The following is a 61,098-nucleotide window of genomic DNA, read 5'->3' on the forward strand; positions in this document are numbered from 1 at the left end:
GACCTACATATTCTAATTAATTATTTTACTTTAAGTATTAATTATGAATAATTCTTACTAATTTATTTTCATTTTACCAATGAAAATATATTCTATAAGAACAGAAATATTAAAAGCTATCTTTATACTACTACGAAATGAAATATGGTATAGCTATGCGACTTGGTTTTGTCGTCATCACGCAGTTACCTTGTTGTGTCACAATCCAGCCAACCGAGCAACTTCCAGGCCCCACTCGTTCGTATGTGCTCAGAAAAAAAGGCAGGTGGAAAATAGTATTGAATGAGAAAATATGCGGATTCAAATAGGCTGAAGTCTTTGAGGAACCGTTTTGTCTGAAGTACGAGACGATAGTAAAATCTACCCGAGTGTTCGTGAATCCCGCTCATCGCAGCAGCTATAAAGGACTAAGAGAGGCTCTACACTACAATTCTACTAATATTTATTCACGTCGATATTTGTGTAAGGAGATCCTGAGAAGAAAGGCCTTGGATCGATGTCTGTTTTTAGCAATAAAAATAATTCACTTGTGTCGAAGGTGAGTCTTGGATGACGACTTGTATAGAGAATACGACAGTTATTTTATTTTTATTGTTGTGCTTTTATAATGCTCGCTTTAAGTTATCCAGTTCTATAAATTCAAGCATATATTCCTCACGGTAAGTAACAATTTAACGACAGAAATACGTAGTAGTCTAATTACTGTATCAATGCCAATTAGCTTGCTCGATTTATACATTTGTTTCTAGAGTTGCTTTGAGAATTCGTGGTCTAATCAAACAATTTGAGCATCCTTTGACACATCCTTTGATATCCTTTGTTCTCCCTTTTTAGCCAATAAAGTTATTGCCTGCGTTGAGATGGTGACAAATATCATCCTGTCATGGATGATATATAGACAAGAAAGGTCTAAAAAGATGGCCGACGCTTACCGCCACGGCCAGACAAAATTGCGGCCAGTCAAGGTATGTGTAGATAAAAAAACACCTATAAAGCTAGTTTTATTGCGTGTAATGATCGGAAATTACTGCAATGTACTCTTCATATAATCTAAAAAGATTTATACAAGCTTCAAGATCTTAACAACCCGATAAGGGAACAAATTTTGTGCATAAAGAGATAGTATACTCACGTTACATAAAGCATGCAAAGCGTCTCTATCACTTTATCTCTCTTACTCTTTCCGAAGGTAATCCAAGTTGAAATACTGCTCTTTCGATAATATTTTATTCATTTTTACACAAATAACAGAGGACCAAGAGACACAAGACATTTCTCGTCTCCCAAGTTTTCCATTTGAAGATGTGATAACATACTCAAAAGACAAGTCCGGCTGTAGCAAAACATCCAAGGCGATGAAGTTCATTGCCGAACCGGGCTATCTACATGATCTTAAAGGTAAATTAATATTCTTCTCATTTTGCTACAAGAAATTGGAATTGAATTATAATAGAAGCCCTTATAATATGCATAAAGGGCGACAATTCTTTGCCTTCAATTTTCAATTAGATTGGATACATTCCAATACACAATTTTCCTATACACCTTCCTATACTTAGACTCTTCTAATGTCCATAATTTGTATGTATATGTAACTGTAATTTTGGTTTCACAAGGACATTGCTCTAAATTCATAGTTGTTTTTTTCTCTCATTTCCAGTTACTTATATTGGAGATTTCAATTATTACAAGCAAGTGCTACCGCTCAATGAGAAAAAGTGAGCCACCTCATAACTTGGAAGTTACAATCAAACTGAGAATCATTCAATTGCTGGACGATGCTCCTGTGTTGCTGGTATTGGTGGATTTCGCCACCATGTCATAGGTTTGTTATATTACATATCCCTTTTAAAGCAGCTTGGGCACAAATCAATCCCAGATGAACTCACATGCACAATGATGGAGCAAAGATGGTGTTCCACGTGCAGGCCTTTCAATAGAAGGCGGCTACCGGCGGTGAACCGTAAAAAAAGGTTGGGCAATCTGCCCTAAAACTTGCTCTAGAAACGTTGTCAAATGAAAATGAAATACTCACTAGTATGTTGTTGTATCATTTTCTTATTTAGCAGGGTCTTTTTAGCAATACTTTTCTTCGTTCAATTGCATTCTCGTCCAAATAACTCAAGTCGCGTGTTGTTTTGTTTACGACCGCCATCTTGGATTCGCATCGATATGGATTATGGGTAGTGTGAGCCTAATTGTGTACAGCGGTATTTCTCTTCAAACATGGCGACGTCCAACAAGAGATCAAAGAGAGATGCGACCGCGAGTTCGGGCATGAATATTCATGCTTTCAGAAGCTATTTTGTAAATGAAAATAGATCGGGTAATATATCATTTCTTTATTGAGGTTTTGAAATTATTACAAATGCGTTGTGTTGTTTGAACCAGTTAGTTTGAACTTTTGAACTACTAAATTGTGAACATCTATCATCGATCACTTATCCTGTGAACGAGCTTTCTCCTGTGAGGTCTGTTTCATTTTGTAGCAAGTCGGCGTGTCTGAGAGACGACTGCTTACGAAAAGATCAAAGACTCACAGGAGAAAGCTCGGCTCGCAGGGTATCGATCACGAACAAAAACTACAAGTTTTTTTGTGTCTTGTGCCTATTATTTTCGGTTTCTTGTGTGCTCGCAAGAGAGACCTCTGCCGAGGTTGACTGTCTTGGACAGTCTGGTGACGGCCTGATGGGTTTCTAGATTCGTCAGATTCACGTTTTTTTTTTTTCATCATCTACAATACAAACTCTCCTGGGAAACGAAAGCAGTATCTTAGTAGAATTCGCCTTGTTCGAGGTTTTCTTGAAACATTCCATAAGAACTGTCTAGATATTCATTTGAGTGAAAGCTATTTAGTGCCCGTTTGATCGGAAACTCGGCGGGGAGGGGGGCTCGCATATATGATATCCATATTGCCCATGTTGATATCCAGTTAGTCGATGTCCTAAATCATGGGCGTCAAAATGAAACTACGCGCGCTATTAGGTTAGAACAAAAAGTCACCACTGTCCGCGGGACAGTCCCGCGTTCATCGCGCGCGTTGCACAAGCATATCAGCCGACTGTTCTTGTGACGGCCAAGCAAAAAAGAAAATATGGTGTACGTTGATAAGGGTATGTTCTTTTTTCTCGAATCTGTTATATATTTTTTCGATTTTGTTTCCCCTTGGTTTAACAATTCTGGTAGGAGTACAGTCCCTCGTTTCCCCCGGGTTTTGGCACTTACGCACATAGGTGCGGAAATCAATTTTCACGCTATTTCTCGCATCTGCCAGAAAAATGATTATTTGTCAACAGAGCTATTTTGGGGGGTCAAAAAACACAACAGACAGAAGAGTAATTACCATGAGACACAAAAAATAAAAGTAGAAGCAGAAAAAAATTGTTTTGCAAGAAGGGAAAGTTATAATTGGCAGATTTAACAAATTTCCAGGGGTTGAGCGTGGTATGTACTCTTATTTCCCACGCTACACGTCATCTTCGAGGTCAAAATGTTGTGGACTCACGAGACGAAGTCGAGTGAGTCCACAACAAATTTTGGCCTCGAAGATGACGTGTAGAGTGGGAAATAAGAGTACATACCACGCTCAACCCCTGGAAATTTGTTTTTTACCACAACAACAACTTCACTCATTTCACAATTTCACTCATTTTCGAGGAAGCACGTGCGACTTTCCGTTGCAAGTACCGCACGCGTGCGCGCGCGTGGTATGGACTCTTATTTACCACGGCGAATTGACCAATCAGAGCGCGAGATTACTAACAGTTGTGGTAAAAAAGGCGATTTTTGTTTGGGAACCAAATTATAAGAACGGTCCCATATCAATCAGATTTTTAACTGAATTACATAAAGACAGTATGTGGCAGAAAAACAGTATGTCAGAAAACGTTTTTCAAACATAGCTTTTTATTTCAAATAACATAACTTACGTGGTATTTTCCAGCCAAACCAAACGAAGAGACTACATTACCATCGCCGAACTCTGTTTCAAGCATTACTCAAGAGGTTCAAGATGGCACGGCATCAGGTGCCAATCTCATAGTGTATGGCGGCGAGACAAATGAGGCAAATGAAACACCTAGCAACCCGACCCCGCAAAACAGAGCAAAGGGCGAAGTTAAAAAGGCATGGACGGCAGAGGATGAGTCGAATTTCTTAATCTCTTCATTTGTTGATGACCCTCAGGTTATTCATAGCTTCCACACGTGTAGAAGCCGGAGGTGCATCTCTCTGCGCCCCACTGAAACGCGCCGCCTGGCTACGGGGGCTGCTGATCGCTTTCAGCATCAGTGGATAATGGATGAGAAGTTGTCATTGTCCACCGCCACTGATGTCAACTGGCTTATATATGTTGAAGGCCAGGGAATGTTCTGCTTGCTTTGTCGAAAGCATGGGACATCAAACCCCCAAAACAAAAGCAAAAAATACAGCCTCGATCCTGCTGTGCGATTTAAGCGAGCGGCTCTAGAGGATCATGCACAATCACAACAGCACAAAGCAGCAGTCGAGGCGGAGCTACTCAGCAGAGTATCAAGCTTTGAAGTAGCAATCAAAGAAATCCAAAGCAGTAAGGACGAGGTGTACTATAAGACATTTCTGGCCATGTACTGGCTAGCAAAAGAAGAGATGCCTAATAAGAAGTTCACTAGTCTGCTGTCAGTGCTTGAGCAACTAGGTCTCGACAACATCAAGTACTTTCAACACCGCTCTGCAGGATCAGTCCGAGAAATGTTCCTCCTTATTGGCAGCGTATTGAAAGAGCAGCTCACGACTAACTTGTCTCTCGCAAACTGCTTTGGAATTCTCTCTGACGAGGTATGCGATGTTTCCAACATAGAGCAGCTGGTAACATTTGTAAAATATGTTGACCCCAATAGTGGCAAAGCTCACACGACATTTCTGGCCGCCAGCGACCTGTTAGAGAGTTCTACAACAGGATCACCAGACGCCAAGTCCATCACAGAGGCCATTATTTCCCAAGTCACAGATGCTGGTCTGAAAATGGAAAATGTGTCAAGTTTCTCAAGCGATGGGGCATCCGTGATGACAGGCCGAAGATCCGGAATAGCAACAAGGTTGAAAGCGGATAACAAGGCCATGCTTAACATCCATTGCATCTGTCACCGTTTGGCCCTTGCGTGCGGAGACGCCAACGACACAGTAGATTACATCAAACAAGTGGAGCGTATCCTTATTCAACTGTGGTCTTTCTTCGATAACTCAGCGAAGAAAACGGCGGCGTACGCGAAATCCGTACTTGAAGTCAAGAAGATAAATGTCAGCGCGAAAGGCAAGAAACAAATTGGAAAGCGGTTCAAAAAAGCCTGCAGGACAAGATGGCTTTCAACGGAGAAGGCTATCGAAGGGGTCTTTGAAGATTACGAAGCATTACTTCAGACCCTTAGATTCTTCAAAGAGAGCAACGATGCAACAGCAACTGGCCTTTTGAAGCAAACTTCGAAGTTGAAATTTATAGGAACTGTGTATTTATTGCATGAGGTCCTTCCTATCCTCGGGCATCTGAGTAAGGCCTTCCAAGAGGGTGAAGTGTGTTTTGCTTCAATCGCACCAGCCATCGACTACACCATGGATCAGCTAGATGATGTCGCTAAGAACCAAACACACTTAGCCAGAATGACGGAAGATCTGATCGAGGGAGGGAGACTTTCAAGGTGCGACCTGCCAGATTTCACACCGGAGAAGAAGAGCATGCTGCAAAGCCTAACAAGGCAATATGTCCAGGCACTGAAAGACAACATCGTGAACAGGTTTTCTGGCAACCTAGAAGTCCTGACAGCCTTCAAAATCTTTGACCCATGCGCCGTCCCAGAGAAGACAGATCCTGGCTTTAAGGAGTACGGGAAGAAAGAAGCAATAGTATTGGCCGACTTCTTTTACAATGGAAGCAACGACCAGGCTGAAAAGAAGGACGAGTTACTGGCGGAGTGGACCAAGATCAAATACAACATCTTGAGTTTAAAGAGCGAAGTCCCCCCAGACGTCAGACGTCCTTCAAAGAAGCTGACCAACCGGAAGACCCCGACAGAATGGCTGCTTGAGCACATGATGGCCATGAAAGCCACCTACCAACACATGTGTCCATGCCTCCTACAAATAGTAGAGATATGCCTTTCTCTGCCCGTTAGCAATGCTTGGCCAGAGCGAGGTGCCTCTGCTATCAAGCGTCTCAAGACTCGCCTCCGATCGTCAATGAAAAACGACATGCTCCAGGCCCTCATGCACGTAACCATCAATGGCCCTAGTACAAGTGAGTGCAAGCCTATCATAGAAGAGGTGACAAGGCAGTGGTTGGCCAAGCCCAGGCGCAAATTGGCAAATCCTCCATCAAAGGATCATCAACTGCACAAACCCACAACAACAGATGCAGGCACTCAAGTCGACCCAATCCCCATGGACATCACAGACATCGAGCATGTGTGGGAGACTGCCAGGGCGCTAGAGGCGGATGTGGTTGCACTGGAGGAAGAAATGGAGGCAACCGCAGCGCTTTTGAAGCTCCCTCCTGATGATCTGTTTGGCGATTACTCAGACAGTGACTTTGAATACAGCGACTCTGAATGTGTCTGATGCTTTTGACAACAGCTCAGTGATCATTATTAATTTACAGTCAGGTGTTGTGCCATGAGTTGTTGTTCAAAACACAGCTGGATCTTGACGTTGTTATTTCAGATAGTACAATAGTGACAAAATTTCACTCAGTGAGCTTTTGTGCCGAGGTTGTAAAAAGCACAGCTGTATCTTGCGTATTCCGGTAAAATTTGGATACATTATTATTTCATTAGTCAGGTGTTGTGCCGTGAGTTGTTGTATAAAACACAGCTGGATCTTGGCGTTGTTATTTCAGATACAATTTCATTTCAGATAGTACAATAGTGACAAATTTTTGACATCAATCTTGATATTAGCAATAATGATACCTTGTGTCCCGGGGTTGTAAAAGACATCAGTTGAGTCAGAAAATACTAAAGCTATGGAACACGTCTCAGTTGTACTTTTTGCCCTCAAAAATGCTGAAAAAAGGGCTGTGTGGATCACATATAACAGCCAAATTTTCAGCCCTCAGAATGCTGGAAAACGCATCCCTTATATACTAAATTGCAAAATTTCCCGGGGGGGCATGCCCCTGGACCCCCCTAGGTTACTCGGGCCTTACGGCCCTCGCTACTCACTAACAGCCGCCTACTCTAAACACACAGCCTCCTACTCAAATAATTATTGAAAGGCCTGCACGTGGTAAGAAGATTTAACCTTCACACATACAAGATGTATTGGTTAAGAAACCTAAAATGGGTGCAGCTTATGGCAAGTTCATAAAAAGTACACTCTACTCACCCGCAACTATGTATGGTTTTTGACAAAGGAAACTTTCAATGGTCTTGACCCACAGCTCCTATTTGCAAACATTGTTCCACATGAAAATCAACTAGGCAATGTTCCATTTGTTCCATGCAAGTTTGGTAATGTGCCGAAAGGATCTGTACTTTCTTAGCAGCAAAAAATGTCAATGGAGTACATTATAAATTACTTTACTTGTACTGCTTTTCCAAATCTATCACTTGATAGTGCTGCGCAAGAATTCGACAATAACTATTTGGGACTTTCACTTTCACTGCTAGTAAGCAAGCTGCACTAGAGTTTCTTTTTAAAATCGAACGAATATTAAATATTTTATGGATTTTTTCTTATTTTTCTCGGCTTGACCCCGAAAAACACTACAAAATTTAAACCCAGTATCGTACGGTGGCCCGTATGTCATGCGAAAATTAGAACACAACGTATTCACAAAAACTAAAAACACAATCGCAAATAGCAAAACACAATCGCAAATAGCAAAACACAATCGCAAATAGCAAAACACAATCGCAAAACACAATCGCAAATCACAATCGCAAAACCTCAAGGCACATTGCAAAACCTCAAAGGCACATTTGCAAAACCTCAAAACACATTCGAAAAACCTCAAAACACATTCGAAAAAACTCAAAACACATTCGACCGAGGCCTCACGTGTTTTGGTGTGTAGGCGCGGCAACCTATCTTCGTCTTGAATCCGCCATATTTTGCCACTCGTGCGGGCTAAAGCTCCAAGATACTTTTCTGTTTTGTCCTCAATGTGGCAACAAATCAAGCAAAGAGAAAGAGGTTAAGTCTGTGAAGTCTTATAGTGCCTTTTCACAAGAAAAGAACAAAGAGAGGGCAAAGTTCTTTCACTCAAAGCCTCAATTTCCTTCAATTCCGAAAAATCTAATATTATCCGATCATGCATTCACTAAAATCAAAGAAAATCCAATATTGTCTAAGAATATCGTTCTTTATCGCAAAAGGAACCAACGCATCTATGCATTCCCTGTCACATTAATGAATATTCCAAAAAATCGCATTATATCCAATTGGATATTCCAGGATATCGTAGAAAATCCTGTTTAAAGTAAGTCTATGCCTTTTGAGATATCCTAGAATATCCTGGAATATCGGTCCAAATTTACCGTGAAAATTCACACCTTCAACGTAGAATATCTAAGGAAATTCCAGGATGCTTTAAGATGAATATCGTGAGATTTTCAAGGATATTACAGAAAGTCTTGGAATATCCCAGTTTCATTTCGCACGGGTGGTTATCGTGCTGTATGTTTCTTTCAGAAACGATAGACAAACTTAGCTCTTAGCTTAACTCTTTTTGATAAGGTGATCAGAGAGATGATGAAAGCCCAGAATTTTGTACCTGACCCCACAGTAGATCAGTTGTCAGATCAGCTTGTTGAAATGGAGAATATCAAGATTTCCTATAACAAGCGTACAAAGGTAGTGACCCAAGTCATGCAGCTCTAAGATCACACTATCATAGTTATAGAAGAATGTTCAGTGACATTCTTGGGCCTGGAGAGCAAGAAAATATCTACAGCGATGCTGTTAAGTGACAAAATATAAAGAGTTCTATTGTTATCATAAAGTTGACATTTTTATATAAAAACGAAACCTCTGTAAGAAAGGAAACGTCATTAGTAATACTGCTATTCATTGACAAAATAATAAATGATGCATAATTTCAATATATTATTGTCCACATTGTTAAAACTATTGTTTTATTGTTATAGTATTATAACAATTACCGCATACTTGTAAAAGTTAACAGTTTATATTAAAGTTCATTAAAAGTTGTGTTTGCAATAATTCCTTGTATTAAATATATTATCCCCCCATCACTGAAACGTACAAATGCCTTTGTTTTGACTCCTCTATATGACGAAAATTAACACGGTCTGGTCGTAATCGTTGTCTCTTGCAGAGGGCACTTCACTTTCTGTTAGAAACTTCTATTTTACAAGTAGGTAGATGTTTACTCCTGTCAAAAAATTTCTGTTGTGTATATTTTTGTTATAAAGCATTAAGCGAATGATTTTCAAGAAGAACCCTTACGTACGTAGGAGTTTTTAACGGCCAAGGTTTATCCCTTGGATATAGTGAAAAAGGACGGGAACAAGCAGCGATGAAGTATCGTAATGATCATACTATTGTTTTATCAAAAAAATTCACAGAAAATGGACTAAGAGTTATGATTGAAACCCAAAAAGAAAGTAGTCAATTTCCTCGACGTGACCATTGATTCAAATAGCGGAAAATACAACCCGTATTTAAAACTAGCGAACCAGCCATAATACGTGCATTGCAAATCTAATCTTCTATCAACAGGAGATTGTCCGATATACCATGCGACCAAGGGACTTTCAATGAAGCAGCACCAGAATACCAAGAAGCACTGCGAAAGTGTCTACGATTACACACTCAAACTCAACCCGCCAGCACCAGGAGCAGCAAAAAACGAGAGTGCACGTAAACGGAATATCATCTGGTTCAACCCGAACGTTGAGACTACACACTTAGACTTAGCTATAGCTGTATGCCGAATGTTAAGCAGATAGATGGACAATAGATGGACAACACAGCAAGGCCACTCTAAAAAGGCCGAGCAACATAGTAATGCAAAATATGATAGAACGTGCAATTAGAGAAAGAAAGAAGAGTGTCCATTGAATGGAAAATATCTAACAAAGGAAATAGTTTACCACACCAGTGTTAAAACGCAAGAAACTACAGAATAACAGCAAATGAATTTAAAACAAGATGGCGTTACCATAAAATGTCCTTTATCACGCATACTCTAATAGCACTAAGAGATGTAACCTATGTATTATTGAAAAATTCTACATCATTGGCAAACTTAATAAGAAAAACGACCTTATCTCCACGTGTAGACATAGACGTAAGTATACCCTTATATACACAGTAGTGCGCAAACATGCATGTATAAGTAGTCAAAGAGTGGGTGGCAACACCTACGAAACAGTTCTGTATCATTCTTATGGTCACTTAAAACTGAGTGACTTGATTATCACGCTCTTACAAAGTAGAGTGCTTTTTGTATCACTGGTGAACCTTCAGATTATTTTACTATAATATACTATTATAATATTATAATATATATATTATATACGGTATATCTTAACTTTCAGGTATATGTCGAGACCAACTGCAAAAGAAACTTAATGACCAATAGAAAGGGATTGAAAACGAAAAGCAAAGATTACTCAATCAAATGTTGGACATGGCAGACGACGACCAAAACAACCTTAAGGGTAGATTCATGATCCTTTTCGTAACATTTTTTGTTCCTTTTTGTAACCTTGTTCCTTTTGGTAACCTAAATTTGGTTACGAAAAGTAACACTTGGTTACCAAAAGAGCTAATGGGTGACATGGATTTGGATTTGCGTGCAGCAAACGTAACTAAAATCCCATTCGATGGTTGGGTAGGGTTACGTGTCAAGCTCAAGGATGCGGCGAATAATCACGAAGTTTTGGTTCCGTTTCCGTTTCTAACCAGACTACGGATCTCCCCATCATTGGATTTAATGTTATAGAAGACATTGTAAAAGGTTACGTTAAGGACGAGGACAACGAATTGAATTCGGCGTTAGCTTCAAGTTTGTATGATGTGGAACCGGATAATGTTACTCAAGTTGTAAATTTTATTCAAACTCCAAGGAAACCCGAGCTCTGTATGCTTAAAACAGCAAAACCGGGTGTGCTGATAAGAAAAGCTCTGTGCGTGTCGGTTGTCGAGCTAATACGGGACAAATTGATAAGAAAACCCCTGCATCTACATCTACATTGTTAATCCACAAAGGGGTTACCATCACTGTGGATATAAATTAATTGTATAAGTAAATAAATAAATAAATACATTAATTAATTAATTAATTAATTAACTAAAAAAATAATAATAATAATAGAAATAATAATAATAATAAAAATAATAATAAGGCAGAATAAAAATAATAATAAGGCAGAATAAAAAAAAGATGAAATAAAGTAAAAAGATAAAAATCGTTTAAACAGCATTATTGGTATTAATATAATTTTATTAATTTAATTTTGTCCTACAGAAAAACGAGTTCTTATAAGCTTCTGTTCTTGGACATAACTCGATAATCTTATCTGGATGAGAGCTGCGTAATTGGCGGGTGCGTCTATCAATATTGTCTGGTATCTCAAGTGCTGATTTTTTGTTAACAGCCTTGTAAAATAATGTAAGCCTGGCATCCTGGCGCCTTTAAGAGAGAGGGGGCCACTCCAAATCGTTTAGGATGTTTGTGCCAGGAGTCCTATCCCAGCAATTTTTAACAAAACGACCCGCCCTCCTTTGAACCTTCTCAATCTGTTTGACGTGTTTCTTTAACCATGGATCCCAGGCAGAGCTGGCATACTCTAAGTGTGGAAGAACGAGCGATTTATAAGCAGCTTCCTTAATGTTCTCTGGGCAATTGCTTAGGTTGCGCCTAAGAAAACCTAAGGTCTGGTTGGCTTTGGACACTTTGTTGTTTATATGCCAGCTCCAGTCAAGTGTGTTCGAGAGTTCGACGCCTAGGTATGGATGGTGTTCAACTGGTTTAAGGATGTGGTTCATCAATGTGTAGTTAAATACTATAGGTTCCCTATTTCTCGTGACTCTCATGACAAAACATTTTGTTGGGTTAAAGGACATGAGCCATTTCTCTGCCCATTTCTCGATGGAGGTAAGATCAGACTGGAGCTGATGTGCATCAGAAGTTGCCTCGATGACACTGTATAAAAGAGTATCATCAGCAAACAATGTTATGGTAGAAGATTTAAAATCATTGCCGATGTCATTTATGTAGAGTAAAAACATCAGTGGGCCGAGAACGGTCCCCTGGGGCACACCAGATGACACACTTATAGGGGCAGATGAGACTCCATCAACAAGAACGGATTGTTCCCTATGTGTTAACCAGGTTGTAAGCCAGGTCTTTAGGAGACCCCGAATTCCATAAAAATCCAGCTTGGAAATAAGCCGCTGGTGGGGAACAATATCAAAGGCTTTACTAAAATCCATGATGATCAGATCAGTTTGTCTGCCGAGATCTAGAGCTTTCCCCACATCCTCTAGGGTGGTTATTAATTGCGTTTCACAGGAAAAGAACCTGCGAAAACCATGTTGGAACTTGACGAGGATATTATGGGTATCAAGATGATTCATTATGTCATGGAAAATAATGTGCTCAAGTATTTTACAAGGCACAGCAGTCAGTGAAATAGGACGGTAGTTGGAAGGGATATTCTTATTTCCCTTTTTGAACACTGGGGTCACATTTGCACTGAGCCAGTCATTCGGGAGAGTACCAGTCTCTAAAGATTGTGTGAACAAGAACGTCAGAGCTGGGGCGATTTCATGGCCAGCTTCCTGTAAAATTTTACAGGGGATTAAATCAGGGCCACTAGCTTTCTTCGGGTTAACATTTTGAAGTAGTTTGATAACACCGTCTATAGATATTAAAGTAGACGGTATAGTCGGATAAGGACTTGGTCCAAGTGTAGGTATAGAACCATTATCTTCATGAGTAAAAACGGACTGGAACTGTGAACTCAGAGCACGTGCCTAACCAAGACTGTCACTGACTAATTCACCCTTATCATTGCGTAGGGGAGCAACACCAACATCATGGGTCTTTTTGGACTTGATGTACGTCCAGAACCGTTTGGTTATGGTATGGTTCGCTGTTTCATTACCCTCTGGGACTGTTAAGAGCTGGGACACATACTCGCTGTGTGCCTTAGCGAGATTTTTCTTTACGAGTTTACGCAAGTCTTTAAATTTTTTCCAGGCAGCAAGGTTGTTACAGTGTTTGGCATGGTTATATAGACGTTGCTTTTTTCAGATTAACCTTTTAATGGAACTAGTGATCCATGGCAAGTTCCATCTACCACTGATGTTTTTTTGTGGGATATGTTTTTTCATATCTCAGTGATTGTGGTTTTAAACAAATCATAGTTTTCATTGATCAATTTATGATAGGCCTCATTGTTTAAGTAATTATCAAGATGTTTTTTAAGGTCAGTTCACTTTCCCCATGTTACCTTTCTTAAATACAAATACTTTACGAGGCTTTTTCTTGTTGAAAGAGGGCTTCAAGTTTAGATCAAATAGCACCAGATCATGATCACTCATGCCGGGCTCAACACCACTAGGTCTAATACCATCTCTGGGCAAGTGGTGAGAACAAGATCAAGGGTGTTCTCCCCTCTAGTTGGCTCCATAACATGTTGAGTCAGTGAGTAGTCGTTCACAATGTCCAAAAACTTGTGGTTTACTTCAAGCCCATAAGTAGGATTAGGTCTTACAGCGTAGTTATCATCTTCCCATGATATACTAGGCAGGTTCAGGTCACCGGTAATGAGGATGTTTGGAATTGGATTTTTTAACCAGCTTGCATAATGCACCATCGAGAGCTACAAGGGGGTCAACATTTGAGTCTGGGGTCCTATAGACTGAGCCAACAAAAATGGATTTGCTTCCTGCAATATTTATCTTTGACCAGATGCCTTCATAATTACCATCCATTTGCTCCTCGTGAGTCACCATAAGATGGTTGGAGAAAGCAGACAACACCCTTCCACCAAATTCGTTTCTACCCTTACGAAAAATGGTGTAACCTTTCTCCAGAATTTCAGCCGAATAGACAGTGCCATTAATGTGGGTCTCATTTACATTAACAATATCAGGTTTGTAGTTGTCAATCAGGCTTTGAAATTCAAGGCGTTTATCTTTACCCTTTAAACTACAAGCATTCAGTTTTAACACTCTCAATTTGTGGGGGTCTTTCATTTTATTTGATGCAGGAGATCTTTGCCTGGGGGAGGATGTTAGTGGCTGGGGCGATTCTGAGCCGGATGATTGTACTGATGTTGATAAAGATAAATAATAATTGTCATCAGGAATGTCAGGACCACTTGATGACTTTGAGAAATTGGCCACATCACAGGCACAGCAGATCCAAGAACAAGAACTGTTAGCAAGTGTATTGTAACTTTCATTGCTTATTGAGCAGCATTTTGTGTGATACCATGCATCGCAGTAGTCGCACTAAATACCCTTCTGGTTGCATTTAACTGGTTTTGAGCATGCTCCACAGGGATACCGGTAGGTGGGACCGGGATTGAGAGGGATGTCCCCACTAAGAATGAGTAGGCGAAAGGCGAGTGAGCTTGGGTTACTCCTTGGAGCGATCAATTTTCTACGATTGGGATGAATATTGTTCATGAAAATTTTAACTTTGTCCAGGCTCATTTCAAAAAGTGCTGGTGAAACGAAGGGTCCGGCCTTAGAGTCAATTAGTGGGCTCTGCCACCGTAATAAGAAATTCTGGAGATGTAGAGCAAATAGGAGTACTATCAAGGGGGCCATGAGGTGGCCTGCCATTATGCCAGATATAATTATTTTATATATATATTTTTTTTGAAAAAGAATTACAGAAATAGTATTGTAGGTTATTTTCCAGTTATTCCGGTTAAATAATTGTTTGATTGTATATAATTATTTGATTAGTTTCCCTTTCTTTTATTTAACTAGATTAATTATTAATAATCAATAATCAAGGTTAAATTAAGTAGAATAAAATAGTTAAAAGACTACAATGAAAATACAGGGTGGCAAAAACAATTTGGACTCGAGTCGCCCGTAAACTGAACCAACGCGCTCAATCAACAATGCACTTAGAACCCACTGGTAGAAAAATTGCATAGAAGTCGAGAAGAAGGATTGTGTGGTTAGAGTTCAGATAAGAGTGGGCACTTCTCTAAGAAAACTAAAGAAAGAAAATAAAAGTCTGGGAGGGAAAGGGAAGTTGACAAATGCAATGATAGACAAACTTATAGATTGTTATGGAGTCGCCATTAGAAGCAATGTTGGGAATCTCCAAGGCATCAAGTCTGCTATTTTGGCCAGTCCCTTTCATTGTGCATCAAACAAGGACCACATTTAAAATGACCATTGTCCACCCAGTGAATCAAGCTGGTGCAAGTACCAAGTCAAGAAGGCCACTCAGGAGCTTGGCAGCTATAAACATGGCCCTGGACTGCCAGTTGCTGTGAACATGCTATAAAACCGACATACCAGAGGTTGTCTGACCCAGAGCTTCTGGAAAAGTGTTTACATGGGAAAACTTAAAATCAGAAAAAGTCGTTTAAATGGAATAGCCCTTTTCTGAGATACACCAGAAGTGTGTGGATGCAAGGCATTGTGGTCTAGGTTCGGTACAAATAAATTCCAATGGGAAAACCCGCAAAACTTACCCGCTCTATTTGCACAGTTCGAAGGTGTTTAATCATCGTTATCGCAATGAATTAAAATGATGAAGTCTTTTCTCCAATGAAAAGTGATTATCCTATTTACGTTGAAAAACGTAAGTAGTGTCTTGTATTCTAAATTACAAAACTCGAGAAATGAGATTTAAAAACATGATCAGATTAATCATAAGCTTAAATTCTTCTCTATCATTTAATTTTAAAGTCTCCAGCAATTTAATGTTGATCGTGATGTTGAAGGAACAAAAGCCTTAAAAGATGGAGAAAGTCTACTGTTGTTAAGTCATGTAGAGAATGTAGAGATGCATCAAATCAGTCCCAACCTAAAGTACTGCTTCATCAGCGTAGTAGTGAATACTGCGATGTCAAGAAAGAAAGAACCGTACAGGGTGTGGGTAACCCTTTATAAAGAGACTGCAAACAATGGAGCTGCATATTGTGCTTGTCCAGCAGGGTAAGGCTCTTACATTGAGGGTCCTCATCCCTTTCTCCTATTTCAAAATTTACCCAAATATGTCAGTTCACATTCCATTATCCGAGATTGCTCAACTTTGTTGTTGCATTCAATTGTCTCTTTTCTGTTTGTTTGTTTTTACATTATGAGAATTAAACCTCGAATTTCTTTTGATTGTTATATGTAGAATCATCATTAAATAATTTCAACATCATTATAATCACCATCATATCATCAGATACTAATGACTGTTCTTACTAATAATAAATATTTAAAATTACAGTATACTTGCATTATTACACAATTATCTTTGATTATCACAAATTTTAATATTACTGTACCACAATCGAAATTAATTACACCTTGTGTAGCTTCATTCGTTTAGATTTGTAAGATTTCACCTTTTTGTATATTATTCTATTTTGTTTTGCAGTTTGAAGGGATTTTGCAAGCATATCATGGCATCGCTTCATCGCATTGTAAGAGAAGTTGATCAGGGTTGCAATATTGCCTGTACTTCAAAACGCCAACTATGACATAAGCCTAAATCAAAAGGCAAAATCCATGAACCTGACTTTCTCAAAAATCTTGTTCTTCATCAAGCCAAAGGCCAATTTCATACTACTCCTGATGGTTTTGACAAAAGCTATAAAAAAACATGATCCAAAAACTTTTGAGTACCACGAAGAGAAAACCCTAACAGATTTTGATCTGGGCAGATTGAAAGCAAATCGCGAGACGACAGAAAAAAAAAACAGTTGCATTTTATGACTGGGCTACCACAGGTATCCCAGTAATTACAACGGACTGCGCAGACCGCGGTGGCAGTCAGATACACTATGACTTCCACATTCATGAATATTAAATTAGTTTCACTCAGGACTGCGGTTGAAGTCAGATACACTCTAATATAGACTTGTATTTAGTAGTCTGTAGCCTCAATTTCTGAGGGACTTACCCCCAATACAGAGGAAAAAGTACCAAAACCACAGAAATAAAATTATTTAAACGATAAGAAACGTTATTCAGAGGGAGAAATAGATGTATCAATTCGTTACAACTCTTTCCGGAAAAGCTGCAATAAACTTGACCCAACAGTAAAACTTAGAATGAATGAATGAATGCACAACGCACGAAATCTTTAACTCACCCTCCATGCTGAATCAAAAGTGTCCCACTGCTCACGTCCTACTTCGAGTTCCGGCGAAATGAGCATCCAAACGACTATAAATATAAAGCATGTGAATTAAGAGAAGAAGACAGGCATCTGTCTAGGCATCACAAGTAACGCAAACATGAAAAAAAGCAAAGCAAATAGAGAAAGTGAGGCGATAAAAACAGTGACATTCAAACGTCATGTAAGGGACGGCGCCATGAATCCACTGGGCATTTTTTAGCCAAAAATCCCCAGCAAATAGCACCTGGTGACCATCAATTTTTACAAATGATGTTAAGAAGCCTATATGTTAGGGTTTCTGTTTACCTGGGTGGTATTCTATTGGGTTTGTACGGATTTGTACGCGGGAAACGGACTCTCACATTCCTGAGACGATGTCAACCACTTCGCCACACGCGTAGACTCTAGACTCGGTGAAGTTGTGAACTGATGTCAGCTAAAACATGTTCACGTGACTACAAGTTACCAATGGGAACGACTCTAAACCACTCAAAGTGGGACTCCTGTGGCCACAGGCAGCCTTTGCTTTTCTAGGGCATTGAATCTCAAAACCTAGGCCGGTTGGTAGGTATCACGAACAAAAAGTGATAAAATAGACAAAGCTGATTTGAGAGAGCATCTAATCTTCTCCGTTTTATCCGTTTTTGCGTCTTTCTGATCTGCCATCGGCAACGGTGAAAATTAGTCTAGTCAATCTGTGGTTTCGGGTGGAACTAATTGCAATAGAATTTCTCCCAACGGATTTTGAACAAGTGATACAACCAAGTTAACATACTAAAAGTCCCCAAAAATCCCTTTGGTTGAACATCCTGAAATTTGTGATTTTTCCATTTCGGAGCAAGATCACAGGGTACCCGCGTCGGTAAAACGGAAAATAATAAAATACACGTCTAAATCAATACATTTGAAATACCATTGGTCAAAGTTGATTAAATACCCAGTTTGGATATCGAAACAAAGCAAATTGCCCCTGTTTTACATCATTTTCTAATATTTCTGTAATCAAAAAACCACAGGGTAACCGCGTCGAAAACACTAAACAAATTTAAAAATTCAAGCCTGAATCAGAAAATTTCAAAGGTCATTGGACAAACATTACTTAAGACACAAATTCTAGTATCTAAGAAATAAAGCAAATTGTCCATGTTTCATTTCTATTATTTTCTCCACAAATGTATTTCTGCATCCTCGCGTCAGTTACTGAAATTTGTATAGAAAACAAACTTACATGTGACAGCAACTCAGTAGCTAGGGTTGTTATAGAAGGCATGGCCTCTCGTCACTTCCCAGTGACTTCCGGGGTCCCTCAAGGAAGCCTTATAGGCCCTCTTCTATTTAGGACCTACATCAACGATCTAGCAGACGCCACAGACAAAGGCACACCGCTATATACTCAGACGACACGAAGCTATACCGAAGAATCTCTTCGATAAAGGACTGTGAAGCTCTTCAGGATGACCTGACAAGTCTAACAAGTGGAGCGACGAAACAAATATAAAGTTTAACGCTACCAAGTGTTAATTAATCTTGACAGTCTCACAGAAGAAAATCAGCTTGGCGCCACAAGTCTTCAGCGCATCAACATTGAAAAAGATCTCGGGGGCACAATAATATTGTACACCCACATTCTTTTTGTGGTGTCCAAGGCCAACAGAAGACATGTGTCCTAATTACAGATACAGGGTCAGGCGTACTCTATACCTGTCCCTTGTCAAGTCGCAAATGTTTTGCCACTGAAGTCTGGTCCCCCGGCGGCGTAAGACTTAAAATGACCTCCTAGAAAGAGTTAAAAGGCGAGCCACCCGTTGAATTCTAAGATCCAAGATCGGAGACTTGAGCTATAAAAAGCGACTTTTAAAACTCTACTACCCTTGGTCTACGACTGAGAGGTGAAAGACCTAATCTTTTTTTAACTAGTGTAACTTCAGACCAGAAGATGAACCTGCAAAAATGGTCTAGACTGTCGTGCGACGTTTGGAAAGTGGAAAGGTCAGACTTGTCACAATTCTGGACTAATCGACCTAGAGCTAGACGTTCAGCTTTATCAGAAGTGTAAGTAGCTTTCTCTAGGCTGGTGTAAAACCTCAAGAAATTACCGCAGATTACCGCTGTATTACATGTATTGAATAGGCTACCTAACTGAGCTGATGTCACATATAAGTTTGTTTTCTAGACAAATTTCAGTCACTGACGCGAGTGCGAAAGAATGCAGAAATACATTTGTGGAAAATATTTGAAATAGAAATAAAAAATGTACAAGTTGCTTAATTTCGATACTAAAATTGTGTCTTTGGTAATGTTTGTCCAATGACCTTTGAAATTTTCTGATTCAGACTTGTATTTTTAATTTTTTCAAGGTTTTCGGCGCGGGTACCCTGTGGTTTTTGGAATACAGAAATATTGGAAAAAAATATATTAAACAGGGGCAATTTGCTCTGTTTCGATATCCAAACATTGTCTTTAATCAACTTTGACCAATGGCCTTTTCAATGTACTGATTGAGACGTGTATTTTTTTTTTCGTTTTAACAACGCGGGTACCCTGTGGTTTTGCTCCGAAATGGAAAAATCTCATATTTCAAGATGTTCCACCAAAGGGATTTTTTGGGACTTTTAGTAAGTTAACTAGGTTATATCACTTGTTCAAAATCTACTGAGAGAAGTTCTATTGCAATAAGCTCCACCTGGACCATTAAAATTTTATAGATTGACTGGACTAAATACCTACCCTCGCTGAGCCGCTGAGCTGTGGGTACCAGGCCTGGTTGCTATACCAAATGCAAGATGGCGGCCGATGGTAAACGAGACACGAGAAAACCAAAACGAACGAAAAAAGCCTGGCGTATTGATAAAAAGAAGTCATGGGACAAAGAACAACAAGAAATGAAGGACTTAGAGGACCGATGCAAGGAGGTAAATGGGGATTGTTTTTCTGTGAGTTTGTTTTTGAATTTTATGTCTCGTAGTCCCATCGCTCACGTGCTGAAATCGCTGTTTAGGATGTAAACAATAAGTTTTGTTTTTGCAGATTGGCTCATCGGAAGTAGAAAAGTTCTCGGATTTTCCTATATCCAAAAGAACATTAGATGGTGAGTTTTGTTACTGCAACACTGTAAAGAGCCAAGGGGTTCTTAAACACCTGGAAGTAAAGTTTTATTTCAACAGAGTGCTAAAACCGTATACACTCACAACACGGTTGCACATATAATGATTCCCTCCTATAAGAAAATAGCAAATTTGTTGAATCTATAAGCTGAATTATGCTGGATTATCAAAGATATGCTTTTATAATTTTTATTCTAAAGCTACACCACAAAAGAAATTGCTGTAATGTAGCTATAATGTAAATAATAAAGTGCTTTAACTATATTTATTTATGTTTCTATAGGTTTAATGAAAGCTGGTTTCGTTACTCCAACTGATATCCAAAAGCAGGGGATACCTGTGGCTTTATCTGGTCGTGATGTTCTTGGTGCTGCTAAAACTGGATCAGGAAAGACGCTAGCATTCCTAATCCCAGTAGGTGTGATCAGCTTGTAACCGTCCCCTTACACTATGTTCCTCAGTCTCAATTTAAGCTAAATAGCCCTGTATAAATGTAATCATTTAGATTTTTACCATACTGTTTATTGATTATTAATAATTTATGACACAACTGTGTATGGAATAATCATGACCAACAATTTTGGTATCGTGTGTTGACAAATATAAAGGGTATTTTTTTTAACTCTTTTATGAAAGAGGTTATGTGCTTTTGTGAGCACACATGGATCAACTATTTATTGCTTATTTCTAAGAAGATTTCTGAGAAGATAAAGAAAGTGAATTGAATAATCCTTGATCTTCTGTACAGTACATCATTGATCCATACATTTTGTGTTTGGATATTCCTATATTTTGCCGGAAGTTTTGTGAATATCTTTGAAACCTTATAGACAATATATTAGAAACTTGGAGTGAACACAGATTGCCAGTTCTGGTATTACTTATACTCTTATACCTAATGCATTTTATTTACCTCTTTCAGATTATTGAAACCCTATGGAGACAGAAATGGACATCCATGGATGGCTTGGGTGCCTTGGTAATATCACCCACAAGAGAACTGGTACATAGATTTAACAAAATTAAAGCTTATAACTCTATCCTCACTTAGGTTAAAACCAATGAAGAGACAGATCTCAGAACGTCTGTTATTTTTACCTTGTAAATGTATAATGTGTAAAAAGTGTTACACTTAGACATCCATCTTTGTCCCATATTTCTGCAGGCATACCAGACATTTGAAGTCTTGGTGAAAATTGGAAACAAGCATGATTTGTCTGCTGGGCTGATAATTGGAGGAAAGGTATCTACAATAATCATCATCACAAAATGTCTAGTGTCAACTGTGTTTTAAAGTAATAGGCCTTCTTCGATATTAAAAGGCAATTCTACTGGGCCTTATTAAAACTCTGCCAAATTCCATGCATATACAGTATATAACACTAAATCAGAGAAAAACACTTTTTACCATATTTTTTATGTTCAAGTATACATTAAAAATGTCAGGGGCACTGGTTAGTCCAGATAAGTTTTTGTCGATTTAAAGTAAAGCTAAAGTTGTATCAAGCATTTGAATGGCAGAATTCTATCGCATCAAATGCCTAACACCCATCAGACGCCCAAGTTTCTTTTCGCATACAAATGCATGGCATTGATTGGTAGCCTCAAATACTCTCAAAGGATTTCATAGAAGTTAATGAGGCAAACAGGTGCGTGTAGTTTGGTGTGTGTACTCCACCCAAGGTGCGTGTAGATTGTATGAATCTAATTACACTCGAACTACGTGAAAAATTCTCGCAGAATCCGCACACAATACGATACGGGGGGTCCCACCCTTTTTGAGTAAAAAAAAACTTGTTTTAAGAAAATAAATGCCTTTGCCTGCTTTACTTTGCTGACACAACAAATCCAATTCAGTGTGAAGTATTTTGAGATCTATGTAATGACCTTCCAAGAACCACTGGATCAGTTATAAGCCGTCTATCAGGCCATCATCCACCCCCCATTTTGAAATCCTGGATCTGCCACCGAAAATGTTAAGTTTCCTGCAAGCTGTACTGTACATCAGAGTTCCAGTTTACATTGAAAATGTTGGAGCACTGGTTAGCCCACACCTGGCATACATTAGACTGTCATGTCAAACCAATTCATCTCATGTTTTTTTCAGGATTTGAAAAATGAACAGAAGAGAATAATGAAAACAAATATTGTTGTGTGTACACCTGGTAGACTGCTTCAGCATATGGATGAGACACCAAATTTTGACTGTACCTCATTACAAATACTTGGTAAGTCTAGAAACAGTTATTTCAGATGCACAATGCAATGTTAAAGTTCTTAAAACCATTCATTGATAACAATCTAGCCAAAACAAAGCATAAATAAACTTTTTTACAGATCTTTGAAAATTTTCCTGGCCGCGCGAAAGGAGATTGAATCGAGTGAATAATTCCAAGTTTTGGCGGGAAAATCTGAAACAACTTATTTTCCTTAAATACATTAAAATTCAGAGACGGCAATGCCACAAGATATTGGCGAATTGTTTTCTATTGCAATATTACCCACAATGAAGCGAAGAATAATTTAAAGTCGAGAATTGTATGCGAAAGAAGAAAATATCATTTTGTTGTGGGTTTCAAACACAGCACGCGCTCGTGATAAAGTCGCCATATTTTATTGCGAATGCAGCGCGCACGCACAATGCAAAAACAATTCAAAGACTAAAAACTACCTGCTAAATTTTGCAGATTTTTTTCCTGAAGTTAAATAATCATTTGACTACCAGGTTAAGATATAAAGATGACGGTAAAAGTTGTAACCACACAACGTTCTTCAGCAATAACTAAGAAGACATGAAGATGGAAAACGGTTTAGCGCGCGCATTATGTTTTCTCATGTAATCGATCTACGTCACAAATGAATTGACCCGGGCCTTTCACTTCACTTCACTTACAATTTGGAAGATGAAAATAAAAAGAATTGACAAAGTCTATCAACTCTGAAAGGTTATATGGACTTTAATCATCATACTTTGTTTTGTATGGTTTAGTTCTAGACGAGGCTGATCGTATACTTGATATGGGATTTGCTCCAACCCTCAATGCCATTATAGAGAACTTGCCATCTGAGAGGCAGACTTTACTATACTCAGCTACACAGACGAGGTAACACCCATGTGATACAGCAAACCTAATGTATCACTGCAGAGTATAATTTAGCAACCACATCATGTTATACACCCAACATTAACATTAAGATTTAACTATACCATACAGATGCTGCTTGTGATTCACAACCCACTGTTTAGAAAATCCATCAATAAAATGCCCACCTACCAATTTTTACTGTTTTAAAGCCGTGGTTTTTTTTTTTTTTTTCAGTGTTCAAAATAGTGGCTGACTGCTGGGAATAGCAGGCTGTTTTTTTTTTTTTTGCTCTTTTTTCTGTATTCCCCTTCTCATGTTTTGAGTAAGCAGGCTTTTTTCCCCACCAAAATCAACAAAGCCAGCAAAATCTAGCAGATTTTAAAAAAATTGAACCCTGTTATTGTATCAAGAATCCATCAAACTTAGTTTTGGTACAAAAGAATGTAATTGACTTGTCTTTTTAACAATCATCAAATCAAATGCACATTTTGTTACTATTCAATACAAGTAATCTTATGAGTGAGGTTTTAGAATAGCCTTTTTGCACACAGTGTGTCACATTTATCCTTTTCCAGATTTTTTTTATTCCTTTTTTTTTCTTAAACCCTGAAATTGTCTTTTTTTTCTTAGATCAGTGAAAGACTTGGCCAGGCTTAGTTTGCAGGTATTATTATGATTGTGAAACACTCAGTTAAAAAATGTCTGCATGTATGTTAAACATCAACTCTTAACTTAGTTTAAAGGGGTACTTGCTTGCACAGTTGAAGAATTATTTAAGCATTTTTGTGAAAAGCTTTAAAACTGTTTAAATAACAGTGGATATAGATTGATAATTTTAGTATAACAATGTTGATTTTATCATTTTCTTGATGTAAAAAAAATAATGCAATTTTTTCCTTTGCTATACCATTATACCAAGGTCTCGCTATTTGGGAAATAACCAAAATAACAATTCAGGTGTGTAGAACAGGCAATAAATCATTATTAGTCAAGTCTTGAAATTGTATTAAGTAGAATGCAGCAGTTCTATAGATACTCCAAGTACAATCTTTTTATGAAAAATCAGTGAAATAAATTTTTCGAAAATTTGGACCATTAGTTAAGTAATGTTTAATTATATTCTCTTCTAGGAACCAACCTATATATCGGCACATGAGAAGTCAGATACAAGTACCCCGAATCGGCTCACACAGGTATGTTACTCAAGATTAATATTTATTAATTAATACAGCACCAAGACTCCCCCTCACTTCCCCCTTTGCGGTTAAGCCTAGCAATAGGCAAACCAGCATGTCACATATACACCTATTTCACAAAAGGTTGTCAGTGCAAATGACAAATGGCTTATAGGTACTAATTATTCGTAAAATTAAAGGTGTTAAATAAAGTCCAGCAATGTCAGAGCAAAGAATTTGTAACCTTTAATGGATAATTGTTTTGATTTATCCATATTATTCGAGATGCTTGGTTACTGCCATTTGTCAATCACCATTTGCCATTTGCACTGACAAATGAAATAGGGGTGTATATATTTAGGTACTTCTTAAAACTGGCCCTAACTGGGTACAGGAACCTGTGAACTGTGCACAAGTTACATCACAAAGCTTCTTTTGTTTGGTAAAAGAATCATGATAATAGGTGTTTTCTTGGAATGGTTCTTACCTCTTGATGAAGCCCTAAAAGTGGAAACTACATAGTTTCATTTTTAGCAATACTTGAAAATAGCTTCATCTACTCCGTACTCCTAACTTAAAGTTTAACTCGATCTACAAGTAAACACATAATGTTTCTATTTTTTTCAGAGCTATGTTGTGTGTGAGCTTCCTGACAAGCTCAACTTTCTATTCTCCTTTATTCGAAATCATTTGAAATCCAAAATACTGGTGTTTGTGTCAAGCTGCAAACAGGTACAGAAATGGCTTATTTTACATTCATCATAACCATTGTACCCTTGTTATTGTTGGTGGGATGATAATTTTCTCTTTTGTTGATCTTTACAGTCTTCTAAGTAGTTTAGTGACTTACAGAGAAATTGAAACATCATTAAGCATTGAGCCACCGTTGGCAATTAACTCAGGGATAGGCTTGCTGGAGCTTGTTCATTCAATCCCTTCCTATCACTCACTCACTCACTCAACGTGGTGTGACGGTGCATGGCGTTCACATGGGGGTCTGGCAGCTTTCTTACGGCATCCCTCCATGTTTTACAGAACAAAATGCAGCATAACTTATCTTGCTGTATCATTAATAATTAATGATTTCCATTATCATTTCTTGTCATTTAGGTCAAATTCATATATGAGGGTTTTCGGCGTCTGCGACCTGGAATTCCCCTGATGGCTCTCTATGGCAAGCAGAAACAGCTTAAGAGAGTTGCAATTTATGATGAGTTTTGTAAGAAAACCCAGTGTGTGCTCTTTGCAACAGACATTGCAGCAAGAGGATTAGGTGAGTGCTAATTAGGCAATAATTAATTTTCGCATGTTTTTTTGATGTCCTTTTTCTTTTCTTGATTAAAAATAATTATAATAGGTAAACTGTACTTATGATTATTACCTTTAGAAAACATGTTGCCTTTTAGGATGATTGCATAGTGGAGAGTTGCCTAACAACTTGGTTGGCTAGTCATTAATCATTAATTATTAATTATCATTAATTACGTCATCATAACTGGGAAAAAACATATTTTGAGCAACAAGAGTTGTGACAAGACCAAACTTAGGCCAAACTGTCTTGAGGCCAAGTGGAGGTCAGCAAAAGTAACATTACGTCATTGATGACATCATCATAACTAGGAAAAATCATATCTTGAGCTACGAGAGTTGTGACACGACCAAACTTAGGCCAAGTTGTCTTGAGGTCAAGGGGCGTCAAGTCTGTTATTACATTCTTACATTAAGCATTAGTATAACATGCATTAAGCGGTGATTTTTATTAAATTACCCAGAAATGAACCCCTATAAGAAAAAACACACCCTCGATTTTCGTTTGGCACAGAGAGAGGTTTATTTCCAGAGAACCGGTAGAACAGTAAAATTACCACCGAAAAGAAATACAACCTCTCTGCCCACCACTATCTAAGGGTGGGAGGGTGGGGAGAAAACTAGATTTATGTACGTAGGACACTTTGAAGCTTGCAAACGAAACTAAGCACTAAGCTGTAATGCTATGCTATATATCAAACAGTAAACAGAAGGATCGAGTTACTAAATCCACGTGGGGTTGTCAAGTTGTGTAATTAAAGATTTTGAGATCTCAAAATTCCCCCATTAAGCTGCAGTTATTACATAAAGCCCCGTGACACAGGGTCCATTCACCCACCTCTAGATCCGCCCCTGGTATCCTTTTTACTAAAGGTGCATAACACGAGCATTACAGCATACCTTATGTATGTTGCAGCTTAATGGTTTATTGTTATTATTTCTTATTACCTTTGATTTCTTTTCCATGCAGATTTCCCAGCAGTCAATTGGGTCATACAACTGGACTGTCCAGAGGATGCAAACACTTATATCCACAGAGCGGGCAGAACTGCTAGGTACCCCTCCCCCCCTAATTCCACTTCATTGAAGATCTCCACAGAGCGGGCAGAACTGCTAGGTACCCCTCCCCCCTAATTTCACTTCATTGAAGATCTCCACAGAGCGGGCAGAACTGCTAGGTACCCCTCCCCCCCTAATTTCACTTCATTGAAGATCTCCACAGAGCGGGCAGAACTGCTAGGTACCCCTCCCCCCCTAATTTCACTTCATTGAAGATCTCCACAGAGCGGGCAGAACTGCTAGGTACCCCTCCCCCCTAATTTCACTTCATTGAAGATCTCCACAGAGCGGGCAGAACTGCTAGGTACCCCTCCCCCCCTAATTTCACTTCATTGAAGATCTCCACAGAGCGGGCAGAACTGCTAGGTACCCCTCCCCCCTAATTTCACTTCATTGAAGATCTCCACAGAGCGGGCAGAACTGCTAGGTACCCCTCCCCCCCTAATTTCACTTCATTGAAGATCTCCACAGAGCGGGCAGAACTGCTAGGTACCCCTCCCCCCTAATTTCACTTCATTGAAGATCTCCACAGAGCGGGCAGAACTGCTAGGTACCCCTCCCCCCCTAATTTCACTTCATTGAAGATCTCCACAGAGCGGGCAGAACTGCTAGGTACCCCTCCCCCCTAATTTCACTTCATTGAAGATCTCCACAGAGCGGGCAGAACTGCTAGGTACCCCTCCCCCCTAATTTCACTTCATTGAAGATCTGTCTTATCTATGACTGCTGAACCCTTTACTGCTATTTTGAGTTATCCGCCCTCTGGTGTTATAAATTTCTAGAAACACATTAAATTAGAGCTGTTGTTGGCCTTCATTAGCTTCCAATCACGCCATGTCACAGCAAATTGGTGACCAATCAGAGTGTACTTATTAACGTGTTTCGTTACCAATTTAAAGTGTGAAGCAGTTTAAGAATTCTTTAGATCATAAAAAGAATTCCCGAGTTCTTACAGTAAGCATGCTCTACAACTAAACTTTAACAGGTTGTCCAACTTAAAAGGCATTTTCAATTTTAGAAACATACAATGACTTGTTACTGTACATATGGTAGTTTATGCTTTATATTTGGTTGAAATACCTGAGCAGTTCACTATAACAGTTAGCATACCTGATATTCTAGTTGAATCAAGTAAAGTTTCTAGCATTGTAAATGTGACGACTCATGCGAAAACGTACCTTAGGATTTTCCGCGAGTTTGGCCAAACTCTCGCCCGTTTCGCGGAAAGCTCGCGGCCTTCTCGCGGAATGCTCGCACTTTCCTCGCGGAATGCTCACGCCTATCTCGCGGAATGCTCGCGCTTATCTCGCAGAAAGCTCGCACCTATCTCGCAGAATGCTCGCGCCCGTTTCGCGGAACGCTCGCACCCGTTTCGCGGGTTAACTCGCGGAATTGAAAGGCTCTAAGGTACGTTTTCGCGTGAGTCGTCACAAATGTGTCTGTCTCTGCAACCTCATCAAGATCAGCTGATACATCTTATGTTAAATGCATGACTGAAAACCCTGTCAGAGGTGAAAAAGAAATCATGCATGCAATTACTCCAGTATAAGGTGCTGATGGTAGGATATCAGACCTTAGAAGAGCCTAGACCATTTTATTATTTATATCAGACCCACAAAAATGAGAAATGATACATTACCACTCTTCCTATTGTTGGTATTGCATTTTATAACATCCTGTTACTGGTTATGTAGGTACCAGAAGGATGGGCAATCTCTTCTAGTGCTTTTACCCTCAGAAGAACAAGAGATGATCAAGGTGGCTTATCCCACTACCATTACTAACTCAGTATCCATTCAACATCAAATATTCAATGCTAAACAAGTTTGGCACTGCATGACACTCCAAACCTCCTCTCTTACATGCGCACAGGTCCATTACCAGACCAAACTGGAAACTTAAGAATACACCCTCTCTGACTAATGAACGCCTTAAACCTGATTAATACCCCCATTGTACCATACTCTGCCTCTACTAAAATCTAGTGAACCTAAGTTGAATTGAACAAATTGATGTAGTGCAATGTCAGTCTTAACCTATTGACCCCTCAACTGGCCTGTACTGGCCTTGAGAAGTACTTACAAGCCAAAAGTTTTGAATGCAATAAACACAACAAGATCAAGATACTCAGACATAAGGGATAAATGGTCTTGAAGATATGCATTTAGGTATCTGCTTTGGTCGGGGTTTTTTGTTGTTGTTGTTGTTTCTTTTTGTAAATTCAGCTCCAAACTTGCCAGGGGTCACCGGGTTTTAAAAGTCTGAAATCTTTGTTGCCATTTGATATCAGCTATGATTGTGTTCACATACTCACAGGCTCTCAAAGATAAGAAAGTTCCCATCAATGAAATAAAGTAAGTGCTACTTAAAGGTTTAGCAGTTAGCTGTTAGTTTGGTTAATAAGAAATGCATCCATACACAGATCACTACTCCAACCTTTAAAGAAAAGGGCTTCTAGAGGCTGTGTAGTTCATGAGTGTACCATAAAAATAGAATATTGTTGCAGTATATAATTGCAGTCTTCTCAAAATCTGCCAACTGCCGGCTCAACGAGCTGCCTTCCCTGAAGTTTTATGATTTTTCTTTTGTTACTGACAAGGAAAATGACCCTTCATCACTTAAACGGCCATCAAACTCATAAAGACCTGCTCCTCAAAATCTTTTTAAGAAGGCTGTAATCTGGTTTTGTGATCCACCACTCCCCTCTAATCAAGAAAAGCGTTTTAAATATCCAAATTCCAAAATTTCTTACGCAGCCCCTCAATATGGCAATGGCCCCTTAGTAATTGCCCCTCTGTAACGTCTACTCTGTAACTGCCCTTTATAATCATCCCTCACTAATGGTAATGTCTGTGGCTATGTGTTATTATCAATCTTATTGATTTTTTAGAGTAAACCCAAAGAAGATGAGCAGTATTCAGAGCAAACTGGAATCGTTTCTTGCTCAGGACCAAGAACTCAAACATTGGGCTCAGAAGGTGGGCAAAGAAATGAATGTGTGCATTATATGTACATCCAGCGGGGCTCCCTGGGTTCAACAGATGAAATGTGAACAGTTTGACTTTGTTTGGTAATTCTTTATAAAATTGACAGTATTTGTATTAAAAAATCCAAAATAAAATAAATTAATCATTACCTTTATGCAATATATTGTCACAATAATTTTCATAATAAATTGTTGAATTTGAATTGTTTTGATTAAAATAGTTATGTATGAATGACTATTTTAGCTGGATGGTGATTGTAATTGTTGCAGTAATAACTGTGTTCTAAAGTGCCGTTATTGCTGTTTGTAGAATGGGGATATCTCCCTTTTTATGAAGTTGTTGATATGGTGATGCTGCTTCAGTTGATGTTGATTATGGGAAAGCTGTTGCATTGATTACGCATGTCGACTGTGATGAGTGATGATGATTATGATGGTGGCGGTGATGGTGATAATGGTGGTGATGGTGATAATGGTGATGATAATGATGAGTGGTGATGATAATGGTGATGATAATGGTGATGATGAAGATGGTGATGTTGATGATAATGATGAGTGGTGATGATGATGGTGATGATAATGGTGATGATGAAGATGGTGATGTTGTTGATGATAGTGTAATGATGATGACATTTCAAAGGATAATTTCAAGGAAAAATGCAAGGATGGGTATACAGTTTAATTGTGATGATGGTCATGGTGATGGTGATGGTGATGGTCATGGTCATGGTCATGGTGGTGGTGATGGTGATGGTGATGGTGATGGTGATGGTCATGGTGATGGTGATGGTGATGGTGATAATGGTGATGATAATGATGAGTGGTGGTGATAATGGTGATGATAATGGTGATTATGAAGATGGTGATGTTGATGATAATGATGAGTGGTGATGATGATGGTGATGATAATGGTGGGTATACAGTTTAATTGTGATGATGGTCATGGTGATGGTGATGGTCATGGTCATGGTCATGGTCATGGTGGTGGTGATGGTGATGGTGATGGTCATGGTCATGGTCATGGTCATGGTGATGGTCATGGTGATAATGGTGATGATAATGATGAGTGGTGATGATAATGGTGATGATAATGGTGATTATGAAGATGGTGATGTTGATGATAATGATGAGTGGTGATGATGATGGTGATGATAATGGTGATGATGAAGATGGTGATGTTGTTGATGATAGTGTAATGATGATGACATTTCAAAGGATAATTTCAAGGAGAAATGCAAGGATGGGTATACAGTTTAATTGTGATGATGGTCATGGTGATGGTGATGGTGATGGTGATAGTGATGGTGGCGGTGATGGTGATGGTGATGGTGATGGTGATGGTGATAGTGATAGTGATGGTGGGGGTGATGGTGATGGTGATGGTGATGGTCATGGTCATGGTCATGGTGATGGTGATAGTGATAGTGATGGTGGCGGTGATGGTGATGGTGATGGTGATGGTGATGGTGATGGTGATGGTGATGGTGATGGTGATAGTGATGGTGGCGGTGATGGTGATGGTCATGGTGATCAAATTGGCTAGGGAGACACTTCCCATGTAAATTAACGTTTAATATTTTATTGTATTGCATCGTAAATTATTTTTTTGCAATTGTAGAGCATCATATCGTATGTCCGATCTGTCTTCTTGCAATCCAACAAAAAGATATTTGACACAACCAAGCTCCCTATCAAAGAATTCTCTGTGTGAGTACATGCTAAGTTAGATATTATTTTGTTTGCAATCCTGACAATGATGATGACATTGCTATTAAAGAGTATCTGTCAGCTGCAATCCTACCAAGTGTGAGAAAGCATTCATTTTAATTGGCTAATTTTGGGAAACTTTTTTTATTGAATTTGGTAAATAAAGCATAAGATTTTATTTTTAGTGCTAATTTTTAGATTTTTTCTCATAATTTTCTTCCAATATTGTTTGAGACAATGACAAAGGTGTGGCTGACAAAGGCTCTTTTATTATTGATAATAATGACATTGCTGAAGACAATGAAGATGCTATCTAATCCTGTTTCAGATCTCTTGGTCTTTCAAATGCGCCAAGGATAAGATTCTTGCAGGTAAATGATTTCAGACATAAATGACGTGTTAGATCAACCACCATAAAGCAAGTACCTGAAAACGGAATGCTATCAGCATTATACACAGTGGAAACATTCATTCTCCAAAACTGGTATAGCTACAAAGACTACATACAAGATGTAGAAAAACTAGGAGTTTTGTGTAGGATTTGTGGAAACATGTTTTGCTATATATAACCTACTACATGCCTTTAGTTTGTTCTGCTCTGAGAAAGTGCTAATGTTCATGTGGGCGAAATATTTATTTTTATAGAAATGTTAAATATAAAACTTAAGCCCCATGTTAAAGCGTCATTTGTCACAAGTATCCTTCCAGAGGGCCAACAGAAACCTCAACCAATAAGAGACAAAAGAATCTATTAGAAACTTCACTATTTAACAGGCCATCTGCTTTAAATTACCAGTCACATCCTCAAAGAAACTTTCAATAGACACACTGCTTTTACAATTTTAAAACATTTGTTTTTGCATTTTCTACTTAAAATCGTTTGAGATTGTTAAGTAACCAGAAGTAGACTGGTATGCCGCTCTAATTTGTTTCCCCTTATTTCCTTACCTTTAATGAGTACTCACGCAAGGGCAGAAGGGACATAATTATTTTGGCACATTTTGAATTATGCATCAAAGTGTGTTTGCCCTCCATAGCGTAGCAACCCAAGATTCACAACATAGATTTAATGAACTGTGTTTTCTAAATAATCAGAAGAACAAGACACATTTCCGCCAGTGTAGAGAGGATTTTGTGGTTTTATTATCAAAATGTAGCCTAACAAATCCCCCTTCCTCACACTCTTGCGAACAATGAATCCATTTCAGAAAGCAGAAAAGAGATTTGGTGGCAAACAAACCTCTGAGCCTACCATGGGTGATGTCGACATTGGAGACAGTAGTGATGAGGAGGAGCCTAGGGACAAGTCACAGGACCACCCTCCTTATACCGTCAGAGAAAGCAATGAGCCTGACTTTACTGGGATAGAGGACACTGTCGACCAGGACGGTGATGCTGATATGTTGTTTGTGAAAAGGAGGAATGTGGAAGTTGAACCCTTAGACTTTGAGCTAGATCAGACTAAGGTATATCAAGAGTAAATGTATCTCTAGACAGCGTGCTTACAGGCCTTACTATGTGTTCTAAAAGCCTGGGCCATTTCCCAGATGATAGAGTTTATACACAATGAAACACTTTGACAGGACTTACATCCATTGTCAAATATTACAGCTTCTATCTAACCAAATTACTGTATTTCAAATCCTTTTAACCTATGTTTGGCTTCAGGCTTTGTCATAAAAGAAAAAAAATGGTAGTTTAAAATAACATGAAGCATTGCTTCAAATCTGCTAGCAACCTGTCTTTTAGTCTAGAGTATGTTGAGGGTTTATTATTTGCTTTTGGGTCATTACCAGGAAAAGAAGAAAACAAAGAAAGAGAAGATGCCGACTAAAGTCTCTCATGCCAAGAAGCTGGTCAACAAGAAGCTGAAGTTGAACTCAAAAATCACCTTTAATGATGATGGCAAGGTGAGCTAATTGTAAACCGTTATAGTGTGACGCACAATACGCTGGCCACCAGGACAAAGTCTTAGAAAAGTTGGCCAATAACAGTAGTTTGCGAGATTCCATCGTTTTGATTGACATGAACTTTATCACTAAGATTATTCAATCGTGTTCTGAAGTGCAGTGAAACATTTTCTTGCCAAGCTGGTTGCCTTGTAACGTTTTTACTAATATGGCAGGTTTCAATGATATGGCATCTTTATTATGTCAGGATGTCCACAGCATCGCACTGTAATATGCTGTTATGACTTAGATTCCAGAGAAATCAAATGTAGAATTAAGCCAGTACTTCACTGTATCCCCCTTGCTTCGAGATGTTGAGCAATCGTTTCCTACACTCCATTTAACATACATACATAACCCACTTCCTGCTCATTGTTTATCAATACAAAAAAACCATGGTTAATTCACAGGAAAAACTCAAAATTTATCACCCTTAATGGAAGTCAAATACTTCAACTATGTTTGAGTGAAACTGTATCCCTGTATTCATTTGAGTTGAATGCTTTATGTGACTCGGTGACATGTGAGGCATCGCTTTTCTCAGCCGGAAAGTGTGGAAGATGGCCCAGAGGCACGAAGTGAACCTGGAGCCGCAGAAGAACCTGCTCTAGAGCCTGTGCCTCTTGGTGCTGAGCACGGACAGGAAGTCGGTGGCATCTCAGTGGAGGAGTCCCGCAAGCTTCTATCTTTAGAGGACAAAAAGGATCGCCACATGGAGCGTGAGAGGATACGATCACAGCACACAAAAAAGCGCCTAAAGGAGAAGAGAAAACGCAAGGAACAAAAGGTATGCATTACTATAGAAACAGGAACAGGTTTGTGTTACTATAGAAACAGGCATATGTTTGCAAGCAACAGATAAAGAAGAGGAGATCATGCAAGAAGCAATGGGGGGCATTAGATTTTTTAAAGACAAAATATTCAAAACATTTAAAAGAATCACAAAATACATATCCAATCTGCAATGGCCAATCCTGCAATGTCTAACTTTCCAGACTCTATAAGTATGTAAGTATTAACTGTATTCTGCCACTAAGGATAATATTAAGTGTCTTTCCTAATAAGTAATGTATGTATTCAGTGTAGTGAGTAAGAGAATATCAGTGACCAGTGTCCTTGGTGTTATGAGTTTACACATCCGTGACCCTCCCTAATACTTAGAGTATACTGTAGGGGGAGAGTCAAAGAGAAAAGTAGTTCTTTGATTTGCAGAGCTTCTCATATTAAAGAGAAACAAGGCTTCCTACTCTTGTTCTTTTTCCAGGGGGAGACTGTTGCCATGCTAGAGACAGGTGGGGATGAACTCAGTGATGAGCAAGCAGAGGACTATATAGGTCAAAGGTATGTTTGCTGTGTTTGGTGATACACAAGCATGCACATCTTATGGGTGGGTCTATGGATGGGCCAATCAGGCCCTACTTCCCAATTTTTAGAGATGAGCTATGGATGCGCCTCTCTGGCCCTGCTTCCCAATTTTTAGAGAGAGATATTGCATAAATAATGAGAACATCTTGATCTGCCCCTGCATCTTGCTTTTTAGGACGATTTTACAGTTGTTGTTTGCCCAGATATGGCTTGTTAGCATTGTTTGACAATAAGCTGTGAAGAAAACCATTTTACGTACTAACATCACTATACCCTAAAGTAAACATGACCTCTTTGGTTTTTCAGACCAACCAAAAAACGTAAAGCACAAACTGAACTCACAGTACCTTATGAAGAGGATGACCAGAATGCTTCCCTAGTAGAGGACGAAGAATTAGCTCTACACTTGCTGAATGGGACATGACCACGAACTAGCCCTAAATAGGGCATAGCTAAAAATTAGACCTACACTTGCGGTCTGGACCATTATGTGTCTTTCCAATGCAAGTATAGGTTGGAACGGATTTTTGGCTACAAGATTTCAAACAAGATTTTGCAAACAATGGAATCCAAACAATGGATATATAGATTATATATATAAGTAAATGGCTCATGGCTGAAACTGGCTCAGGGCTGAACCATACAGATGAAAATGTGAACAATGCTTTTTACTTGTCAATAGTAGGCAAAGGCAAAAAACATGCACTTTTTAACCTAACTCATCAAGAAAATAGATAGACTGTCTACATAAAAAGGGCAGCAAAGCGAAAACAAAGTAAGTCAAGTAACTCAAGAATCTCAAACCTGGCAGGGACTATGGTACAAATTATGGAATGTTTTACTGATGAAAAAAAAACACAACTACAAACAAAATCAACATTCCAGCAGTCACCATTATACACTTGAGTCACTAAACTGTGTAATTTAATTCATCCTACTATATTATGCTTTTCTATAGACTGTTTTTACAATGTTGCATGCACATACAAAATTGCACAGGCTGGCAGGCCACAGCTGATCCAAAATGCAGGCAAAAGGGGGAATTTGACTCCAAAACTCAGACAGAAGCACTGTGAAAGCATTTTCTACAGCTTCATCTGTAAAATCCACCTTGTATGCCATTTTAGATTAGCTGTGGCTTTTTTTATGTGCATGCATCGTAAAAACGGTCTATTGCTGAAGGTAATACATTAGAACCCTGCTAACTCGAAATCTGAAGACAGACTAAAATCACTTCAAGTTCAAAATTAGGACCAAGTTATAAAAGGTTCTACTAGCATACATGCACATGTAGAAACAATTCAAAATGAAAAGGGATTTAGAAAATTAAAAAAATGGTCCATGTTTATCTATCAGCACAACCTTCTGAAGTGTTCAAAATAACCTATAATCTATGTTACAAATAATCTTCTTGAGTATAACATTGAAAGGTTGTTGAGTAAAGGGACTGATGTGTTTAGTTAGACAGACATTCAAGCAAGGGGCAGCCACAAATTAGGACCCATTGGACAGTGTGGATGTTTTTTGTTTTTTGTTTTTTCAATTTATCCCTTCCATATCATAAAGGTAAAATTCATATGAGGGTTTTCAGCATCTGCGGCCTGGAATTCCCCTTAAGGCTCTCTATGGCAAGCAGGAACAGCTGAAGAGAGTTGCAATTTATGATGATAATTAAAGAAATTAAATGTGAAATCAAGCATGGGACAGCCATGGTAACTAGGCTTGAGCCATTGATTCAAACAATTTTGCTAACTTGTCCTTTTCTGTACACCTTTTGATGCTATGTTTAACTGCATGCCCCCATAGTTTTGGTCTGGTCACATAAGAAGTAATGGTATATATAGGGTCATTCCATAAGTAAAACTGTTCCGTTAGACTGTTTTTCAAGGTAACTGATCCAAAGCCAGCCTGATGGATTTCCTGACATGTATCTTTGTCAGGATTACAACCATCTGCAACCAATTGCCAGATCCCTGTCACACTACCCAGCATGCACTGCACAGCTCTGCGCATGGTGCCAGGCTTATCTGGAAGGGAAACAAAAGGGACAGGTCACCCTACCCAAGATGCATTGCTTTTGGCAGCCATTTTTTAAGGAAAATATGAAAAACATTGTGTTTACACACAGGGAGCCCACTGATCTCAGCGCATTGTTTATTTAGCATGTTCTTTGGACTTCGTTTGTGAATATCAATTAGGTCACAAAGTTCTCAATAAAACTTCGTCCAAATACAGATGTGTCACTCTTTGTTGTGTCCATTCATGTTTGGGACTCTTGTTTTATACCCCTGCGTCGAATTTTTCAAGAAATATTAGGGTTTTGCAAAAACCTGATTTCAAGCCTAAAGCTTAATTTAAGCATATGCTGAATAAACAATGTGCTGATTTGAGTGGGCTCCCTATGGTTTACAGAGCAGCCAAAATCAAAGTAAGAAGTGACTCACCTATCACATGCTCAAGAAAGAAATAACATCCACCCTAAAACAAAATAATATTATTATGTTAAATCAACCCTGAGACAAAATACATATATTTGGGAGTGTTCGCTATTTATGAACGAGGATGGGTCGGTACCCACATGGGGGGGGGGGCTAAAAATGTTTTGTTTACATCGATGGAGAGGTCATAAAAGTTTCATTGTGGTTGAAGGGGGTGTCAAAAAAGGTTCATCCCTTAAAACTAGGAAACTTTTTTATTTATTATATTGAAATGAGTAATCAAAATGCAAGAAAACATGTTTCCTAGCGTTGCCAAAACCATATTTAGGCTACATTTACTGCTGTTGAGCCGTGAATGCTTTCGCATAAATGGCAAATTCAAGAATGTTTATTACTCGGTAGTAGTTCATTTAAGCTTGACCTATAGGATCAATGAAAAACAACAACTGAAATATATGCATTTGTAAAATATACTTGAAATCTAGTATGGCAGGTAGATAATTTCAATGTGTAAAAAAGTCTGACTCTGATACCTTTGCTTTGGAGACCCTGCGAGCAGCACCTTTTATTAGGGAATGGTCATTATTTAGAGGGGGGAGGGCTGCTATGTTTGGGGGGTTGTTGCGATGTTTTGAGCGTCGACTTGGGGGAGGGCCTCAAATTTTGATACAGGGTTTAAGAAACAGGGCTTCTGGAATTACGCGAAAAAAACCTCCAAATTACACGGGATTCTTTGCTAAATTACGCGGAAAATCAATCATTACGCGCTAAATTACGTGGGATTCTGCAATACATTTTTCTTTAAAAATCAAAATTTTGCGGGATTTTTTTACTGAATTACACGCTATATAACACGGAATATCAACTGTTACGCCCAAAATACATTTTGTACCGGAGGAAATCACGAAATAGCTTGAAAAGGTTATTTTTTTGCGAGAAATTATCTTAGGCAAGTTTTCATTGGCTCCTAGCCACCAGCCAATTAAAAAAAGGTATTTTATTATTAGTCCTAGGCCTTTGCGGTTTAGCAAAGAACGCCTAGTCCTTTTATTTGTTTCCGAAATTCAGTTCAAAATATCGCGGGATTACGCGGAAATTTGTGGATTACGCGGGAAAAGCCAAATTACGCGCTTCCGCACAAGCGTGTAATTCCAGAAGCCCTGAAGAAAGGGCTTCATTTTTTTAACAGATATTCTGATGAATTTCCGAGCCTCCTAAAAGTCTGGAATCTCAACATTTTTCTGGGGAGAAACCCAAGACCCCCTACAAAATATATAAATGAATTTGATGCGCTTTCTGCTTGCACTTTTATGACTTTTCTTTGGCTGGCCATGAAAATCATTATCCCCTAAAGTGTTGTCTCTACTATTTTCAACTTTTGGGTTTGGTTCAAAGAAGGAGCGCCATGGTAACTCGCAAGACAGGAAGCCTGTGAACTATTTTTCAAAATAGCCAATCAGAGATGTCCATTATACGAGAGTATCGGGTAACAAAGATTGCAAGAGAATCGCGCTAATCACTGAATTTGCAAATTTCGATTCAAGTCAGTGCCCCCTTATAACTTTTTAGATTGGTGGTATGAAAAGATGTTTAAGTAACATTTCTGTTTAGATGGAGCTAATGGCCTGCTCCGTCGCCCCTTTATGGGCATGTCTAAGCCAGCGTCCCCCCAACCCATACATACATACAATAATTTTAGCTTTTTTTTTTTGGGGGGGGACCCTTAATTTTTGGTAGCCTTTTTGGGGGAGGGTCACCATTTTTGTGCTTTAGATTGGGGGAGGGTCGAAGTTTTTGAACCAGAAAAAAAATTAAACATAGCAGCCCCCCCCCCCCTCATAAATAATGACAATGTGTGCAGAAAATTCATAAGCAATATCAAACAGGGGAGCGTCTTATACCCCCTAATGTCAAGCAGACTTATATCCTCCAACTCGCCATACTCCCTAAGATCTAAGCGCTCACATAGTGTGGTTCCGGGTCGCACGGACCGTTTTTCCAAATTCGTCTCAGCGCAATATGCTGGGGATTTAATGTTATTATGAATTATGTATGGTGTAATGTATTTTGTAGTTAGCTGACCCTACCGGTAATTCAGTTGTAAAAGAACTGCAAACGGTTGAAATAAACGAGCATTATTATTATTATTATTATTATTTCCTTAGGAGAGTCCAATGCAGCAAAACATAAATTTGTCCCTGCGAGATATCGACTAGTGAGATGGCACGCAAAGATAGATAAAGGTATAGAAACATATTCTTTACTGTTTCACAAGGCCACATTTGACTTATCACAATAAGAAATATTATTTCTTGGTTGTTTTTCATTGCAGGATTTGTTTATATCATATTATAAATGAAGTTTTGTGGATTTTTAAAGAGAAGGAGGGGGGCAAACAAGTTTTTGGGTTTCTCCTGGGGGGTCAACAAAGTTTTGATGTTGACAAAGGGGGGGTTGTACAGAAAACTCAAGTGAAGTAGTGCTGAATACCGACCCCCCTCGACCATAAATAATGAACACTACCTTAATATGTAAAATCACCATTACACAAAATACATATAAGTATGTGAAATCAACCCTGACACAAAAAACATTATGTGATATTCACCCTTTAACACAAATACATATTAGGGAGTATTCATTTAATACCCTGAGCCTTTGACTTTGACAACACCTTAAAATCTCAGGGCCCCCCTTCAGTGTAAATAGTTAGAGGAGGGCCCCTTTAGGGGGTTTGAAAACTTTCTTGGTCCCTCCCTGAACAACCCTTAATATGTAATATCCAACCTCACTTATAATACACATCATATGATATCCACCCTTGTGTGTGTGTATGTGTGTGATATCTGCCCTTACACAAAATACACATTAGTATGTGATGTGTATACAAACTTCACAATACACATTAGGATGCCCCCTAACACAAAATTCTCTCTCTCTCTCCATCACGGGTTATACCTACCGGCCTTAACACCCTCATAATCTCTTTCAACACTTTTCTTGTCTGTTGATCATCAAGTGAGCATAATAGATGTGTGGCTAGGACAGCAGACACACTGCCGTCCGGTATTTCACTCATATCATCCGCGCTTTGGACAAGAAATTCCTTCAAATGTAGATTAGGGTTATCAGTCTCCATATTCTTTCGAAAGATTTTTTCCATGTGTGGATTGTAGTCTACCACGATCAAAAAGCTTCCTTCTGGTAATTGTAAAAACTTTGTGTTGTTTCCAGGTCCGGCTCCTATCTCAACGACATCTCCTCCAAGCTCTGCGATCTTCATGTTTAGAACGGAGATAAGTTCTGATCGCATCTTGCTTGATTTAGTCTGTCCACTTTTGTGCAGCTCGCTAAACATTTGCATTCGCGCCGCAAAAAGCGATTTGTAGTAATCCGATGTGAAAAACCGCACCACAAGCAGTTTCAACAATCTTAACGATACAACAAGGGCGATTAGGATCCCTATAAAGTAGTAGATCGAGTAGATGGAAGTCATTTCGAACCTTCCCTTTGAGAGTTGTAAGACTTAGGTACGTAGCTGGTATAGTTGTCGCGTTGTCACGAGTACGAGTTCGGGGGACCACAGGCAGCCCAAGGCTACTGTCAGTGGTTTATAAAGGAATGTATGGGGGAATTTATAAGCAAAACAAATACTTTATCGTGAAAATTTAGACCATGTAATACTGTGTTTGAATTACTGTACACTACATAGTAAGAAACACAATTCGTAGCGAGCTTCAAACTCGTGCTACTGACATTCTATGGCAAAATTGAAATAAAGAAAGATTCAACCACAATGGTCTAGAGTTTTATTTTTCACAATAAAGTATTTTTTTTTGCTAACATATAAATTCCCCCAAACCACTGACAGTAGCCTTGGGCTGCCTGTGGGGGGACTAAGAGGACTAGACTCCCATCACTTTGGAGTCGCTCGGATTCGGCTTCTAGTCGGAAAATCCAATATGCCGGTTACTTCAAAACATCAAAAGAACAAAAAATGAATAAAAACCGTCTAAGCGCACCAAAGTGGTCTAAATATAACCATTTGGAATTTTTTTCATGACAATTATGTTCGTAACATTTGTCGGTACCCTTTGTCCCCCCCCCCCCATTCATAACCTCAAACTCTTTTTTGAGATTTCATTCGCTTTTGTTTTGTTTTCTTTTTGTGTGTCTCAGTCTCAGTCTAATCAATGAATGAAGCTGCTTTTTTATGCGTGAATTACTGTGTCTTGGGTACCCTGTGTTGACTGGGTACCCTGTGCTCTACATTTTATCAAAGGCCAGGTCGCTCGGTTAAACGTGAGTAAATCGAAAACTCCGGAAAATAAACGAAAACTATACGTTTTCAAAACCCAAATTCCCGAGTTATGTCTGAAAGGTGAGTATAATACTTTATGGATAAATTTACCCTGTCAACCATGATTGTGGTTTAGTAATTGTTTTATCGTTACTTTCAGTGATAGCGATGGCGATGTTGGGTCTCGTGTTCGAAGCGTTGTTCAGGTAACTTGACGAACGACAACGATTTCATCTTTTGTTAGAGATCAAAACTACAGATGTACCATAGTATGTTTATTTTGTCTAGGGCTGGATTTACAATTCTCCGCTTCACGGGAAATTCAGATTACATAAAATAGGGGGAAATCAAAAGCTTATGTTGTGATTCTATTTAAACGCGTGAACCCTTCAAAACAATTTTGACATTAAATTTCTACTTATACTTACAAAATTTTACTTACTTACATTCTTTCATACCTAATCATAGAGACTAATGATGCGAAAAATTCTACTCTCCTAACCTAGTATTTTCCTTTTGTTGAAAAAAAGTATTTTTAAACGAAAGTGCCACAGCTTGAAGTTTTTCTAACTGTTTTATAAATGTTTGTCTATTATAAATGTTTGTCTATTATAAATGTTTGTCTATTATAAATGTTTGTCATCAACCTTGCTCAGTTGATCTCAGGTTTCCCACATTGATAGCTTTAACAACTACCATACTTATTTGTCAATCTTTTTTTCTAAGTAGCCCTTGTAAAGTTGCGTTTCTCTGTCAACAGAAACCAAAAGAGTCCATGAAGAAACATCACTCAAGATCACGGTCAAGATCACCTTTGAGAAAAGAGTGAGTTTACTGTACTTATGAAAGCAATTTGATTGATTACCTAAAGAACTGCATTTTTCTTGTAGTCAAGTAAGAAATACAGTACATACCTTGCATAGTCATACATAACTAAATATCTGTGGATAATTCTTTTTGTTATTCAACAGAGATGGTGCAAAAATATTGCTGGAGTTAGTTTGGATTGAATACTTCTTCACTCCTAGTTTGTCTTATCCTATCAGGAATTATATAGGCAAAAATATTATAAATATTCTGTTTCTATTAGAATGCTCAAGACTTGTGGAATAAAGTGTTGTTATTTTATTTCTAGGAGAAGAGAAGAGAATCAGAAGACCAATGAGAGAGATTATGACAGGTAATTGTAGTATTCTATTTGTTTACATTTTAAAATAATAAATGATAACTAATACATTTATGATTCAATAAAAGGAGAAGAGAAAGAAGAGAGGATAAAGAGAATCAGCATAGAAATGAGTACAACGAGGGGCGAAGAAGGCGTAGGATGGAGCGTGATGACAATGATGTGCGTGAGACAAGGCGCAACTATCGGACAGAGGACCGCCCTGATGTCAATCTTGACTCTGGTCGGCAAAAAAGGACTGATAAACGTCAACGAAGGGGCTCTAATTCAAGTGAGGATGAAGAAAGACAAAAAAGAATACCCGATGACTCAAAGGAAAAGATTGAGGAGCGAAATGAAGATAAGGCCACTGAGGGGAAAGAGGAAGAGAAGAAAGATAACTTGGCCCCCCTGCAAACCCGAACAGGTCAATACCAGAAATACTTGCCTTAGCTAGTTGGGTCGCAACAGGGGAATTTGGTGTTTATTTCCTAATTTAGAACTCTTCATTCCAAGTATCAGACAAAAAAACTTTGAACACTTTCACCATAATAAACAAAATGAAGACATGCAGCTCTAACCTTCTTAGCTAAATGTTTTTTCTTATATTGCATCTTTGTTGTCTAGATCGTTAGCTTTCGTTAGTAAATTGAATTGAGTGAACTTATCAATATTTTCTTATCCAAAGCTAAGGAATTTTTGGTTTTCTATACCAGGATGATAATAAGCAAATGTACTGTTAGTCTATACAAAAAAATATGTTTAAATGTTACGTTTACATAAACAGTAGTAAATAAGGCTGGATCCATATAAGTGTGTAGTACAACTCACAAATTTAAATATGATGAAACTGTTTGCCAATAGGTTTTTTATAGCAGACAGATGTTTGTTATAGAATAGAAAATATACAGAATATAAATGATGTCTTAATACTAGTCTTAGTCCTAAGTCTTGGTACTATCAGTTCTTTCAAGTTAAAAATTGTACTTATTTTTATTCTAGGAGGTGCATATATCCCGCCTGCTAAACTTAGAATGATGCAACAGAGTATTACTGACAAAAGCAGGTATGAGAGTTAAGGCCAGGCTATAGTGGTCATCTTAGCAAGGTTCTGTATCGGGACTGTCAAGGCATGTTATGGGTGAGATAGAGAGAGTGGTCATCTTAGCAAGGGTCTGTATCGGGACTGTCAAGGCATGTTATGGATGAGATAGAGAGAGTGGTCATCTTAGCAAGGGTCTGTATCGGGACTGTCAAGGCATGTTATGGATGAGATAGAGAGAGTGGTCATCTTAGCAAGGGTCTGTATCGGGACTGTCAAGCCATGTTATGGATGAGATAGAGAGAGTGGTCATCTTAGCAAGGGTCTGTATAGGGACTGTCAACGCATATTATGGGTGAGATAGAGAGAGTGGTCATCTTAGCAAGGGTCTGTATAGGGACTGTCAAGGCATGTTATGGGTGAGATAGAGAGAGTGGTCATCTTAGCAAGGGTCTGTATAGGGACTGTCAAGGCATGTTATGGGTGAGATAGAGAGAGTGGTCATCTTAGCAAGGGTCTGTATAGGGACTGTCAAGGCATGTTATGGGTGAGATAGAGAGAGTGGTCATCTTAGCAAGGGTCTGTATAGGGACTGTCAAGGCATGTTATGGATGAGATAGAGAGAGCGGTCACCTTAGCAAGGGTCTGTATAGGGACTGTCAAGGCATGTTATGGATGAGATAGAGAGAGTGGTCATCTTAGCAAGGGTCTGTATAGGGACTGTCAAGGCATGTTATGGATGAGATAGAGAGAGTGGTCATCTTAGCAAGGGTCTGTATCGGGACTGTCAAGGCATGTTATGGATGAGATAGAGAGAGTGGTCATCTTAGCAAGGGTCTGTATAGGGACTGTCAAGGCATGTTATGGATGAGATAGAGAGAGTGGTCATCTTAGCAAGGGTCTGTATAGGGACTGTCAAGGCATGTTATGGATGAGATAGAGAGAGTGGTCATCTTAGCAAGGGTCTGTATAGGGACTGTCAAGGCATGTTATGGATGAGATGGAGAGAGTGGTCATCTTAGCAAGGGTCTGTATAGGGACTGTCAAGGCATGTTATGGGTGAGATAGAGAGAGTGGTCATCTTAGCAAGGGTCTGTATCGGGACTGTCAAGGCATGTTATGGGTGAGATAGAGAGAGTGGTCATCTTAGCAAGGGTCTGTATAGGGACTGTCAAGGCATGTTATGGATGAGATAGAGAGAGTGGTCATCTTAGCAAGGGTCTGTATAGGGACTGTCAAGGCATGTTATGGGTGAGATAGAGAGAGTGGTCATCTTAGCAAGGGTCTGTATAGGGACTGTCAAGGCATGTTATGGGTGAGATAGAGAGAGTGGTCATCTTAGCAAGGGTCTGTATCGGGACTGTCAAGGCATGTTATGGGTGAGTTAGAGAGAGTGGTCATCTTAGCAAGGGTCTGTATCGGGACTGTCAAGGCATGTTATGGGTGAGATAGAGAGAGTGGTCATCTTAGCAAGGGTCTGTATAGGGACTGTCAAGGCATGTTATGGGTTAGATAGAGAGAGTGGTCATCTTAGCAAGGGTCTGTATAGGGACTGTCAAGGCATGTTATGGGTGAGATCGAGAGAGTGGTCATCTTAGCAAGGGTCTGTATCGGGACTGTCAAGGCATGTTATGGATGAGATAGAGAGAGTGGTCAGCTTAGCAAGGGTCTGTATAGGGACTGTCAAGGCATGTTATGGGTGAGATCGAGAGAGTGGTCATCTTAGCAAGGGTCTGTATCGGAACTGTCAAGGCATGTTATGGATGAGATAGAGAGAGCGGTCATCTTAGCAAGGGTCTGTATAGGGACTGTCAAGGCATGTTATGGGTGAGATAGAGAGAGTGGTCATCTTAGCAAGGGTCTGTATAGGGACTGTCAAGCCATGTTATGGATGAGATAGAGAGAGTGGTCAGCTTAGCAAGGGTCTGTATCGGGACTGTCAAGGCATGTTATGGTAGAGATAGAGAGAGTGGTCATCTTAGCAAGGGTCTGTATAGGGACTGTCAAGGCATGTTATGGGTGAGATAGAGAGAGTGGTCATCTTAGCAAGGGTCTGTATAGGGACTGTCAAGGCATGTTATGGATGAGATAGAGAGAGCGGTCATCTTAGCAAGGGTCTGTATAGGGACTGTCAAGGCATGTTATGGATGAGATAGAGAGAGTGGTCATCTTAGCAAGTGTCTGTATAGGGACTGTCAAGGCATGTTATGGATGAGATAGAGAGAGTGGTCATCTTAGCAAGGGTCTGTATTGGGACTGTCAAGGCATGTTATGGGTGAGATAGAGAAAGTGGTCAACTTAGCAAGGGTCTGTATCGGGACTGTCAAGGCATGTTATGGATGAGATGGAGAGAGTGGTCATCTTAGCAAGGGTCTGTATCGGGACTGTCAAGGCATGTTATGGTAGAGATAGAGAGAGTGGTCATCTTAGCAAGGGTCTGTATAGGGACTGTCAAGGCATGTTATGGTAGAGATAGAGAGAGTGGTCATCTTAGCAAGGGTCTGTATCGGGACTGTCAAGGCATGTTATGGTAGAGATAGAGAGAGTGGTCATCTTAGCAAGGGTCTGTATCGGGACTGTCAAGGCATGTTATGGATGAGATAGAGAGAGCGGTCATCTTAGCAAGGGTCTGTATAGGGACTATCAAGGCATGTTATGGGTGAGATAGAGAGAGTGGTCATCTTAGCAAGGTTCTGTATATGGACTGTCAAGGCATGTTATGGATGAGATGGAGAGAGTGGTCATCTTAGCAAGGGTCTGTATCGGGACTGTCAAGGCATGTTATGGGTGAGATAGAGAGAGTGGTCATCTTAGCAAGGGTCTGTATCGGGACTGTCAAGGAAGTTATAGATGAGATAGAGAGAGTGGTCATCTTAGCAAGGGTCTGTATCGGGACCATCAAGGCAAGTTATAGGTGAGATAGAAAGAGTGGTCAGTTTAGATAGGGTCTGTATCAGAAAGGTCAATGCGTGTTATGGGTGAGATAGAGAGATTGGTCAGCTTAGCTAGGGTCTTTATAGAAACCGTCAACATATGTGAATGGCGGGCTTAAAAGAGTGGTCAGGATAACCAAGGTCTATATAGAGACATCAAACCAGACATTACACATGCTTCATGCTTTCATCCAATTGACTATCTGATCTCTGACATACAGTATCTGTAGCAGAAAAAGTGTGAATGTCTATGTTTTATCAAAATGTTTTTGTGTTTTGCCAGCTCATTAATGTTTGTCAATGGTTAACAAACACATTTATAAAGTGTGTATTATTTCAGTGGCTTTGTCCATCTAAGCCTCTTTTGATGTTAAATGTTTGTGTTTATTTTTCAGTGAGGCATACCAACGATTAAGTTGGGAGGCTTTGAAAAAAAGTATAAATGGTCTTATTAATAAGGTGTGTCCATCTATTTTTCCTTCTTGTAGTTAACCACACAGGCAACTTTAATAGCTGTTTTGTCCTTAACTTAAACTTGAATTATTCTCTTTACTAGGTGAACATTTCCAATATTGGACATATTGTCAGGGAATTGTTTCAAGAAAATATTGTTAGAGGAAGGTAACAGGATTGTGCAACACTAAAGTCCATTTTTGTTATTGTCTGTTTATAGGAGTAATTAGCTCCTTGGCAAATGAATGTGCTTCTTGGGGAGTCAAAGCTTGATTATTTCTCATTATTCTGTTTTAGGGGTGTTCTCGCTCAGTCTGTTATTCGTGCTCAGGCCGCATCACCCACCTTCACACATGTGTATGCTGCCCTGGTATCCATTATCAATACCAAGGTATAGTATACCGGTAACCAGGTTGCTAGGCTACTGTTGGTATTTGTTTGGCAACTGGTTGCCTGATGCCTTAGGATGCTTTTTTTTAATGTTGTTTTTTTTGTGTGTGTGGAAAATACCTGTACTGTATGTTTGTCCAGTGTGATTTATCTCTACTTGACAATATTGGAAAATAGAGCTATGATGAAAGTCCTCATTAAATGGTTGCCAAATTGCTCATTTGCCTAGTGGACGGTAACCCTTCAAAATATTATATTCTTGGGAGCTCATTTTAGCAGTAGAAAAAATCTCTTTCGTGAGCTTGATGCAGGGAATGAAAAGCTCAAAATAATGGCTACTTTGATAGACAGGCCTATTCCGTAAAATTCACAGGAATTTTACTCATCAGGAGTGTTTATTTAATTTCTCTATTATGCTTTTATCCAGGCCACTATGTTGTTTTAGTTTACACTTTTCAATTCTCTCTGGTTCCATGTCTGCACAAGCTCTTCTTCATTTGTTTCTACATTGTCCTCTTGTATGCATGCTTTTTTAACTTTTTTAGTAAACTTATTTTGTTGTTCTCATTAACAGTTCCCAAAAAATGGAGAGTTGATCCTGAGACGTCTCATCTTGCAGTTCCGCCGAGCTTATAGGAGAAATGACAAAGTGAGAGTTTGTGTCCTGCCTTCTTTAGCATTACCAATAAATGTTCCAAATATAAATATATATGTTGTTTGATTTGGAAAGCCTATTTTGTTGTATTTTGTATGTATTTTGTTAAAGGCCCATAAGCAACCAAGTCTACACCAGACCAAGGCCCTGTTTTAACGCTGCGCTAAAATAGAGAGTCTACAAATTGTTTCAAATTTTTAAGAAACCTCTTCTATTATTTTTAAAATTGCGTTAAAATTGTCAAAATACGGCTCAAAGTTTTAAATAGTTATAACTGTATCATTTTACAACAATACCTAAGATTTTCTAAGATTTATCTATATGCTAGCATTTATGCTAGAGGTAGTTTTACTACCTCTAGCCGAAGGCCGAAGGTGCGGGAAATTGAAGCATTCAAAAAGGTTCGTGAAACTTGTATTAATTGTTCACTGACGTCCAAGAACAATACAGAATTCCTTTTGCATTTTATGAGTATATTTAACACAAGATAAAAACATTCTGGCTTTTTTTTTTGCTTTTGTGTCGATGCCAGTATCTTGCCTATAATGAATATTGCACGCATTGCATGATAACAATCACAACGACTACAAAGGAATTTGGGTTTAGTTCTCCTGGAAGTCAAAGTTTTTCACACTCATTCACATACAGAGGAAATGAAAATAGCAGGTTCGATTCAAAGGTGAGCCTCGATGCAACCCTGAAAATGCAAGAGAAACAAACAACATGTAGAAGTTTGCCGTGAGTTGAATTTGCAAATCATAGCAGCAAAATATATACTTCCTATGTGTTCGGCATATAGTCTCCTCGAACTTCTCGCTTCATTGTTATTAACCTAGAGTTTTAATTGCAGGTTATAGTACTTATCAGTGATGAAACAAAGAATAGTTTTGAGTTTGAGTGATCGCATGGAATAAACCAACATCTTTTCCGATTACATCAATCTTTATTTGTCAATGATCCTTATCCTGAAGCACGCATTGCTTGGTCGTTTCTTCGTTACGTTATGTTCTTGTCTTCCTAAAAAATGGCTTTCTTCACCGGTGAAAACAAGATGAAACACGCACCACGTGTAGGTAGTGAATAATTATGCCTATTATAGTCCTCCAATCAAATTGCTCCCAAGACAATGGCACTATTTCAAAACAACAACAATCGCTTTGGTTGCCAATGGGGCTTTAAGATTTTTTATTGCACTTGCTGTCTTTCAATATGTTATCTTTGTGCACTTTTGTGTTATTTCAGACTGTATGCTTGACTACTAGCCGATTTGTAGCACACTTGGTAAACCAGCAAGTGGTGAGTGTTGTGAATCACCTCAGATGAACCTCATAAGCCGCCCCAATATACCCCAGAGGCTAATCCTTTTTATTATTAGCCCTGTGAGGAACAAAAGAGTGAATCATTTGAGATCTACCCTTATGCCCTTACATACCCCAGAGGCTTATCATCTCTTATTATTGCTCCTGGGAGAAAGCAAAACATATAAGACATTTCAAAATACATGAAATGTGTAAAAACCAACAGGTTTTGTTATTTTCAGTGTTGGTTATTATACCTTGTTGTGAAAAAATGATGTGCAAAATTCTGTCGCATTGCATATTAGTTGTACATTTTGTTAACATGTAAATCTCCTTAAAATGTAGTTATTAGAATAGCACATATACTGGGTTTTTTTCACGTACTGATCCAAATGCAAATGTATGCAAATCAACACAAATGCAAATGTATGCAAATAAACACATTAGGACAAACAGCATTTGTCCGAAGCCTTATACTTCTTTCCATGTACTATTTGTTGGGTGTTATTTAAATAATGTGGCTCAAAGTTTGCGGTTAATAACAATTGAAAAAAAAATTAACCAGTGATTTTAAAAGCACCCAATTTCGATAACAACATTGATCGACGGTTTAATAGGTCCCATAAGTGTCCATCCTAACAGGGGGACGCCAGTCAAGTGGCCACTGTGTAACATGACCACGGTTAATGTTCCACTGAAATGCCATACACATGTACCTACTTGTAGACACATGTACTTGTAGTTGATATATGTACTTGTAGTTGATATATATCCTTAGAAATCAGGAATTGGAGTTGCTAATAATTAGTTTCCAGTAAACTAAACTTACATTTGTTTGTGTTGATATTAGGCTCATGAAATCTTGGCACTAGAGATATTGACCTTGCTGCTCCACAAACCCACAGATGACAGTGTGGAAGTTGCTGTAAGTTGCTTGCCTATTCACATCAAAAGCAACATAAATTCGCCACATATTTCCTAATGCCATTCCAAGACTTATCAAATAAACATCTTACCTCTAGATTGGGTTTCTAAAAGAATGTGGTATGAAATTGACAGAGGTGTCTCCAAGAGGGGTACATGGTAGGTACAGTAGATGTACAGTCGCTCACTCAAAAACCATAATTGCTTGAGTAGTGTACATGGTAGGTATAGTAGATGTACAGTCGCTCACTCAAATACCATAATTGCTTGAGTAGTGTACGTGGTATGTACAGTAGATGTACAGTCGCTCACTCAAGTACCGTTATTGCTTAAGAGTCTATAAAGTTCAATGTGTTTAGATGAGGCCTGCTTTTACAATCTATTAAATATTTATTTCTGAACATTGAACAAGGGGGAAATACTTTCCATGGAGCAATCATTGTCTATATTTACCTATCAGTAAATTCAGTCACATGTTAAGGCAGTTTTACCGTACTAGTGTCTGTTGAACCACTTCAGTGAAACATGTTTATCCATACCCAAAATATCATTGATGTTTCAGCTGTGTTTGAGCGTCTGCGCAGCATCCTTCATAGCGGTGAGATAGAGAGACGAGTCGAGTACATGATTGAGGTCATGTTTGCCGTCAGGAAAGATGGATTCAAGGTATCACAGACTTTCTCTTATATCCAAGTCTGAAAAACAGATAGTCCTTTCTGTTTTTCAGACTTGATGAAGTGAGATTTCTCTATTGGTAATTTGTCATACTCTTTCTCTAATTTTATTGCATTTGTGCAACTGTAAAAGAGCTTTTAAAGTCTATGTTAGAGATGAAATAAGAATCAATGTCAGTTTATTATCTGATATTATCTTGTAATGCTGAATGGAAATTTGGAAAAAGGTAAAAACGTACCCATCATACTGAGAGGTCCTCATGATATGTTATTTTCTTCAATTTGTTTTTTCAATTTGTTATTGTATTCAATATTTTTAAGCTGGTATAAGTTAGTACTGCAAAAGGAAATTATTCACTTCTAACGAAAGCCCATTTGCCCATGTGACAGTCTTTCTCTCTTAGTTTGTAGTTCTATTTATGTAATAGTGATGTCTTTTGGAGGACAGGACCATGTGATGACAAGTTGCAAGAGAAAAGCTTACATGTGACAGTCTTTACTGTCTTAGTTTGTTATTCTATTAATGTAAAAGTGATGTCTTGTGTAGGACCATGTGACCATCCCAGAGGGGCTTGACCTTGTAGAGGAGGAAGACCAGATCACCCATCTACTGAGACTTGAGGAAGCGGGGAATGCCGAGGAGATACTTAGTAAGTTCAGGGACCAGCTTCTTGTGATAATATCATATTGTGACTGCTTTAGGGTCCCCATGGCCATGTTGTCAACCCAGCAAAATAGATGATATTCTTTGATGTTAGATAGATGATGTTCTTAGATGAATATTTTGAAAATTCTTGTATTAATTTGTCTTTTACACAATAATCATTGCATGAATTAGCTACATAGCTCTAAAAGCTCTTTGATATATTTCACAGATATATTTAAGTTTGATGAGAACTTTCTTGAAAACGAAGAGAAGTACAAGGAAATCAAACAAGGTAAAGATACTAAAACACTTTAAAAAAATTTGTGTTTTTTCAAACGCTGCAGACATGCCACCATTACAATCATCATCCCAATTAATTCCAGTCCCTGCTCCTACTGTACATGCCTAGGACCTCCTGATGGTTAAATTTCACTACTGGAGTGGGACATGTGAATTCCAGTGAGAAACCTGTGAATAAACGTGTGGATTTCACATACTCTTCTCAGGCTTTTAACACATTTTAACACAATTTTTCTGTGAAAGGTTCCTCTCCAACACTGCTTGTACAAGACCACACACAAGCTGACTTTACCATTACAGTTTTATATTGAGAAGACCGCATTTCACACCTAAAAATAATGTTTAATTGTTGTTCATTCTCTTTTGCATCAGAAATTCTTGGAGAAGATGATTCAGATGAATCATCAGAGGATGATGACGATGATGAAGATGTTAGTGAAGAGGAGGGAGAAGGAAGTCAGGAAAAAGGTTTGTGTAATATAGTGTATGTATTTAGTACTTTTTTTTAAAGTCCATGCAAACATTGAATAACCTTTAGTCACTATCTACTGCAATTAATTTTCATTATTTCAAAATTTCGTGATTTTGAAGTGCTAATTTTAGCTTTTTTTTTTCTTTAATCATCAAAACTGTTATGTTGTGCTGAGTATTATTGAATACTAGAATACTAGAAAGACAACGTTTATCCAGAAAGTTTATAAACGATTTATAGTTCACCCATCCACTTTAATCAGCGAATTTTTGAAAATATTGAAATTCACAAAATTTCACTGACTCGAAAGTAATGGGTAGTAAGTTATTCCCACAGAGCATCCTAACATTGTTTGTAATATATATGTGCTTTAACGCTCTATTTGCTTATGCCTAGTGCACACTAGTGACATAACATAGGCGTGCACACTCTTTTAAGCCCAACATAACGACATGAAGATAATGACAAAAAAGAAAAAAACATGTCTTTTTCGTCATGTTCATGTCTGTTATGTTGGGCTTATGTCAAAATGCCTAACCATTCACACTTACATATGAATATGAACATATGAACAAAAGGGTGCATGGACCTATGTCATTATGTCGTCATGTCACAAGTGCTCCAGGCATAACTGCTTCCTTACTTGTAGAGGACAGCGAGATGGACATTATTGACCAGACAGAGACAAACCTTGTTGCCTTACGCCGAACCATCTACCTCACAATACAATCCAGGTATGGCCCATCACCTTTTGGGGACCCATATGGAAGACCCAATGAGTCACAAATAACCTGCTGCCCAAATAGCTACTGTGCAAAGAAATGCAGTAAATTCCTCAGTCTTGTTGACCACTTCTTGTCTGTTTAAACTCTTATTAGCCAATCAGCACACGAGAATAAAAGTTTCAGGCTCGTAGCCAGGATTTTGAGCAGGGGGGGGGCGTTTACCCATTTAGCGGACCATTTTTTTTACATTACACTGTAAAACTGATGCAATTACTAAAGAATATGCAGTTCAAAGATATCCTTGATTACAGTCAGGGGGGATCTATGGATTGGCCAAGCTACCCCCCCCCCTATTTTCAGATATTAGGCTTAAAAATAACCAGAAATGTAAGGAAATCCACGGGACATGATGAATCCGGACCTCCTCCTTAAAACCCTTGATTCACCTCCTTTCCCCTGGAACTTCTAAATCCGCCCTTGATACTAGCCTGTGTTAATGCTTTTTGTTGCCAGTCTTGACTATGAGGAATGTGCGCATAAGCTATTGAAGTTGCAGATGAAACCGGATCAGCTGGTAAGCTGACTGTATGCACAGTAATTCAATTTCTTGTTCGACTCTAGGCAGGCAATGTATATATTTTATTGTATCCCTCAATCAATGACAAATACTGAAGCGTAGAGGGACATTGCAATAGTATAGTTAGTAGAGGAGAATGACGAACCCTGTCACGTGATCATCACCGTCCACAAATCAAGCGTACAGTACAAGAAAATATGTATGTGATATATAAATACGCGTATTCAGGCACAAATCGTTTGTCTGTATGTTTGTTTTTTGAAACTTTGGTATTTTTATTCACTTCAATTCACTTTTTACTCAGTGTTTTGATATTTGTCTTTAACAGTTGAATGTTTTATCGACATTTTTTTCTGAACTTCGCAACCAAAGAAAATTAGTATTTTACAGCCTTGTTTGTTTTGAACTAGTGCTGAGCGGGGATAAAATTCAATGAAGAGTAGAGCTCTATCGAACATTCTCTCTGACCTTACACAGCAAACAATAGCATTTGTACGAATCTGCATAAATAAGTTAGATTAAGTGTTCTGTACATGGTCAGAGAAAGATGGTTTCAGTATTAGTTCTTCAAGTAAACTTTAAAGCTTCATTTTTAATTGTATTTTGTGAGTGTGTTTTCGTTTTGGTTCCTGGATGTAAGTTTGTGCTTGCGTATGTGAAATGTGAATGGCGCAAGTGTACTAAACATGTTTAGATAGCATGCCCAGCAAAAACCTCATGACTTCTTTTGTGATAATTTGCCGTTCCGTTGCCATTTATTATCATTTCTTACAGAATGAGTTTTGTGTCATGATAATCGATTGCTGTGCCCAGCAAAGATCCTACGAGAAGTTCTTTGGCCTTCTTGCCCAGGTAACGTTATTGATTAGTGAAGTTCGGTCGCTTTCCAGGGAGTGAAACTTTCACCCGGAATAGAAAAATCCAATTATCATATGGCTAGGATAGTATAAACGCTGTGATTGGCTGATTTAGCTTGGCTAGGATAGTACGCACACTGTGATTGGCTAATTTAACGGACGAACAATTTTAATCTTTGTATCATTATATTTAACGCTTTTACTGATTATTTTACGTAGGGCCCTTTATACCATCACACATAATAACTAAAGGGTGCCTATCTTTCATACATATAAATAAATAACAATGTTTTCTCCGGTTATTTTCCTGAGTCTTATCGGTAAGTTATTTTTTATGACCAGTACTCTACAATGTCAGAATTATTTTTCAAACCTGTCTTTCTTTCTTTTTTCTAGAGGTTTTGTAATCTGAAGAAAGAATACATTGACGAGTATGTTCGGCTTTTCCAAGAGCAGGTGAGTGCATTTAAATTCGAATGAATCCCGGTGAATTTCAATCAATCCTACTACTAAACTAGCGCAGCTTTACTTATAACGTATCAAATATTACAGGAGAAATTGTATTGGTAGTCGACTCTGTCAAATGTTTGTCAAACATTTCAGTTTTTTATTATAAGTCTGAGCTGTGAATACGTTTTAATAAAGAAGACATGTTGGCAAAGTTGACTACCAGCTTTTGGTATATAATAGGCATGTGGATAGAAATATACGTATGTATAGTGAGGTTCATTGGAGAATCCATGTTTTGTAACTCGCAGTGGTTCATGGTTAACATGTAAATGACTGAATCCCCCTCTCTAAAAGCCACGTTTACACATAAACAAGAATGCTACAACTTTCCGAACGTGAATTTGTTGTTGTTTATGCTTATGTGCTTAATAGTTTGATACCCACGAAGAACTGCGGGTTGCAACACATGGATTCTTCTTGTCTGATTCTTCTTGTCTAATCTGATATAGGTGCATGTAGGTATATGTTGTTATTATTTTTGTGTATAGAAGCTTATTGACATCTCTGTCTACAGTACGGTACCATACACAGGCTGGAGACCAACAAGCTAAGGAATGTCGCCAAGTTCTTTGCACACTTGCTCTACACAGACGCCATCCCATGGACTGTAAGTGCCCTTCACCACAACAGTGCCATCGAGTACTGTAATGTCCAGACACAAATACCAGAGATAACAATGTTGAAAATAGTGTTTTCTGTAGAACAATAAACCAGTTTTACTACCTATTAACTACTACCACATATTTGAAGACAGTGTTAAAGGACATTGTTTTTTTTTATAGAACACAATACTGGTTTTCTAAAACAATACCCCATATTTGCTCATGTTGTGTCTGATATGTTGAATGACAATTTTTATGTAGTTTCCTTACCTTTAAAGGCCTTCTTCTCCAGTTTGGTCTTCTTTGCGATGCTGGCCCCGTCTCCTTATACTTTTTGTGTTTTGTTGATAAGCATTCCTATTTTAACCTCTCCTTACGGGTTTATATCCCATATTGACATGACTTTTAATTGTCTTCTTGAAAAACAACGTCGTCCCTTATATTTATACATTTTAGGCGCTGGATTGTATCAAGTTGAACGAAGAAGACACTACTTCGTCAAGGTAATAAGCAGTCTTAACTCCTTTTGGTGTTATCATCTGAAAATGCAAAGGTCTATTTTCAAGTGATCTTCCACGATACCAAGTCAAATAATTGAATAAAAATATAAGTCATGCATGATTGAAGTCTGATACTATATTAGTAATGATATTTGGCAAAAATTAACTGAACATCTTGTTGAATAACCCGATGGAAATCATTATTTTGTAATCTCCAACATCAGAGAGCCTCTGTCTACCGCCATGTTGTCGTCTAGCAGCAAAGTCCAAAGTTTAAGAAAGCACCATTTCTAATTGCCGTTTTAAGAAAGCTTTTGCGATATTTCTCTTTGAATTGGGAATAAAATACTTTATTTTTAGGCTTATATTTTGAGATTTCTTCTGATAATTTTTCTTCCAATATTGATTGAAAACAATTAACAAAGGTTTGGCTAACAAGAGGAAAGAAAACTTACCGAGGAGCAGATTTTGAGCTTCTCCACTTATACTTGCCTGATTTCTTTATTGACACATCCGTTATGTTGCAGCCGTGTGTTTATCAAGATCCTATTCCAAGAACTGGCTGAGTACATGGGAATGCCGAAACTGAACGAGCGACTTAAAGACCCGTAAGTACTCTGCACTACTGATTCTGTGGATCATTGCAAGGTATGGAGGTATGCTTAGTGAAGGAGTGGTAAAAATAGTAGGTATAGTGGAACTTAGTGCTGCTAGTGCTATTTTGAGAGAATGAGCGAAGAAGCAGGATAAGTAGAGAGCTGCTAAGTATCCTGCTTATGGGTTGATGACACAAGCGTCAATGTCACCAGTTTACTTCCGGAGGACCGACGGAAACCTCAACCGACCAGATTAAGAATCTATTAGAATCCGCGCTGTTTAACAGGTCATCCGCTCTAAATTATCAGTCACATCCTCAAAAGAAACCTCCAACAGACAGACTGCTTTTACAATTTTGAAAGAGTTTTCGCGTTTTCCGTTTAAAAATAATCGGGGAATGTTACGTTATCGACCGGAAGTAAACTGGTGGCAATGCTTAACAAAGGATCTGCCTGAGTTTACCATGCGTATCACGTTTAATAAGCTACGATGCATTAATGGTTACTAAGTCCTCTGTTTCTTTTCTGATAAGCCGTGCAAATATTCCCAAGTCATCAACTGTATGTGTTGTTTATTAAACCTGGCAAACATGACACATGTTTCCTTGATGACTGGTGCACGGTTCACTGGTTCAAAGTTATTTGAAATAGATGTACTTACTGCGGTTTTCAATGTTCTGCGAACTTTCGTCAATAATTTCCAACAGATCAACCGCTGTCTGTCAGATTTGCTGACTTGTTCTACTTGTTTGTAGTCTAACAGTGCTGATTTTGTTTCAGTTTCTTTACCATGTACTTCGAGGGTATCTTTCCACGCGACAACCCACGGAACACGCGATTCTCCATCAATTTCTTTACTTCTATTGGCTTAGGCGGAGTGACGTAAGTTGACTGTTTGTTTCGGGGGTGAGTCAATACTCTTCGAAAATGAGTCTATACTCGTTGGGGATTAGTCGGTAACTACTACGAGTAACTACTACGAGTAACTACTCTTCAGGACTCGAAAATGAGTCGATGCATCGGAGGGCGGGCTATTTAAAACATTTTTCTATATATTTGACGCCGAATTTAAGGAATTCTGTGGCTATCCGTAGTGAATAGATTTTGTTTGTTGCAGGGATGAGCTCCGTGAACACCTCAAGAACGCCCCCAAAGTCATCATGGCCCAGAAACGCGCCGAGTCAAGCGATTCGGACAGTGACTCGGACAGCGATTCGGACAGCTCTAGCGAAGGTTTGACCACTAGTTTGTTCTGAAGTGATGCGCTTGCATAACATCACGTAATTGTTTTGCACCTGTCTGTTGAAAAAAGACAAAGTGTCAAGGCAACAGTTCTGGCATATTCCTGCTATAGTATACACCTATTTCAAGCGCGAAATGGGTTTATATGTTTCTTTAATGGGGTAGTTAAATGAAAACAACCGGGGTTATCACGTATGTTACTCTCAGTACATTCAACTTATTCCGTTTGGCCCTTAGATAAAAAATAAATATTACTGCTGTTTGTATTAAAGCCGCATTGTCACCAGTTTACTTCCGGAGATCCGACGGAAACCTCAACCGTTAAAAGACAAAAGAATCTATTAGAATCCGAGATATTTAACAGGCCATCCGCTCTAAATTATCAATAACATCCTCAAAGAAACTTCCAATAGACACACTGCTTTCAACATTTTGAAATATTTTTCGCGTTTTCCATTAGAAAACAACGGATATTGTTAGGAAATCGACCGGAAGTAAACTGGTGACAATGCGGCTTTAATGCGCGGCCACCCCTGAGGAAGTCTCGACGCAAATCGCAGTGGATAATTTTCGAACTCCACAAACGGCTCTAGTGCACTAGTGACCTTGACCTTGCTGTGGTTGTTGCAGAGGAGAGTTCGAGTGAATCTGAGGACTCGGAGGAAGAGAGGAGAAGGAGCCGGAAGAAACAGAAGAGGTTTGTTGCTAGAATAAGACACTTACAGAGGGCACGATGGAAAATAAGAACTGAGATAAGCAAAAAAACGGAATACCTGCATTAGAACTCTAAGTACAATATACATTTGTTTGGGTGGATCCAGATTTATTCAACAGATTCAGATCAAACACGCAAAACCCAAGAAAAATGTTCATTTTTGTAAATTTGAATAGAGAACGTCCCTTCTTCTCGTCCTGTCTAGCTTCCTTGTCTGAGGTTTCTGCGTCCTTAAACGCTAAAAGCTCTAAGAAGGCCAAAACCCTCCAATTAAACGGTCGACTGATGTATATTGTAGTTTGTCGCTTAATAGTTCCGTCGTGTGTCGCTAATGCATATTGCACACAACAACATAGGCGCGCGCACTACTTTAAGCCCGACATAACGAAATGGACATAATGACATAAAAAAAAAACATTTTTTTTTCTCTTTTGTCGTTATGTTCATGTCGTTATGTTGGGCTTATGTCAAAATGTCAAACCATTCACACTTGAACATACGAAAATAAGTGTGCGCGCGCCCATGTCGTTATGTGCACCAGGCATAATAGCATTGTCGTATGTCGCTGACGATTTTGATCATTCTACATATGCCGTTGGTTTCAGTCGAAGTCACCGGGAGAGGCCTTCTCCGAGGAAGTCTCGCAAAAAAGCTAAGAGCAGCCACAAACACCGAAGGTGAAGGACCGAAGGCATAGCCACGGCCACACAGTGAAATACAGTCGAGTTCACACATGGGCAGAACGCAGAGCAACGGTCACACAGAGTGAGATAAAGTCGAGTTCACACATGGGCAGAACGCAGAGCAACGGTCACACAGAGTGAGATGAAGTCGAGTTCACACAAAGGCAGATTGTAAAGCCAAAGTCTTACAGAGGGTCGCGTTATGTTTATTTTTGCGATGAATTTGGGATGCACGAAAATGAAGACAGACGTTTACTATATCGTAAAGAACTATAAACCGGACTTTTCTCGGAAATACTGAGAACACACGCCCTGTGTGGTGCCGTCATCTTCGGCACTCGATGTTCCAAGAAATCTCTTCTACAGGGTTTTTTTGTACTCCTGAATAACAAGCACTCATGATTGCGACAGTGGCACTGTAACAAGTCTTTGTATATAGAATGTTCTCTTTTATATAAATGTATTTTACATTATGTGTTTCTTGAAAACTGTACTGGACAACTTTGTAACTATGAAATAAAATCTGATTATGAGTCTCGCAAATACTTACAGTGAACACTTGTGGAAATGGCCAAGCAGGCATGCTCGAGGAAACAGCGCCCCTTTTCCCGTCATGAAAATCCTCCAGGAAAATTAGTTACTCGTGGGTGACCTTTGGGAGCGCTCGCAAAGTACGCTGGTTCTTCCAGCTTGCCAATAATAAGGATGCTAACTTTCTTTAAACTTCCTGGGCTAACCATCTGTCCCACATTCGCCCCCAAGGTATTGTAACAGCTATACTTTTTGGTTCTCTAACCACATGTAACAAGCGGCTATGACTCTCTCTGACCACTTGTGAGAAAACGGCTATGACCCGCTTGGCTGGGGGAGGTACCGGTTTTTACTTGTTCGCTGTTACAAAATCTTTACAACATCTGGTGTCTACAAGTATTGTCTTACAGGTGTCTCTTCAAGTTGTTAAGTGAGTTTTTGGTGTGTGTTGGGGCTTCGGTACGCACCCATATTTATATGCTACTAAGACGGCATGTCCTTTAGGATAACTGACACTGACATCCCAAAGGGCTTTTAGCACTGTTTGGATAAGGGTTTAACCAATGGGTGTACGAGGGACGACCTTACTATGTGGGTGTGCCAGTCGGTTACCCTTGGGCTACCGTGACTTACGTAATGTTTACATGTTGCTACTGACTACGGATGTCACACACTAACTTGTTACACTGCTAGTGCGCATGGCAAGCTACACACGTGACTATTATGATTGACAGCATTCCAATCATTTTTGCACTCAAAATCTTAAAATGTACTAAAACATAATTTCATCGAAGGCCAGGTCTGAAGCTTACTTAGGGTA

At 38.8% G+C, this 61,098-nt stretch overlaps 3 protein-coding genes across 4 annotated transcripts; 2 read left to right on the forward strand and 1 right to left on the reverse strand.

Annotated features, from left to right (window-relative positions):
• Positions 1–19,511: 19,511 nt before the first annotated feature.
• Positions 19,512–35,947, forward strand: LOC5513775 (probable ATP-dependent RNA helicase DDX10). 2 transcript variants are annotated; one of them, XM_048721595.1, is made up of 22 exons: positions 19,512–20,223; positions 20,339–20,399; positions 20,699–20,829; positions 21,338–21,418; positions 21,581–21,658; positions 22,523–22,643; positions 23,405–23,519; positions 24,132–24,165; positions 24,632–24,694; positions 25,304–25,408; positions 25,787–25,949; positions 26,955–27,039; positions 28,738–28,801; positions 29,360–29,397; positions 29,934–30,021; positions 31,648–31,736; positions 32,065–32,107; positions 32,945–33,202; positions 33,533–33,646; positions 34,230–34,472; positions 34,950–35,026; positions 35,357–35,947. In XM_048721595.1, exons 1-22 carry the CDS (start codon positions 20,095–20,097, stop codon positions 35,472–35,474), a joined length of 2,298 nt encoding a protein of 765 aa, XP_048577552.1. In that variant the 5' UTR covers positions 19,512–20,094; the 3' UTR covers positions 35,475–35,947. The 2 variants fall into 2 exon arrangements, with proteins under 2 accessions (XP_048577552.1, XP_048577553.1); XM_048721596.1 differs by lacking the exons at positions 19,512–20,223; positions 20,339–20,399 and having other exon boundaries at positions 20,698–20,833.
• On the reverse strand, positions 35,866–41,299 carry LOC5513772 (thiol S-methyltransferase METTL7B). Its single transcript, XM_032383321.2, has 3 exons — positions 40,451–41,299; positions 37,495–37,528; positions 35,866–37,077 (listed from the first exon to the last, which is right to left on the reverse strand). Exons 1-3 carry the CDS (start codon positions 40,982–40,984, stop codon positions 36,767–36,769), a joined length of 879 nt encoding a protein of 292 aa, XP_032239212.1. The 5' UTR covers positions 40,985–41,299; the 3' UTR covers positions 35,866–36,766.
• A 386-nt stretch (positions 41,300–41,685) lies between these two features.
• LOC5501730 (pre-mRNA-splicing factor CWC22 homolog) lies at positions 41,686–60,286 on the forward strand. The gene is made up of 28 exons (XM_048721597.1): positions 41,686–41,869; positions 41,949–41,994; positions 42,549–42,613; positions 42,924–42,968; positions 43,043–43,380; positions 43,956–44,019; positions 47,324–47,387; positions 47,485–47,549; positions 47,679–47,772; positions 48,346–48,420; positions 49,669–49,722; positions 50,575–50,649; positions 50,747–50,807; positions 51,211–51,314; positions 51,870–51,972; positions 52,198–52,260; positions 52,641–52,736; positions 53,390–53,474; positions 53,979–54,039; positions 54,817–54,894; positions 55,296–55,355; positions 55,924–56,016; positions 56,468–56,514; positions 57,039–57,119; positions 57,888–57,989; positions 58,225–58,340; positions 58,980–59,046; positions 59,670–60,286. Exons 1-28 carry the CDS (start codon positions 41,859–41,861, stop codon positions 59,743–59,745), a joined length of 2,289 nt encoding a protein of 762 aa, XP_048577554.1. The 5' UTR covers positions 41,686–41,858; the 3' UTR covers positions 59,746–60,286.
• Positions 60,287–61,098: the final 812 nt, after the last annotated feature.

The sequence above is a fragment of the Nematostella vectensis genome, chromosome 14, assembly GCF_932526225.1.
Source record: "Nematostella vectensis chromosome 14, jaNemVect1.1, whole genome shotgun sequence".
NCBI lineage: Eukaryota > Metazoa > Cnidaria > Anthozoa > Actiniaria > Edwardsiidae > Nematostella > Nematostella vectensis.

What these genes read in the sequence shown, in the direction of transcription:
- LOC5513772 (XM_032383321.2), bottom strand. Translation starts at nt 40,984, where the DNA reads ATGACTTCCATCTACTCGATCTACTACTTTATAGGGATCCTAATCGCC. An exon ending in TTATGAGGGTGTTAAGGCCG is followed by an intron (nt 37,529 to 40,450) that starts GTAGGTATAACC and finishes ATTTTGTTTTAG; the next exon opens with GGTGGATGTTATTTCTTTCT. An exon ending in CTTTCTTGAGCATGTGATAG is followed by an intron (nt 37,078 to 37,494) that starts GTGAGTCACTTC and finishes TTTCCCTTCCAG; the next exon opens with ATAAGCCTGGCACCATGCGC.
- LOC5513775 (XM_048721595.1), top strand. Translation starts at nt 20,095, where the DNA reads ATGGCGGCCGATGGTAAACGAGACACGAGAAAACCAAAACGAACGAAA. An exon ending in CGCTAGCATTCCTAATCCCA is followed by an intron (nt 20,830 to 21,337) that starts GTAGGTGTGATC and finishes TACCTCTTTCAG; the next exon opens with ATTATTGAAACCCTATGGAG. An exon ending in TATCACCCACAAGAGAACTG is followed by an intron (nt 21,419 to 21,580) that starts GTACATAGATTT and finishes ATATTTCTGCAG; the next exon opens with GCATACCAGACATTTGAAGT.
- LOC5501730 (XM_048721597.1), top strand. An exon ending in TCTTTGGCCTTCTTGCCCAG is followed by an intron (nt 54,895 to 55,295) that starts GTAACGTTATTG and finishes TCTTTTTTCTAG; the next exon opens with AGGTTTTGTAATCTGAAGAA. An exon ending in ATTGGCTTAGGCGGAGTGAC is followed by an intron (nt 57,990 to 58,224) that starts GTAAGTTGACTG and finishes TGTTTGTTGCAG; the next exon opens with GGATGAGCTCCGTGAACACC.